This window comes from Melanerpes formicivorus, unplaced genomic scaffold, assembly GCF_026170545.1.
Source record: "Melanerpes formicivorus ecotype bairdi unplaced genomic scaffold, bMelFor1.0.p_v2 SCAF_209, whole genome shotgun sequence".
NCBI lineage: Eukaryota > Metazoa > Chordata > Aves > Piciformes > Picidae > Melanerpes > Melanerpes formicivorus.
In genome coordinates this window covers 255,062-322,289 of record NW_027142561.1, presented here as the reverse complement: position 1 = coordinate 322,289, position 67,228 = coordinate 255,062, and the positions used below count along the sequence as shown (strand labels likewise).

The window sequence follows — 67,228 nt, the reverse complement described above, 5'->3', positions numbered from 1 at the left end:
ATTTAGATTGGATGTTAGGAACGAGTTCTGCGCCATGAGGGTGGTGGAATACAGGAACAGGAACAGGTTGCCCTGGGAGATGGTTGAGGTCCCATCCCTGGAGATATTCAAGGTGAGGCTGGACAGAGCCCTGGGCGACCTGAGCTAGTTGAGGATGTCCCTGCTAACTGCAGAGGGGGTTGAACTGCATGACCTTTGGAGGTCCCTTCCATCCCAGACCATTCTATGACACTTAATATGGGGTAGAGCCCCTCCCCACCCCCATCCCAGGTGAGCCTCCAGCTTTGCTCTTCTCCTGCAGCATCCACGTGTAGCAGTCCTCGGACAACATCCGTAACGGGGAGAGCAGCGTGAAGATGCAACACGCTGCTGCTGTCATGTGCATCTTGTAAGTGATGAGCAAGAAGCTCTTTTGGCTCTAGGATGTGCCTAGCAGGGTGCTTCGGGGTGGGGGGTGGGGGGGCAAGCAGGACTTTCACCCTGCTGATAGGGCAAGGGGCAAGGGATGTAAACTACAGCACAGGAGGCTGCACCTCAGGCCGAGGAGGAACTTCTTGATTGTGAGGGTGACAGAGCCCTGGAGCAGGCTGCCCAGAGAGGTTGTGGAGTCTCCTTCTCTGGAGACTTCCAAGCCCCATCTGGATGTGTTCCTGTGCAACCTGTGCTGGATTCTATGGTGCTGCTCTGGCAGGGGGGCTGGACTCGCTGATCTCCAGAGGCCCCTCCCAACCCCTAGCATCCTGTGGTCCTGTGATCCTGGGACTCTTCATCTGGTTGCCAACGAGTTCTTCTCCCTGCAGGTACCTGGATAACCAAGTTATTGTCTCCTTGGCCAATGGGGAGCCTGTTGTGTACCAATGGGAGGCAGGTGAGGCTGGTCTGGAGACATCCAAAGGTACTGGTGGGGTTAAAGGCAGCCCCAAAGGGATAGTTGTTGGGTGGGTGGCATGGGCAGCCCCTTGTTGAGGGATGCCTGAGGTGCTGGTGGCTTCCCTGCTTGCATAGTATCATAGAATCATACACTCCTATTGGGTTGGAAGAGACCTTAAAGGTCATCTAGATCCAAGCCCCTGCCATGGGCAGGGACACCTCCCACCAGCCCAGGTTGCTCGAGGCCTCATCCAACCTGGCCTTGAACACCTCCAGGGCTGGGGCAGGGAAGGGGCAGCAGGTTGAGGGAGGTGATGCTCCCCCTCTAGTCCAGTCTGGTGAGACCACACCTGGAGCACTGTGTCCAGTTCCAGAGCCTCTATTCCAGGAAGGATCTGGAGGTGCTGGAGGGTGTCCAGAGAAGATCCACGAGGAGGAGCAGAGGGCTGGAGCTCCTCTTCTAAGAGGACAGCCTGAGGGAGTTGGGGCTGTGCAGTCTGGAGAAGAGAAGGCTCCGAGGAGGCCTTCTTGTGGCCTTCCAGTATCTGAAGGAAAGCTGGGGAGGGACTTTTGAGGGTGTCAGGAAGTGGTGGGACAGGAGGGGATGAAGCAAAACTAGAAGTGGGTAGATTCAGATTGGATGTTAGGAAGAAGTTCTTCCCCAGGAGGGTGGTGAGAGCCTGGCACAGGTTGCCCAGGGAGGTGGCAGAAGCCTCATGCCTGGAGGTTTCTAAGGCCAGGCTGGAGATGGCTGTGAGCAGCCTGCTCTAGTGTGAGGTGTCCCTGGCCATGGCAGGGGGGATGGAACTGGCTGATCCTTGAGGTCCCTTCCAACCCTGACAATTCTATGATTCTATGACATCCCTTGAAGGGTTCTGGAGACCCAAAACTGGAGTCAGGTGGAGGTGTGCCTCCTCCTTCTGGTCCCTGCCTACCAGCTTGCATCCCCTGGTGTCTTCAGCTCATGTCCCCTTTTGCTGAGGACCTGGAGGTGGACATCTCCGCCCCCCACAACATGGGATGGTCCTAATGGCTTGGTGAAGATGGAGATTTCTTTGGCAGACTTTTGACTACCAAGCCCACTCCCACCACCCTCACAGGCTGCTTCTGGGACCCCCAAAACTCCAAATGCCTGTCCCTGGGCTCCCCAGGGATCCTCATCACCAAGATGGTGGCAGTGGCCGGGAAGCTGTGGTGCGGCTGCCACAGCCAAGTCATCGTCCTCAGCACACCACCTTGGCACAAGAGGTACAGTGGGCAGCAGTGGGAGGTCTGGAGGGGTGGTGGTGACCATTAGTCTGTAGAAGAGAAGACTGAGAGGGGATTTGATAAATGGTTTTCAATACCTGAGGGCTGGGGGGCAAGAGGGAGGGGACAGGCTCTGCTCAGCTGCACCCTGGGATAGAGAGGGGCAATGGGTGTAAACTGCAGCACAGGAGGTTCCACCTCAACATGAGGCAGAACCTCCTTAACTGTGAGGGTCACACAGCCCTGGCACAGGCTGCCCAGAGAGGCTGTGGAGTCTCCTTCTCTGGAGTCTTCCAAGCCCCATCTGGATGTGTTCCTGTGTGACCTGTGCTGGATTCTATGGTGCTGCTCTGGCAGCGGGGCTGGACTCGACGATCTCCAGAGGTCCCTTCCAACCCCTGGCCTCCTGGGAGCCTGTGATCCTGTGTTTGTTGGCATTGTGGTGGGTTGAAAGTTCCCCCCCCCCAACACTAAATTTGCCAGAGCAGCTCAGTTGGAAGCAAATGAAAAAGCTGATCTTTATTTTCCCGTTTTCCACCCAGCAGTGATTTGTTGACGTTTGACTGCTTTCTGTTCAAGATCTGTGGGGAAATTTTAAAGGCACAGCCTGAAACCCCCCCAGCAGCCTCACTGGCATGGCTGTGCCTCTTGTCACCCCCAGCACACGCTCCAGGTGGGCCAGGACAGCGGGCGCGGCGTCACCTGCATGGTGAGCGTGGGCAGCGGCGTCTGGGTGGCACTGCAGAGCAGTGCCCAGGTCCGGCTCTACCACGCCACCAGCTACGAGCAGTTGGCCGAAGCTGACATCACCCCTCCCGTGCACAAAATGCTGGCTGGTGAGTCCCCAGCTGGAGGCACAGCTCCTGTGGGTGCCCACTGCGGTCGTACCCATCAGGGTCTCCTGTGGATGCCCGTCGCGGTTGCCAGCGGGTTTTGGATGTGGTGCTTGGGGGCTGTGGTTTGAGGGGGTGAACTTTGTAGGAGTAGGGTTCTGGGTTGGACTTGGTTGATGCTCAGGGCCTCACTTCTGCTCCACCACTGTCCAGCGGCCGTGGCCATGATGCCATATTGCACCCCAGGCACTCCCAGACGTCTCTGGGCTTGGCTGTTGCCTCGCAAGGTTTTTCCTCTCTGGGTGCCTGCGCTCGGCTGGTGCCGAGTTGCCCGGCAGAGACCTTTGGGGGAAGGAAAGTCCTCTTTTGCTTGCCTGTGTCTCATCAGCCATTTGCTCTAAGAGCTGTCAGGCTTTTGAATGAGCTCCAGGCTTTTGAATGGTTTACTGTAGAGGAGTGGGCCACAGAGTTCCACCTCCAGCCTGCCCCGCTTTGGATGTCTGACCTGGCTGCCAAGTTGCAGAGACATGCAGAGCAGTTGCCTCAGATTGGAGGGAAGTTGAGTGAGGGCATCACTGACTGGCATGCAGTCAGCACGGCCCTGCTTCAACTCCCCCAGAATGCAAGCCTAAATGTGAGCAGGCAGGAAAGTCAGGGGAGCCAACTGCACAAAGCCCTCCTGGAAAAGACAGAGGCTTTGGGGAAGGCAAAAAGAGCACTGAAGAGGACCAAGGAGGCAAAGGAGCTGGAAGCTCAGCAAAAGAAGCAAGAGGAAGAGGAAGCTGATGGCATGAAGAAGGCAGCAGTGCTGCAGCAACAAGTGGCTTTGTGCCTGTGTGAGCAGCAGCTGTTGTTGATGCTCCTGCCTTTTTCACAGGAGCCACAAGAGGCTGGCATGGCACTGGCAGCGGCGTCTGGAGGAGAACCCTACTCTCACAGCCTGCCTGGGGCTTGCTGGGGAGCGAGGGGAAATTCCTTGGAGCATCTTCCAGTGTGATTCCTCAGTCTTCAGGTGGGTTCAGAAGTCTGGTTGGCTTTTGCCTGTGTTAGTGAGAGAGTGGGAGTCTTTGCCGTGTCATTTGTGGCCAGGTGGAGTGGGAGCAAAGAAGCTGCCTGCTTCTCCTGATGAGGCCAAGGCAGTTCCTGTGAGGTAGAAAAGGTGTAGGGTCTAAGGGTCAGCAGATGCCATTTGGGGGTGTGCCTGGGTTGGTTTGTTTGGAGCCTCTGGACTTTCTTTCCTGGGCTTTAGCAAGGCAGTGGACAGTCATGGAAAATGGTCTTTCTTCCTCTCTGTGTGTCCCTTTCACCCTTTGTTTCCTCTGGAGGGCTTTCATGTCTCCACAGCTTGACAGTGTCCTGTCATGGCCGATGGCTGTGCATGGACATCTCCTGGGCTGGGTCTGCTGCCGTAGAACTAACTCTGGATTTTGCTTTGTCTCTCCCAGCCACTCGTGACAACACAACCAGATGTGCGTGGGCTTCTGCCTGGACATCTCCTGCTCTTTCGCCACTGGGAACTGATGTCTATTTTTTATTTGTTGGCACTGATGTCATTTTGATTTGAGCTGACCACAGGTTGTCAGCCACAATAAACTATTTTACCCTGAGAGGAGGTGGCTGTGTGTTTCCATCGACATGCCAGGAGCCTAAACCAGTCCTGCTGCTGGAGACACCTGGGTATCCCCGGCAGGAAATCCAGCTCCTCTTCCCCTGCTCTCAGAATGAGGCTCAAGCTCTCCTTCTTCTGGCGTGGTTTGGTGCTGTTGTTCTGGTGGTGTGGTTTGGTTTTTTGGCTTTAGTGGTGTGGTTCTGGTGGTGTGGTTTGGCATTGTGGCTTGTGGAGAGGGTCCGGTGGAGTGGTTTGGTGGTGAGTTTTTTGTGTTGTGGTTCTTGTGGTGAGATTCTGGTGGTGTGGTTCTAGCCTAATGGTGTAGGTCTGGTGGTGTGGGAGTGGGAGGAGTGGCAGTGGTGGCTGTGGTGGTGGCAGAGCCCGCAGCAAGCTGCCCGTGTGCTGCTGCCGATCACCACGCAGAGGGTCCTGAGGTTCCTGCGGCACAGGACGGCCCGGGTGAGCCCCATGCCCTGTGGGAGCGGCAGAGATGAGCTGCAGCCTGAGGGCCAGGAGCGTGCCAGCAGCAGCCAGCACAAGCAGCGGGCCTGGGGCAGAGGCTCACACTGTCTTCGCTGCAGGGGGAAGACAGGACATCTCACACAGCAGATTTGCCCCCAGCAGGGCTGTATTCCCTAAGAAAAGGTAGAAAAGGGGTCAAAAAAAGGCCATGAATTCCCAAGCCTAGTGGTTCAGCCACCTCTGCCAGGCACAGCCCTTGGACGTTCAACCACCTTTAGGCCCATGAGACGTCGTACATCAGGTGACATCCAGGAGGTCACCTCCACAATGTTCAGGCCTTTGAAGCCACCAGCAGTCTCCAAAGCCTTGATAAAAAAACACCCAAACCAACCAGATTTGGCATCAAGGAACACATCCGAGCTAGTGGCAATGGTCGAGGCTCTGCTTTCCTCTTCTGCAGCTGAGGAAACCCAGCTTGCACAAACCCGGTCACAGCAGTTCACCATTTCCTCTCCTAACCCCCAGCAAATGCTCCCTGGCCTCCCTTCCCCTTGACCTCCCTCCACCAGTGACACAACCTCCTTTAAAGCCAAGCCTGTCCTGGGCTACAGCCCTGGATTCTGCCCTTCTGCTCTGCTCTGCTCCGCTCTGCTGAGACCCCAGCTGCAGTGCTGGCTCCTGCTCTGGGGGTCTCGGCACAGGAGCTGCTGGAGCAGGGCTGGAGTAGGCCATGAAGGTGATCAGAGGCTGTTCAATGGCAGCATTAGCCTCAGAAATCTCTTTGCCTTCCTGCAGCGCTTCCTACGTGCCAATACAGGGCAGTGGCTGCCCTGCAGCTCCAAAGGGAGACCTCCAGCTCCTTCCTTAGCAGCACCAGTGCCAAGAGCTGCAAAGTGCTCTCCATCAGGCCTGGATCTCCTCGGCTGTGACACCCCTGAGCTGGGATGAGTCAGTAACTGCTGCCACTTGTACAGGGACCTGTGGAGGCTGCTCCAGAGGAGAAGACAGGAATGAGTTGAGGACTACTGTGTGGACAGGCTGAGAGAGTTGGGTTGTTCAGGCTGGTGAAAGCTATGGGAAAAGGCTCCTGAGGAGCCCCCCCCCCAAAATGGCAGAACACCGACGGTGCAGGGCGTGCCGGAAGGGATGCCGAGGTGTGGGGGGATGCTCTGAGAGGCATCGGCAGGGCTCCAGGGACAGCGCAAAGGGCCGAGGAAGGAGCTGGGTTGAGCCACTGGCCTCTGCTGCTGGCCTCAGCCAGGGTCCTGCTGATGTCACAGCTGGGTTCCTGAATTGTGGCACCTTGGCAACCGTCTGTGTACTCGGTACCTGGCGGTGCTGAGTGTGCTAGGCGAGTGCGTTGGTGGTGTGCTTTGGTGGTTTGGTTCTTCTGGTGTGGTTCTGGGACTGTGGTTTTGGTTGTTTGGGTTCGGACGAGTGGTTTTGGGTCTTTGGTTTTGGTGGAGTGGTTTAGGTGGTGTGGGTCTGGTGGAGTGGTTTTGGTGGTGTGGGTTTGGTGGCTTTGGTGCTGTAGGTGTGGTGGTGAGTTGGTGGTGGTGTGTTTTTGGTGGAGTGGTTCAGGTGTTTGGGTTTGGTGGAGTGGTTGTGGAGGTGTGGTTTGGTGGAGAGGTCCTAGTGGTGTGGTTTGGTGGAGTGGTTGTGGAGGTGTGGTTTGGTGGAGTGGTTGTGGAGGTGTGGTTTGGTGGAGTGGTTGTGGAGGTGTGGTTTGGTGGAGAGGTCCTGGTGGTGTGGTTTGGTGGAGTGGTTGTGGTTTGGTGGTGGTGGTGAGGTTTGTTCTGCGTGGGTCTGGTGGTGTGGGAGTGGGAGGAGTGGTAGTGGTGGCTGTGGTGGTGGCAGAGCCCGCAGCAAGCTGCCCGTGTGCTGCTGCCGATCACCATGAAGAGGGTCCTGAGGTTCCTGCGGCGCAGGACGGCCCGGGTGAGCCCCATGCCCTGTGGGAGCGGCAGAGATGAGCTGCAGCCTGAGGGCCAGGAGCATGCCAGCAGCAGCCAGCACAAGCAGCGCAGGTAGTGGGGCTGGGGCAGAGGCAGGCAGGCGCTGGGTGGCAGCCTCCGGGGCTCTCGTCCTGCCCCGCGGCTTGTGGCTCCTCCTCCTCTGCAGGAGCTCCCTCTGGGCCGGGCGGGTGAGAAGGGTCTGTGAGCAGGGCCGTGGTCGGGCCTCCACGGGGCTGTGTTTTCTCTCTTGACAGCTGCAGAGCACGGGCTGTGGAGCCCCGGGAGCAGGGGAAGAGGGCAGAGGTTGCTCCGAGCTGGGCTCTGTGTGCAGCGGGAGCTGCTGGAGAGACGAAGGCTGCCCCTGCTGTGAGCGCAGCAGGCAGCGCTGTGCAGCCGCAAGGAGGCCGTGGGGACGAGGCTGTCAGATGCCCTCTCGGTAGGTTGCTGTGGAGCTGGGAGACCGGGAAGGGTGGTGTGGGGGTGCTGCTGATGCTGGGCAAAGATGCTCTGCTAGGCACGGTCCAAGGAGAGCAGGGTTCTGTAGACACTGCTTCCTTTGGGGCTGGTTCCTGAGCACCTGGCGACATCTCCCTGGCACGTGGGACAGGTCTGTGTGCTGCAGGAAACCACATTCCCAAGCTGGAAACCAGCTGCGTGTTGGTAGGGGGCTGGCTGGGATCTCAAGGCTTTGCGGTGTGTGTGTCTGCTAAGGGTGCCTCTGGAAGCCAGGTGATTGGGAAGGCACTGGAGGCATCATGGGGCTGTCCAAGCTCACTCTGATTCCCAAACTACATGGTTTTCCTGTAGAGGAGTGCACCACAGAGCTCCACCCGCACTGTGCCCAGCTGTGGATGTCTGAGCAGGCTGCCAAGTTGCAGAGACATGTAGAGCAGTTGTCTCGGATTGAAGAGAAGTTGTGTGAGGGCATCGTGGACAGGAATGCAGTCAGCAAGGGCCTGCTTCAACTCCATGAGGAGAATGTAAACATAAATGTGAGCAGGCTGGAAGGTGAGGTGAGCCAGCTGCATAAAGCACTCCAGGAAAAGACAGAGGCTTTGGGGAAGGCAAAAAGAGCGCTGAAGAGGATGGCGAAGGAGCTGGAAGCTCAGCAAAAGAAGCAAGAGGAAGAGCAAGCTGATAGGATGAAGAAGGCAGCAGTGCTGCAGCACCAAGTGGCTCAGCTGAAAGAGGAGAACCTCTCCCTCCGCCAGCAGCTGAGCAACTTGCAGCAGGGTGGCCAAGAAGGCCAGGTGAGCGATGCCTTTGCGTGTGAGGCCGAGAGAGTAGATGAAGAGGAGAGGGGAGCACTGCCCAGATTTGTTGTGGGGGTGGTGGTGCTGCAGAAGGTTTGGGCCAGCCTTGAGACACACTGCTGCCTCTGTACGTGTGTGTCTGTGTATCTACTGTCAGCGCCCTGGGCTCATGCAGAGCATTTGACGCTGTCCCACACAACATCCTTGTCTGTAGAGTGAAGAGACCTGGCTTTCTAGGGGTGGCCCAGTGGGTGGGGAAGGAATTGTCTAGACAGACTGCAGAGCTGCGGTCAGTGGTTGGTGTCTGGGAGGCGCTGGTTATGCGCACTTGCAGCGCAGAGAGCCAGTGGCATCCTGGAGTGCACCAGGAGCAGTGTGGGCAGCAGCAGCGGGTGAAGGGGAAGGATTCTGCCAGCACAAATCAGACATGGAGCTGCTCAAGCAGCTCCAGGGGAGGACCACAAAGATGATTGGGGCTGCAGCTGTACCCCTGGGAGGACAGGCTGAGACAGTTCTTGATGTGCCTGGATAGAGACACCTTCATTAATAAGCAATGACATTTCTTGTTTCCCTAGAGAAGAGGGGGACAGCTGCCAGGACACCCTGAGCCTGCCCTCAGTCGCCTGCAGCTAACAGAAACCTCCAGTGCTTCTGCCTGTGCCTGCAGTGACCTGAAAGAAGAGCTGAAGGAAGATAGGGACAAGGTATGCAAAGTCTCTGAGGGGCAAAGCAGTAGCCTGGGGGCAGCATCTGGGTGGGCAGGAGTGAGGCAGCTATGCTCTTTGGAGCCTCACTTCTGCTCCACCACTGTCCAGCGGCCGTGGCCATGATGCCATATTGCACCCCAGGCACTCCCAGGCGTCTCTGGGCTTGGCTGTTGCCTCACAAGGTTTTTCCTCTCCGGGTGCCTGCGCTCGGCTGGTGCCGAGTTGCCTGGCAGCAGCCTTTGGGGGAAGGAAAGTCCTCTTTTGCTTGCCTGTGTCTCATCAGCCATTTGCTCTAAGAGCTGTCAGGCTTCTGAATGGCCAAGAAGGACAGGTGAGTGACAGTAGGCATCAGACCCCTGTGCCTAAGGCAGGCTGCTTTTTCCCCACTTCAGATAGGCAAATTGACCATGGAGCTGCAGCTGGAGTCCCAGGCACGCCAGCAGCTCGCAGCCAGGAATCAGGAGCTGCAGTTGGAGTCCCAGGCATGCCAGCAGCTCGTAGCCAGGAATCAGGAGCTGCAAGGGCTGCTTGTGACTCTTGAAAGGAAGCAGTGTGAGCAGAAGGCACAGGCACGGAGAAGAGAGATGAAGCTTCTGAAGAAGATTGAGCAGGTGAGTTATGTTCCCGTGGGATGTGTGTGGCTGTGGCCCCGTCTGTGAGGTGTCTTCTCTTGGGCATCTGCTTTCTTGGGCAGCCTGGTGGCTTTGGTGCCATGGAGGGAAGCTGTAAAAGGCTACCTCTTCTCTTTTAGTTGGAGGCATCTGCAGGCAATGCCCTGAAACTGCTTGAAGCCTCCAGCTCCTTAAAGATTATAAAGCTGGAGCAGAAGAGTCAAGCTCTGGAGCAGGAGCTGGAGAGGGCCCGGAGAAGGCAGAAGGAGACCGAGCGGCAACTGGCCTTTGAGAAGACAGCTAAAGAGTCCTTTATGGAGTTTTATCAGATGAGCGACAAAACCATCAGGAGCCTGCAAGTGGATTTAGAACTGTAAGGGCAAATGTTTTCTCTTTGTGCCCACACAAGACATTGGGGACAGTTCTCTTGACAACCCCTGAGGTACCAGAGCTCCTCCGGCCCATCCGGGGGATGCTGTAGCCAGTTTCTTGTCAGCATTTGCTGTAGGCCTCTCGTCTTCCCGCACGTAGGGTGGGAAAGAGGAGCTCCCTTTCTGCTGCTGCTGTCCTCCCTCTTGGGACAGACAGGCTGGAAAAGGCAGAGGGGACAGAAGAGGAGCCTGTGAGGCAAAACGTCCTCTCTCAGGTGCTGTGCTGACGGTGCATGGCCAGGCTGAGTATGCACTGGGAGGAGAGCAGGAGCCAGGGTCCTCTCCACCTTCTAGCAAAGGTCCCCCAAAGCCAGAGCACAGGTCACTCGGACGCCTAAGCAGGAAGACATGGGGGGGGGGGGGTTCAGAAGTCTCTGTTCATAAGTTTAAGAGCAAAATCTCCCACTTGGGGGACAGCTTTGTGCCTGTGTGAGCAGCAGCTGTTGTTGATGCTCCTGCCTTTTTCACAGGAGCCACAAGAGGCTGGCATGGCACTGGCAGCGGCGTCTGGAGGAGAACCCTACTCTCACACCCTGCCTGGGGCTTGCTGGGGAGCGAGGGGAAATTCCTTGGAGCATCTTCCAGTGTGATTCCTCAGTCTTCAGGTGGGTTCAGAAGTCTGGTTGGCTTTTGCCTGTGTTAGTGAAAGAGTGGGAGTCTTTGCCGTGTCGTTTGTGGCCAGGTGGAGTGGGAGCAAAGAAGCTGCCTGCTTCTCCTGATGAGGCCAAGGCAGTTCCTGTGAGGTAGAAAAGGTGTAGGGTCTAAGGGTCAGCAGATGCCATTTGGGAGTTGTGTGTGTTGTGGGCCCCCTTTGGGAACATCCCAGGTGTGGCCTGTGCAGTGGCATCCGGGCCGGCACCCAGCCTAAACCACCACACGTACCCAGCTCTTGGGACCATCGTCTCCTTTGCTAGGGTCAGCAGAGGCCCTCTGCACCCAAAACATTTGGGGTGTCACATCCAGGGTCTCTGGGGAAGCCATACCATCCAAACCCTTGAGGTGTCTCTGAAGCCAAGGCCTTTGGAGCATTTCTGCGCCCAGAGCTTTTGGGGGATCTCACACCTAGGGTCCCTGGGGCATGGTTTTACTCCATACTTTTGGGGTGTCTCACAGCCCTCAGGGTCTGTGGAGCAGATGCACATGCAGATTTTTGGGGTGTCTCACAGCCCTCAGGGTCTGTGGAGCAGATCCACATGCAGATTTTTGGGGTGTCTCACAGCCCTCAGGGTCTGTGGAGCATCTCACACGCAACACTTTTGGGGCATGTCTACATTCAGAGTCTTTGGAGCTTCTCTGCGCCCCACACTTTTGGGGTGTCTTAGAGCCTGTGCTCTGGAGCATCTTCCCCCTAGGCTGCTCTGCCCTTGGGTGCTGCACTCAAGGTGGGTCTCCAAGCCTCAGCACCAAGACCCCGAGCCACCTGCTTCCCAAGGGCTGACAAACCATCCCCTCCCTCAGCCCCTCTCCATCCCGCTCCAGCACCCCGCGAATCCCCTGGCTAGGGGTCCGCATCCCGGCGCCGGGGTGCTGGGGCGGGAGGTGAATTCCTAGGGGAGCGCTCCGAGCCAAGGCGCCCGCGGAGAGCCGGAGGGCGTCGGGCCCGAGCCGTGTGGGGCTGTGAGCTCCGGGGCGGGCTGCTGACGCTGCCGAGGAGGAAAGCAGGCAGTGTCTGTACGCTCGGTGTCATGTACTTGCTAATCCTCCCGGATTCCTCCATCGGGCTGGAGAGGGAGCAGAGGGGGGAGCTGGAGGCCAGCCGGCCGCCTCCCGGACCTCGCAGCCGCCCCGAGCGAGGCACCGACGGCCACTAGGTTGCTCCTCTCCGTCGTGCCGTCGTGTCACCACCCCCCACCCTGCCCCCCAAACCCTCATCTTGTCCTTCTGTCCCCCCTTCCTTCCCGGGTAGGACACGAGGAAACACGTCATCATGACGCTGCTGGACAGCCAGCAGTCCTACGTGGAGTCCTTGCGCACCTTGATGCAGGTAAGGTGGCAGGGCCGGGGGAGGTGACTCCCTCCCCTCCCCTTGCCTCCCCTCCCCCCGCCCCAAATGCCTCGTGGTGTGTAGCCCTCCCTTGCTTGGCCCCGTCCCCCCGTCCCCCCCAAGTCGCAGCCCTCAAGCTGTGGGTCCCCTGCCAGCACCGAGGTGGCACAGGAGTGGGTTGGGAAGGGGTGGCAGCGCGGGCTGGTGGGGGGCGGTGGGCATCAGGGTGGCAGTGGTGGCAGCAGTGGGGTGTAGGGGTCACATCTGTCCCCCCAAATGAAGCCTGGAACGTTCCTGGTGGGTTGTCACCTGGCAGGTGGTGTGTCCACAAGCCCCTTCCAGTGCTTGACGCCAGCCCCCTCCCAAAGCTCTCTTCGGCAACCTCATCTCCTGGTTGCTGATGACCCTGCCATGGTGGGAGACCCTTTACACCCCCAGTACCCATGCCCCCCCCCCCCCCCCATTCTCTGCTCAACTTTACCATCTTCAGCCATGGGCTGAGGCTTCTTCTCCAGTCCTGGGTTGTACATTGTTTTCACTAAGCTGGTTCCAAAGCTCCCCCTGGAGCAACCTGGCCCCAGGGCCCACCCCACGTTTGAGATGTTAATGAAGGTGTTTCAGGTTGATGGTGATCAGTGCCCTGGAGACTTAGGTCAGGCTTGGCTTAGGTGTGGGTTGTCCAACCACATGTCTGCAAGTGGAAACACCGAGAGGAGCAGAGCTCTGCTCTGCTCCCTAGAAAGCAGTGTCTGCAGGACATCTGCTGGGCATGGCCCTGAGGACCTCAATCCCAACCCCCAGCCAGGCTTTTCCCATGGTGGACCCAGAGATGCTCTACCAGATGTTGTTGCAGGAGGGAAGGACCCTTTGAGGCTGCTCCTAGTGCAGATGTTGGCTTGGGGGTGCAAGAGGAGCCCAGCTCTGGGGCTTATCCAGGCAGGGTTTAGGGTCTGGTGGTGCCCCTGATGATCTTGGCGTGGGTGGAGGCTGTCCCTTGGGCTGTGCCCTCCTCTGAGGTGGGACAGGAGGCTGGTTGGAGGGGACAGCCGTGCTGGGGGTCAGTGGTTCCCCACTGGAGGGACTGGGTGGGCATGAATGGAGGCCATGGTGGGCATGAATGGAAGGCCCAAACCCTTGCCCATGGGATATGTCCTGGCACGGTGCAACCAGGGGGATCTGGCTTTCTGGGGAGAGAGTCACAGGGCTCCAGATGCCCCCAGCTCCCCATCTCAGCTGGCACCAGGTGCTTGGATCCATCATGGTGTGGCCTGGTGGCGCGTAGCATGGTGGCTACCGAGGGCAAGGACTACCTTGGAGCATGATCTTCCATCCAAGCCAGATGGTACATGAGCAAGCCCTGCCTGCTCTCCCTGTGTGCTGAGGTGGAAGCTGTCTCTGTGCTCTTCTTGCCCATCTGCTCCTTGCTCCCCTAGTTTCATAGTGGGTGGGATGTGTGGCACAGCCCAGCCCTTCTCCTGATGGAGGAGCTGGGCCACCGTAGGGCAGGTGAAGTGGGTTAGGGGCCTCAGGAAGGGTTTGGCTCTTCTGACTTGGGTCTCCATGAGATATCTACCATCAGCTTGAGCAACCTCATCCTTGGGGTGGAGGTTTGCCAGCTTGGATGGAGATGTTTGAAGCCACTCCAGGTGGGTCCTGTCCTCACTGATCATCTCCATGATCCTTCCAGCATCCTTGAAGGGCACTGGCATCTCGTACAGGTCAGGCTGGGGAGGTGTCAAGGAGGTTCAGAAGACTTTCCCCATCCTGCATTCCTTGCAGATTGCTGAGGGCACCATCCCTGCCCTTCCCATGGGAAAGAGCTTTCCCAGCAGAGCTTCCCACCCAGCCTTGCAGAGGACCTGCTTTTCCTGCTAGCTCTGAGCCGTTGCCCAAGAGAGGCTGCTGGGTGAAGTGGTCCAGGGTTTGATCCACAGCATCTACCCTGCTGGATCCAAACATCCTAAATCCCACCAGGAATGCACCAGATGTGGCCCCCAAGGTCGTGCTGCCATGACTTCCCAGCTGGGTCAGGCTGTGCTGAGGGCTCCAGAGCTGCACACAGCACTCCAGGTGAGGTCTCCCCGGAGCAGAGCAAAGTGGCAGAATCACCTCTCTGGCTCTGCTGCCACCGCTGCTTTGGATGCAGCCCAGGCTGCCCTTGGCCTTCTGTGCTGCAAGCTCACACTGCCTGCTCCTGGCCAGCTTCTCCCCCGCCAGCACCTCCAGGTCCTTTCCCTCAGGGCTGCTTTCTCTGCCCTCCTCCCCCAGTCTGTATTGCTAGTGAGGATTGTTCCAGCCCAGGGGCAGAGCCCTGCACTTGCTCTTGTGGAACCTCCTGAGGTTCACCTGGGCTTCACCTCTCCAGCCTGTCCAGGCCCCTCTGGATGCCATCCTGTCCCTCTGGTGGATCCACAGCCCCACTCAGCTTGGTGCCACCTGCACACTGCTGATGGTGCCTCAATCTCCCTCTCTCTGTCATTGCTAAAAAAATTGAAAGAGCACAGGTCCCAGTACAGACCCCTGAGGGACACCACTTGGCACTGATGATCTAAGTCCAACCCCTCTGCCATGGGCAGGGACATCTTCCAGTAGATCAGGCTCTGCAAAGCACCATCCAACCTCTCCTTGAACACTTGCAGTGATACATTGGAGGCATCCATGCAAGGTGATGATGATCTCTCAGGAGCTGGTGGCCCCTTGGGAGGTTACAAAGACCACGCTGGTGGTGGCCAAAGCTGCAAGGCTGGTTTCTTTGGCAAACCTCTCCTGCATGGAGCTGGTTTCCATCCCCAGCAGCCAGGGCAGCACAGTTGGGGCTTGCTTGGGGGTGCCATGGCATCGCTGATGGGGAGGAGTAACAGCAGGCACCAGGAGAGGTTAGAGGCTGCCCTGCTGGAGAGCAGCTCCATGGAGAAAGACCTTGGAGTGCTGGTGGGCAGCAAGTGCTGCAGGGGACAGCAATGTGCCCTTGTGGCCAAGAGAGCCAATGGGATCCTCGGGTGCAGCAAGAGAAGTGTGGCCAGCAGGGCCAGGGAGGTTCTTCTGCTCTTCTGCTCTGCCCTGGGGAGACCACAGCTGCAATCCTGTGTCCAGTTCTGGGCTCCCCAGTGCAAGAGAGACAGAGAGCTGATGGAGAGAATCCAACAGAGAGCCACAAGGGCACTTGAGCAGGGATGGATGGGTGTAAGAATGGAGAGATGGATGGATGGGAGGATGGATGGATGGATGGAAGGAAGGATGGACAGAAGAATGGAATGATGGATGGATGGATGGGTGGGTGGGTGGATGGATGGAAGGATGGACAGAAGAATGGAATGATGGATGGATGCATGGATGGATGCATGGATGGATAGACAAGATAGAAGAGTGGATGGGTTGGTGGGTGGATGGATGGATGGATGGATGGATGGATGGATGGATGGATGGATGGACAGAAGGATGGACAGGTGGATGGATGCCAGAAGGATGTGGACAATATAAAATTCCCCAAGTGTGGGGGAAGACAAGATGAGTTTGGGAGCAGTCAGGGAAGAACCTAGAGGTACCCTGGGTTGGGGGTGGATAGGGAGGCTCCAGGTGAAACCTGTGGAAGTCCTACTGTGCCCATGCCGGATGTTGCCATGGCCTTGATGCTTCCCTGTGAGTGGAGCTCTGTGACTTTGCCTTTGTGGCCATGGCACCCATGTCCCCATCCTACTTCAGGCCAAAGCCACGCCTGGGGAAAGTGAGGCTGGGTTGCACTTCCAGTAGTGGCAGGGGCTGGGTACTAACCCCTTAGTGCCTCCTGCTGCTCTGCAGAAGGCAGTGGGTGGGAAGAAGGAGAGCTCCTTCTTCCTCTTCACCGACCTGCTGGTCTGCACCCCGCTGAAGCGCAAGGCGGGGTCCCTGCGCCGCAGCTCCATGAGCCTGTGAGTGCCACCTGGGGGAGGGAGGGCACCCACCAGCTCCTTAGGGTGGTCCTCACCGCTTGGGATGGACTTTGAAGGCGTTTGGGATGTGAGTGCAGCTCAGCCAAGCCTCCCTCTGCTTCCCAGGCACACGTCGGCCAGCGTGATCGACACCGCCAGCAAGGACAAACCGCTCTGGAAGCTGCCCCTGGAGGAAGTGGGACATTGTCAAAGGTCTGCCCCTGCCTGCTGGAGTGTCCCATCCCAGCATAAACCCAGTGCTCAGAGATCACCAACCCCAATGCCAGAGGAGGATTGGGGCAGCCTCTGAAGGATGCCTGGGGATGGATGAGGGCAGTGTCGTGTGGTGGCCATGACGCTGGCCCCTGCCACCCTTACCAGGATGTCCTCTGGCAGAGAGAGAGAACCTCTGAAAGGGCTGAAGGCCACGAGTGTGCACTCAGACCCCCAAGATCCCACCAGCCTGAAAGCCAAAGTGGGGTTGGACAGCTTCTGAAGGATGCAGGGGGATGGATGGGGTCATAACCAGGCATGTGGCTGGTTGTAGCCCATCCCTGAGACCTGAAATGTTGTCCCCCTCCTCAGAGCCTGCATGATGTGATCAAGGACCAGATGGCTGCCATATATCGGGAGCTGGAGGAGAAGCAAACTCTGTCCTTCACCATGACCTTCCCCCCAGTGAGGTGGAGCTCAGCACCACCAAATCTGATGGCACTGAGGCCATTGTCTTCGGGTTTCCCAAGCCTGATGCCCAGCTCAGCTCGGAGCAAGTCTTTGAGGGTGCCAGGGAGAAGCTGGGTAAGAGCAGGGACCGGGGGAGTGGATGTGGCAGTGGGCTCAGCATCACAAGCCAGGATAGGCAGGCCTCCATCCATCTCACAGTTTCACAGTTTCATTCAGGGTTGGAAGGGACCACAAGGATCATCTAGTTCCAACCCCCCTGCCATGGGCAGGGACACCCCACACTAGATCAGGCTGGACAGAGCCTCATCCAGCCTGCTCTTAAACACCCCCAGGGACGGGGCCTCGACCACCTCCCTGGACAACCCATTCCAGGGTTTCACCACTCTCATGGTGAAGAACCTCCTCCTCACATCCAGCCTGAATCTCCCCACCTCCAGCTTCATTCCATTCCCCCTAGTCCTATCACTACCTGATATCCTGAGAAGTCCTTCCCCAGCCTTCCTGTAGGCCCCCTTCAGATACTGGAAGGCGACAATGAGGTCACCTCGGAGCCTTCTCTTCTGCAGACTGTACAGCCCCAACTCCTTCAGTCTGTCCTCATAGGAGAGGTGCTCCAGCCCTCTGATCATCCTCGTGGCCCTTCTCTGGACACCTTCCAGCACCTCCACATCCCTCTTGTAATAGGGGCTCCAGAACTGGACACAGTACTCCAGGTGGGGTCTCACCAGGGCTGAGTAGAGGGGGAGGATCACCTCCCTCGACCTGCTAGCCACACTTCTCCTGATGCAGCCCAGGATCTGATTGGCTTTGCGGGCTGCAAGTGCACACTGAGAGCTCATGTTGAGCTTTTTGTCCACCAGCACCCCCAAATCTCTCTCCTCAGGGCTATCCTCCAGCCAGTCACTGCCCAGCCTGTATTTGTGCCTGGGATTGCCTCGACCCAGATGCAGGACCCTGCACTTGCTCTTATTGAACTTCATGAGGTTGGCCTGTGCCCACCTCTCATTTCCTCATTCTCCAAAGTAGTTTTTTTTCCCATCTTCCAGCAAAAACTGCCTGGACCCAGAGTTCCTCAAGGCCATCCCCACCATGAAGATGAGGAGCGGGATGCAGGTACTTGGTGCTGATGCCTGGGTTCAAGCATCCTACAGGACCTGCAAGTCCCTCCTGAAGGTGGTCAAGGCCAGGATGGTTGAGTCCTTGAGCCACCTTAGAACCTCAATAGAGGAGAGATGTGGAGGTGCAGGAGCCAGTGCAGAGGAGGGCAGGGAAGCTGGGGAAGGGCCTGGTGAACTAATGTGATGGAGATGGACTGAGGGAGCTGTGGATGGTTAGTTTGGAGAAGAGGAGGCAGAGGAGGAACCTCACTGCTCTTCACAGCTCCCTGAAAGGACATTGTGGAGAGGCTGGGGGTGGTTTCTTAGAGGAAATGAAGTGATAGAACCAAGAGGGAATGGATCGGATAGGATAGGATAGAATGGAATAGGATGGAATAGAACGGAGTAGAATAGACCAGGTTGGAAAAGACCTTTGAGGTCTTGAAGTGATCGTGTCCAGAGAAGGGGTTGAAAGCTGGTGAGGGGTTTGGGGCACCAGCCCTATGAGGAGACTCTGAGGGAGCTGGGGTTGATTAGCCTGGAGAAGAGGAGGCTCTGAGGAGCCCCTTATTGCTGTCCAGAACTACCCGAATGGAGATTATAGGCAGGTGGGCATTGGTGTCTTGTCCCAGGTAACCAGCACCAGGATAGCAGCGCAAGAAGCAATCCCTGTCCTGCAGCATGGCCTTCCCCCTACAAGGTGGAGCTCAGCACCACCAAATCTGATGGCATCCAGTCCTTCCCCTTCCAGTTCCCCAAGCCCAATGCCCTGCTCAGCTCGGAGAAGCCTTTGAGGATGCCAAAAAGAAGCTGGGTAAGAGCAGATACTGGGGGAGTGGATGTGGCAGTGGGCTCAGCATCACAAGCCAGGCTAGGCAGGCCTCCATCCATCTCACTTCCTCATTCTCCAATGTGTTTTTTTTTCCCATCTTCCAGCAAAAACTGCCTGGACCCAGAGTTCCTCAAGGCCATCCCCACCATGAAGATGAGGAGCGGGATGCAGGCACTTGGTGCTGGTGCTTGGGTTCAAGCATCCTACAGGACCTGTAAGTCCCTCCTGGAGGTGTTCAAGGCCAGGTTGGTTGAGGCCTTGAGCCACATAGGCACCTCAATGGAGGAGAGATGTGGAGGTGCAGGAGCCAGTGCAGAGGAGGGCAGGGAAGCTGGGGAAGGGCTTGGAGAACAAATCTGGTGGGGATCGACTGAGGGAGCTGTGGATGGTTAGTTTGGAGAAGAGGAGGCAGAGGGGGAACCTCACTGCTCTTCACAGCTCCCTGAAAGGACACTGTGGAGAGCTTGGGGGTGGTCTCTTCTCACAGGTTATGAACTGATAGAACCAAGAGTGAATGAATAGCATAGAGTAGAGTAGTCTAGACTAGACTAGACTAGAATAGAGCTAACTAGGTTGGCAAGGACCTTTGAGATCATGAAGTCACCGTGTCCAGAGGAGGGCAAGAAATCTGGTGAGGGTTTTGGAACACCAGCTCTGTGAGGAGAATCTGAGGGAGCTGGGGTTGATTAGCTGAGAGAAGAGGAGGTTCAGAGGAGCCCCTTATTGCTGTCTAGAACTGCCCGAATTTGGGTTGTAACCAGGTGGGGGCTGGTGTCTTGTCCCAGGTAACCAGCACCAGGATAGCATCATAAGAGCCAATCTCTGTCCTTCAGCATTGCCTTCCCCCAAAAAGTGAACCTTAGCACTACCTAAGCTATTGGGACCCACTCCTTCCCCTTCGAGTTCCCCAAGCCCAATGCCCTGCTCAGCTCGGAGAAGGCTTTGAGGATGCCAAGAAGAAGCTGGGTAAGAGCAGGGACCGGGGGAGTGGATGTGGCAGTGGGCTCAGCATCACAAGCCAGAATAGGCAAGGCCTCCATCCCTCCAGCACCATAGAGCACCAGCTCTATGAGGAGACTCTGAGGGAGCTGGGGTTGATTAGCCTGGAGAAGAGGAGGCTCAGAGGAGCCCCTTATTGCTGTTCAGAACTACCCGAAGGGAGATTATAGCCAGGTGGGCATTGGTGTCTTGTCCCAGGTAACCAGCACCAGGATAGCAGCACAAGATGCAATCCCTGTCCTTCAGCATGGCCTTCCCCCAACCAGGTGCATCTCAGCTCTACCTAAGCTGTTGGCACCCACTCCTTCCCCTTCGAGTTCCCCAAGCCCAATGCCCTGCTCAGCTCGGAGAAGCCTTTGCGGATGCCAAGAAGAAGCTGGGTAAGAGCAGGGGCCAGGGGAGTGGATGTGGCAGTGGGCTCAGCATCACAAGCCAGGCTAGGCAGGCCTCCATCCATCTCATTTCCTCATTCTCCAAAGTTGTTTTTTTCCCAGCTTCCAGCAAAAACTGCCTGGACCCAGAGTTCCTCAAGGCCATCCCCACCATGAAGATGAGGAGCGGGATGCAGGTACTTTGTGCTGGTGCTTGGGTTCAAGCATCCTACAGGACCTGCAAGTCCCTCCCTTGAGGTGGTCAAGGCCAGGATGGTTGAGGCCTTGAGCCACCTTAGAACCTCAATAGAGGAGAGATGTGGAGGTTCAGGAGCCAGTGCAGAGGAGGGCAGGGAAGCTGGGGAAGGGCCTGGTGAACTAATGTGATGGAGATGGACTGAGGGAGCTGTGGATGGTTAGTTTGGAGAAGAGGAGGCAGAGGGGGAACCTCACTGCACTTCCCAGCTCCCTGAAAGGACGTTGTGGAGAGGCTGGGGGTTGTCTCCTCTCACAGATGATGTAGTGATAGTACAAAGAGGGAATTAATAGAATAGAATAGAATAGAATAGAATAGAATAGAATAGAATAGAATAGAATAGAATAGAATAGAATGGTTTAGACTAGACTAGACTTGACTAACTAGAATGAATGGGAACTACCTGGGAGGTAGTACTGAATGGGAGGGAATGAACGGAGCAGAGCAGAATAGAATAGAATAGCATGGAACACAACAGAATAGAAAAGAATAGAATGGAAGACAACAGAATAGAAAAGAATAGACTAGACTAGAAGTAACCAGGTTGGAAAAGACCTTTGAGATCTTGAAGTCACTGTGTGCAGAGAAGGGCAGGAAAGCTGGTGAGGGGTTTGGAGCACCAGCCCTGTGAGGAGAATTTGAGGGAGCTGGAGTTGATTAGCCTGGAGAAGAGGAGGCTCAGAGGAAACCCTTATTGCTGTCTTGACCTGCCTGAAGGGAGGTTGTAAGCAAGTGGGCATTGGTGTCTTCTCTCAGGTAACCAGCACCAGGATAGCAGCACAGAAAGCAATCCCTTTCCTTCAGCATGGCCTTCCCCCTACAAGGTGGAGCTCAGCACCACCAAATCTGATGGCAGCCAGTCCTTCCCCTTCCAGTTCTCCAATGCGATGCCAGGCTCTGCTTTGAGCAAGCCTTTGAGGATGCCAGGAAGAAGCTGGGTAAGAGCAGGGGCCGGGGGAGTGGATGTGGCAGTGGGCTCAGCATCACAAGCCAGGCTAGGCAGGCCTCCATCCATCTCACTTCCTCATCCTCCAAAGTTGTTTTTTTCCCAGCTTCCAGCAAAATCTGCCTGGACCCAGAGTTCCTCAAGGCCATCCCCACCATGAAGATGAGGAGCGGGATGCAGGTACTTTGTGCTGGTGCTTGGGTTCAAGCATCCTACAGGACCTGCAAGTCCCTCCTGGAGGTGGTCAAGGCCAGGATGGTTGAGGCCTTGAGCCACCTTAGAACCTCAATAGAGGAGAGATGTGGAGGTTCAGGAGCCGGTGTAGAGGAGGGCAGGGAAGCTGGGGAAGGGCCTGGTGAACTAATGTGATGGAGATGGACTGAGGGAGCTGTGGATGGTTAGTTTGGAGAAGAGGAGGCAGAGGAGGAACCTCACTGCTCTTCACAGCTCCCTGAAAGGACATTGTGGAGAGGCTGGGGGTGGTTTCTTAGAGGAAATGAAGTGATAGAACCAAGAGGGAATGGATCGGATAGGATAGGATAGAATGGAATAGGATGGAATAGAACGGAGTAGAATAGACCAGGTTGGAAAAGACCTTTGAGATCTTGAAGTGATCGTGTCCAGAGAAGGGGTTGAAAGCTGGTGAGGGGTTTGGGGCACCAGCCCTGTGAGGAGACTCTGAGAGAGCTGGGGTTGATTAGCCTGGAGAAGAGGAGGCTCTGAGGAGCCCCTTATTGCTGTCCAGAACTACCCGAATGGAGATTATAGGCAGGTGGGCATTGGTGTCTTGTCCCAGGTAACCAGCACCAGGATAGCAGCGCAAGAAGCAATCCCTGTCCTGCAGCATGGCCTTCCCCCTACAAGGTGGAGCTCAGCACCACCAAATCTGATGGCATCCAGTCCTTCCCCTTCCAGTTCCCCAAGCCCAATGCCCTGCTCAGCTCGGAGAAGCCTTTGAGGATGCCAAAAAGAAGCTGGGTAAGAGCAGGGGCCGGGGGAGTGGATGTGGCAGTAGGCTCAGCATCACAAGCCAGGCTAGGCAGGCCTCCATCCATCTCACTTCCTCATTCTCCAATGTGTTTTTTTTTCCCATCTTCCAGCAAAAACTGCCTGGACCCAGAGTTCCTCAAGGCCATCCCCACCATGAAGATGAGGAGCGGGATGCAGGCACTTGGTGCTGGTGCTTGGATTCAAGCATCCTACAGGACCTGTAAGTCCCTCCTGGAGGTGGTCAAGGCCAGGTTGGTTGAGGCCTTGAGCCACATAGGCACCTCAATGGAGGAGAGATGTGGAGGTGCAGGAGCCAGTGCAGAGGAGGGCAGGGAAGCTGGGGAAGGGCCTGGAGAACAAATCTGGTGGGGATCGACTGAAAGAGCTGTGGATGGTTAGTTTGGAGAAGAGGAGGCAGAGGAGGAACCTCACTGCTCTTCACAGCTCCCTGAAAGGACACTGTGGAGAGCTTGGGGGTGGTCTCTTCTCACAGGTTATGAACTGATAGAACCAAGAGTGAATGAATAGCATAGAGCAGAGTAGTCTAGACTAGACTAGACTAGAATAGAGCTAACTAGGTTGGCAAGGACCTTTGAGATCATGAAGTCACCGTGTCCAGAGGAGGGCAAGAAATCTGGTGAGGGGTTTGGAACACCAGCTCTATGAGGAGAATCTGAGGGAGCTGGGGTTGATTAGCTGAGAGAAGAGGAGGTTCAGAGGAGCCCCTTATTGCTGTCTAGAACTGCCCAAATTTGGGTTGTAACCAGGTGGGGGCTGGTGTCTCGTCCCAGGTAACCAGCACCAGGATAGCAGCATAAGAGCCAATCTCTGTCCTTCAGCATTGCCTTCCCCCAAAAAGTGAACCTTAGCACTACCTAAGCTATTGGGACCCACTCCTTCCCCTTCGAGTTCCCCAAGCCCAATGGCCTGCTCAGCTCGGAGAAGGCTTTGAGGATGCCAAGAAGAAGCTGGGTAAGAGCAGGGACCGGGGGAGTGGATGTGGCAGTGGGCTCAGCATCACAAGCCAGAATAGGCAAGGCCTCCATCCCTCCAGCACCATAGAGCAGCAGCTCTATGAGGAGACTCTGAGGGAGCTGGGGTTGATTAGCCTGGAGAAGAGGAGGCTCAGAGGAGCCCCTTATTGCTGTTCAGAACTACCCGAAGGGAGATTATAGCCAGGTGGGCATTGGTGTCTTGTCCCAGGTAATCAGCACCAGGATAGCAGCACAAGATGCAATCCCTGTACTTCAGCATGGCCTTCCCCCAACCAGGTGCATCTCAGCTCTACCTAAGCTGTTGGCACCCACTCCTTCCCCTTCGAGTTCCCCAAGCCCAATGCCCTGCTCAGCTCGGAGAAGCCTTTGCGGATGCCAAGAAGAAGCTGGGTAAGAGCAGGGACCGGGGGAGTGGATGTGGCAGTGGGCTCAGCATCACAAGCCAGGCTAGGCAGGCCTCCATCCATCTCATTTCCTCATTCTCCAAAGTTGTTTTTTTCCCAGCTTCCAGCAAAAACTGCCTGGACCCAGAGTTCCTCAAGGCCATCCCCACCATGAAGATGAGGAGCGGGATGCAGGTACTTTGTGCTGGTGCTTGGGTTCAAGCATCCTACAGGACCTGCAAGTCCCTCCCTTGAGGTGGTCAAGGCCAGGATGGTTGAGGCCTTGAGCCACCTTAGAACCTCAATAGAGGAGAGATGTGGAGGTTCAGGAGCCGGTGCAGAGGAGGGCAGGGAAGCTGGGGAAGGGCCTGGTGAACTAATGTGATGGAGATGGACTGAGGGAGCTGTGGATGGTTAGTTTGGAGAAGAGGAGGCAGAGGGGGAACCTCACTGCACTTCCCAGCTCCCTGAAAGGACGTTGTGGAGAGGCTGGGGGTTGTCTCCTCTCACAGATGATGTAGTGATAGTACAAAGAGGGAATGAATAGAAGAGAATATTATAGAATAGAATAGAATAGAATAGAATATTATAGAATAGAATAGAATAGAATAGAATAGAATAGAATAGAATAGAATAGAATGGTTTAGACTAGACTAGACTTGACTAACTAGAATGAATGGGAACTACCTGGGAGGTAGTACTGAATGGGAGGGAATGAACGGAGCAGAGCAGAATAGAATAGAATAGCATGGAACACAACAGAATAGAAAAGAATAGACTAGACTAGAAGTAACCAGGTTGGAAAAGACCTTTGAGATCTTGAAGTCACTGTGTGCAGAGAAGGGCAGGAAAGCTGGTGAGGGGTTTGGAGCACCAGCTCTATGAGGAAAATTTGAGGAAGCTGGAGTTGATTAGCCTGGAGAAGAGGAGGCTCAGAGGAATCCCTGATAGACCCGAGAGGGAATGGATAGAATAGAATAGGATAGGTTAGAATAGGATAGAATAGAATAGAATAGAATAGAATAGAATAGAATAGAATAGAATAGAATAGAATAGACCAGACCAGGTTGGAAAAGACCTTTGAGATCTTGAAGTCACTGTGTGCAGAGAAGGGCAGGAAAGCTGGTGAGGGGTTTGGAGCACCAGCCCTGTGAGGAGAATTTGAGGGAGCTGGAGTTGATTAGCCTGGAGAAGAGGAGGCTCAGAGGAAACCCTTATTGCTGTCTTGACCTGCCTGAAGGGAGGTTGTAAGCAAGTGGGCATTGGTGTCTTCTCTCAGGTAACCAGCACCAGGATAGCAGCACAGAAAGCAATCCCTTTCCTTCAGCATGGCCTTCCCCCTAAAAGGTGGAGCTCAGCACCACCAAATCTGATGGCAGCCAGTCCTTCCCCTTCCAGTTCTCCAATGCGATGCCAGGCTCTGCTTTGAGCAAGCCTTTGAGGATGCCAGGAAGAAGCTGGGTAAGAGCAGGGGCCGGGGGAGTGGATGTGGCAGTGGGCTCAGCATCACAAGCCAGGCTAGGCAGGCCTCCATCCATCTCACTTCCTCATCCTCCAAAGTTGTTTTTTTCCCAGCTTCCAGCAAAATCTGCCTGGACCCAGAGTTCCTCAAGGCCATCCCCACCATGAAGATGAGGAGCGGGATGCAGGTACTTTGTGCTGGTGCTTGGGTTCAAGCATCCTACAGGACCTGCAAGTCCCTCCTGGAGGTGGTCAAGGCCAGGATGGTTGAGGCCTTGAGCCACCTTAGAACCTCAATAGAGGAGAGATGTGGAGGTTCAGGAGCCGGTGCAGAGGAGGGCAGGGAAGCTGGGGAAGGGCCTGGTGAACTAATGTGATGGAGATGGACTGAGGGAGCTGTGGATGGTTAGTTTGGAGAAGAGGAGGCAGAGGAGGAACCTCACTGCTCTTCACAGCTCCCTGAAAGGACATTGTGGAGAGGCTGGGGGTGGTTTCTTAGAGGAAATGAAGTGATAGAACCAAGAGGGAATGGATCGGATAGGATAGGATAGAATGGAATAGGATGGAATAGAACGGAGTAGAATAGACCAGGTTGGAAAAGACCTTTGAGATCTTGAAGTGATCGTGTCCAGAGAAGGGGTTGAAAGCTGGTGAGGGGTTTGGGGCACCAGCCCTGTGAGGAGACTCTGAGAGAGCTGGGGTTGATTAGCCTGGAGAAGAGGAGGCTCTGAGGAGCCCCTTATTGCTGTCCAGAACTACCCGAATGGAGATTATAGGCAGGTGGGCATTGGTGTCTTGTCCCAGGTAACCAGCACCAGGATAGCAGCGCAAGAAGCAATCCCTGTCCTGCAGCATGGCCTTCCCCCTACAAGGTGGAGCTCAGCACCACCAAATCTGATGGCATCCAGTCCTTCCCCTTCCAGTTCCCCAAGCCCAATGCCCTGCTCAGCTCGGAGAAGCCTTTGAGGATGCCAAAAAGAAGCTGGGTAAGAGCAGGTACTGGGGGAGTGGATGTGGCAGTAGGCTCAGCATCACAAGCCAGGCTAGGCAGGCCTCCATCCATCTCACTTCCTCATTCTCCAATGTGTTTTTTTTTCCCATCTTCCAGCAAAAACTGCCTGGACCCAGAGTTCCTCAAGGCCATCCCCACCATGAAGATGAGGAGCGGGATGCAGGCACTTGGTGCTGGTGCTTGGATTCAAGCATCCTACAGGACCTGTAAGTCCCTCCTGGAGGTGGTCAAGGCCAGGTTGGTTGAGGCCTTGAGCCACATAGGCACCTCAATGGAGGAGAGATGTGGAGGTGCAGGAGCCAGTGCAGAGGAGGGCAGGAAAGCTGGGGAAGGGCCTGGAGAACAAATCTGGTGGGGATCGACTGAAAGAGCTGTGGATGGTTAGTTTGGAGAAGAGGAGGCAGAGGAGGAACCTCACTGCTCTTCACAGCTCCCTGAAAGGACACTGTGGAGAGCTTGGGGGTGGTCTCTTCTCACAGGTTATGAACTGATAGAACCAAGAGTGAATGAATAGCATAGAGCAGAGTAGTCTAGACTAGACTAGACTAGAATAGAGCTAACTAGGTTGGCAAGGACCTTTGAGATCATGAAGTCACCGTGTCCAGAGGAGGGCAAGAAATCTGGTGAGGGGTTTGGAACACCAGCTCTATGAGGAGAATCTGAGGGAGCTGGGGTTGATTAGCGGAGAGAAGAGGAGGTTCAGAGGAGCCCCTTATTGCTGTCTAGAACTGCCCGAATTTGGGTTGTAACCAGGTGGGGGCTGGTGTCTCGTCCCAGGTAACCAGCACCAGGATAGCAGCATAAGAGCCAATCTCTGTCCTTCAGCATTGCCTTCCCCCAAAAAGTGAACCTTAGCACTACCTAAGCTATTGGGACCCACTCCTTCCCCTTCGAGTTCCCCAAGCCCAATGCCCTGCTCAGCTCGGAGAAGGCTTTGAGGATGCCAAGAAGAAGCTGGGTAAGAGCAGGGACCGGGGGAGTGGATGTGGCAGTGGGCTCAGCATCACAAGCCAGAATAGGCAAGGCCTCCATCCCTCCAGCACCATAGAGCAGCAGCTCTATGAGGAGACTCTGAGGGAGCTGGGGTTGATTAGCCTGGAGAAGAGGAGGCTCAGAGGAGCCCCTTATTGCTGTTCAGAACTACCCGAAGGGAGATTATAGCCAGGTGGGCATTGGTGTCTTGTCCCAGGTAATCAGCACCAGGATAGCAGCACAAGATGCAATCCCTGTACTTCAGCATGGCCTTCCCCCAACCAGGTGCATCTCAGCTCTACCTAAGCTGTTGGCACCCACTCCTTCCCCTTCGAGTTCCCCAAGCCCAATGCCCTGCTCAGCTCGGAGAAGCCTTTGCGGATGCCAAGAAGAAGCTGGGTAAGAGCAGGGGCCGGGGGAGTGGATGTGGCAGTGGGCTCAGCATCACAAGCCTGGCTAGGCAGGCCTCCATCCATCTCATTTCCTCATTCTCCAAAGTTGTTTTTTTCCCAGCTTCCAGCAAAAACTGCCTGGACCCAGAGTTCCTCAAGGCCATCCCCACCATGAAGATGAGGAGCGGGATGCAGGTACTTTGTGCTGGTGCTTGGGTTCAAGCATCCTACAGGACCTGCAAGTCCCTCCCTTGAGGTGGTCAAGGCCAGGATGGTTGAGGCCTTGAGCCACCTTAGAACCTCAATAGAGGAGAGATGTGGAGGTTCAGGAGCCGGTGCAGAGGAGGGCAGGGAAGCTGGGGAAGGGCCTGGTGAACTAATGTGATGGAGATGGACTGAGGGAGCTGTGGATGGTTAGTTTGGAGAAGAGGAGGCAGAGGGGGAACCTCACTGCACTTCCCAGCTCCCTGAAAGGACGTTGTGGAGAGGCTGGGGGTTGTCTCCTCTCACAGATGATGTAGTGATAGTACAAAGAGGGAATGAATAGAAGAGAATATTATAGAATAGAATAGAATAGAATAGAATAGAATAGAATAGAATAGAATAGAATAGAATAGAATAGAATAGAATAGAATAGAATAGAATGGTTTAGACTAGACTAGACTTGACTAACTAGAATGAATGGGAACTACCTGGGAGGTAGTACTGAATGGGAGGGAATGAACGGAGCAGAGCAGAATAGAATAGAATAGCATGGAACACAACAGAATAGAAAAGAATAGACTAGACTAGAAGTAACCAGGTTGGAAAAGACCTTTGAGATCTTGAAGTCACTGTGTGCAGAGAAGGGCAGGAAAGCTGGTGAGGGGTTTGGAGCACCAGCTCTATGAGGAAAATTTGAGGAAGCTGGAGTTGATTAGCCTGGAGAAGAGGAGGCTCAGAGGAATCCCTGATAGACCCGAGAGGGAATGGATAGAATAGAATAGGATAGGTTAGAATAGGATAGAATAGAATAGAATAGAATAGAATAGAATAGAATAGAATAGAATAGAATAGAATAGAATAGAATAGAATAGACCAGACCAGGTTGGAAAAGACCTTTGAGATCTTGAAGTCACTGTGTGCAGAGAAGGGCAGGAAAGCTGGTGAGGGGTTTGGAGCACCAGCCCTGTGAGGAGAATTTGAGGGAGCTGGAGTTGATTAGCCTGGAGAAGAGGAGGCTCAGAGGAAACCCTTATTGCTGTCTTGACCTGCCTGAAGGGAGGTTGTAAGCAAGTGGGCATTGGTGTCTTCTCCCAGGTAACCAGCACCAGGATAGCAGCACAGAAAGCAATCCCTTTCCTTCAGCATGGCCTTCCCCCTAAAAGGTGGAGCTCAGCACCACCAAATCTGATGGCAGCCAGTCCTTCCCCTTCCAGTTCTCCAATGCGATGCCAGGCTCTGCTTTGAGCAAGCCTTTGAGGATGCCAGGAAGAAGCTGGGTAAGAGCAGGGGCCGGGGGAGTGGATGTGGCAGTGGGCTCAGCATCACAAGCCAGGCTAGGCAGGCCTCCATCCGTCTCACTTCCTCATCCTCCAAAGTTGTTTTTTTCCCAGCTTCCAGCAAAATCTGCCTGGACCCAGAGTTCCTCAAGGCCATCCCCACCATGAAGATGAGGAGCGGGATGCAGGTACTTGGTGCTGATGCCTGGGTTCAAGCATCCTACAGGACCTGCATGTCCCTCCTGGAGGTGGTCAAGGCCAGGTTTGTTGAGGCCTTGAGCCACCTTAGAACGTCAAAAGAGGAGAGATGTGGAGGTGGTGGAGCTGGTGCAGAGGAGGGCAGGGAAGCTGGGGAAGGGCCTGGTGAACTAATGTGATGGAGATGGACTGAGGGAGCTGTGGATGGTTAGTTTGGAGAAGAGGAGGCAGAGGAGGAACCTCACTGCTCTTCCCAGCTCCCTGAAAGGACATTGTGGAGAGGCTGGGGGTGGTTTCTTAGAGGAAATGAAGTGATAGAACCAAGAGGGAATGGATCGGATAGGATAGGATAGAATGGAATAGGATGGAATAGAACGGAGTAGAATAGACCAGGTTGGAAAAGACCTTTGAGATCTTGAAGTGATCTTGTCCAGAGAAGGGGTTGAAAGCTGGTGAGGGGTTTGGGGCACCAGCCCTATGAGGAGAAACTGAGGGAGCTGGGGTTGATTAGCCTGGAGAAGAGGAGGCTCTGAGGAGCCCCTTATTGCTGTCCAGAACTACCCGATTGGAGATTATAGGCAGGTGGGCATTGGTGTCTTGTCCCAGGTAATCAGCACCAGGATAGCAGCGCAAGAAGCAATCCCTGTCCTGCAGCATGGCCTTCCCCCTACAAGGTGGATCTCAGCACCACCAAATCTGATGGCATCCAGTCCTTCCCCTTCCAGTTCCCCAAGCCCAATGCCCTGCTCAGCTCGGAGAAGCCTTTGAGGATGCCAAGAAGAAGCTGGGTAAGAGCAGGGGCCGGGGGAGTGGATGTGGCAGTAGGCTCAGCATCACAAGCCAGGCTAGGCAGGCCTCCATCCATCTCACTTCCTCATTCTCCAATGTGGTTTTTTTTCCCATCTTCCAGCAAAAACTGCCTGGACCCAGAGTTCCTCAAGGCCATCCCCACCATGAAGATGAGGAGCGGGATGCAGGCACTTGGTGCTGGTGCTTGGGTTCAAGCATCCTACAGGACCTGTAAGTCCCTCCTGGAGGTGGTCAAGGCCAGGTTGGTTGAGGCCTTGAGCCACGTAGGCACCTCAATGGAGGAGAGATGTGGAGGTGCAGTAGCCAGTGCAGAGGAGGGCAGGGAAGCTGGGGAAGGGCCTGGTGAACTAATGTGATGGAGATGGACTGAGGGAGCTGTGGATGGTTAGTTTGGAGAAGAGGAGGCAGAGGGGGAACCTCACTGCTCTTCACAGCTCCCTGAAAGGACACTGTGGAGAGCTTGGGGGTGGTCTCTTCTCACAGGTAATGAAGTGATAGTATGAGGAGGGAATTAATAGAATAGAATAGAATGGTTTAGACTAGACCAGAACTAACCAGATTGAAAAAGACCTTTGAGATCATGAAATCAATGTGTCCCGATAAGGGCAAGAGAGCTGGTGAGGGCTTCAGAGCACAGGCCCTTGAGGAGAATCTGAGGGAGCTGGGGGTTCTTAGCCGAGAGAAGAGGAGGAGAATAAATCTGATGGGGATTGACTGAGGGAGCTGTGGATGGTTAGTTTGGAGAAGAGGAGGTGGAGGAGGGACCTCACTGCTCTTCACAGCTACCTGAAATGACATTGTGGAGATGTTGGGGGTGGTCTCTTCTCACAGGTTATGAACTGATAGAACCAAGAGTGAATGAATAGCATAGAGCAGAGTAGTCTAGACTAGACTAGACTAGAATAGAGCTAACTAGGTTGGCAAGGACCTTTGAGATCATGAAGTCACCGTGTCCAGAGGAGGGCAAGAAATCTGGTGAGGGTTTTGGAACACCAGCTCTATGAGGAGAATCTGAGGGAGCTGGGGTTGATTAGCTGAGAGAAGAGGAGGTTCAGAGGAGCCCCTTATTGCTGTCTAGAACTGCCCGAATTTGGGTTGTAACCAGGTGGGGGCTGGTGTCTCGTCCCAGGTAACCAGCACCAGGATAGCAGCATAAGAACCAATCTCTGTCCTTCAGCATTGCCTTCCCCCAAAAAGTGAATCTTAGCACTACCTAAGCTATTGGGACCCACTCCTTCCCCTTCGAGTTCCCCAAGCCCAATGCCCTGCTCAGCTCGGAGAAGGCTTTGAGGATGCCAAGAAGAAGCTGGGTAAGAGCGGGGACCGCGTGAGTGGATGTGGCAGTGGGCTCAGCATCACAAGCCAGAATAGGCAAGGCCTCCATCCCTCCAGCACCATAGAGCAGCAGCTCTATGAGGAGACTCTGAGGGAGCTGGGGTTGATTAGCCTGGAGAAGAGGAGGCTCAGAGGAGCCCCTTATTGCTGTTCAGAACTACCTGAAGGGAGATTATAGCCAGGTGGGCATTGGTGTCTTCTCGCAGGTAACCAGCACCAGGATAGCAGCACAAGATGCAATCCCTGTCCTTCAGCATGGCCTTCCCCCAACCAGGTGCATCTCAGCTCTACCTAAGCTGTTGGCACCCACTCCTTCCCCTTCGAGTTCCCCAAGCCCAATGCCCTGCTCAGCTCGGAGAAGCCGTTGCGGATGCCAAGAAGAAGCTGGGTAAGAGCAGGGACCGGGGGAGTGGATGTGGCAGTGGGCTCAGCATCACAAGCCAGGCTAGGCAGGCCTCCATCCATCTCATTTCCTCATTCTCCAAAGTTGTTTTTTTTCCCATCTTCCAGCAAAAACTGCCTGGACCCAGAGTTCCTCAAGGCCATCCCCACCATCAAGATGAGGAGCGGGATGCAGGTACTTTGTGCTGGTGCTTGGGTTCAAGCATCCTACAGGACCTGCAAGTCCCTCCCTTGAGGTGGTCAAGGCCAGGATGGTTGAGGCCTTGAGCCACCTTAGAACCTCAATAGAGGAGAGATGTGGAGGTTCAGGAGCCGGTGCAGAGGAAGGCAGGGAAGCTGGGGAAGGGCCTGGTGAACTAATGTGATGGAGATGGACTGAGGGAGCTGTGGATGGTTAGTTTGGAGAAGAGGAGGCAGAGGGGGAACCTCACTGCACTTCCCAGCTCCCTGAAAGGACGTTGTGGAGAGGCTGGGGGTTGTCTCCTCTCACAGATGATGTAGTGATAGTACAAAGAGGGAATGAATAGAATAGAATAGAATAGAATAGAATAGAATAGAATAGAATAGAATAGAATAGAATAGAATAGAATAGAATAGAATAGAATAGAATAGAATAGAATGGAATGGAATGGAATAGAATAGAATGGTTTAGACTAGACTAGACTTGACTAACTAGAATGAATGGGAACTACCTGGGAGGTAGTACTGAATGGGAGGGAATGAACGGAGCAGAGCAGAATAGAATAGAATAGCATGGAACACAACAGAATAGAAAAGAATAGAATGGAAGACAACAGAATAGAAAAGAATAGACTAGACTAGAAGTAACCAGGTTGGAAAAGACCTTTGAGATCTTGAAGTCACCGTGTGCAGAGAAGGGCAAGAAAGCTGGTGAGGGTTTTGGAGCACCAGCCCTGTGAGGAGAATTTGAGGGAGCTGGAGTTGATTAGCCTGGAGAAGAGGAGGCTCAGAGGAAACCCTTATTGCTGTCTTGACCTGCCTGAAGGGAGGTTGTAAGCAAGTGGGCATTGGTGTCTTCTCTCAGGTAACCAGCACCAGGATAGCAGCACAGAAAGCAATCCCTTTCCTTCAGCATGGCCTTCCCCCTTCAAGGTGGAGCTCAGCACCACCAAATCTGATGGCAGCCAGTCCTTCCCCTTCAAGTTCTCCAATGCGATGCCAGGCTCTGCTTTGAGCAAGCCTTTGAGGATGCCAAGATGAAGCTGGGTAAGAGCAGGGGCCGGGGGAGTGGATGTGGCAGAGGGCTCAGCATCACAAGCCAGGCTAGTCAGGCCTCCATCCATCTCACTTCCTCATTCTCCAATGTGGTTTTTTTTCCCATCTTCCAGCAAAAACTGCCTGGACCCAGAGTTCCTCAAGGCCATCCCCACCATGAAGATGAGGAGCGGGATGCAGGTACTTTGTGCTGGTGCTTGGGTTCAAGCATCCTACAGGACCTGCAAGTCCCTCCTGGAGGTGGTCAAGGCCAGGATGGTTGAGGCCTTGAGCCACCTTAGAACCTCAATAGAGGAGAGATGTGGAGGTTCAGGAGCCGGTGCAGAGGAAGGCAGGGAAGCTGGGGAAGGGCCTGGTGAACTAAGGTGATGGAGATGGACTGAGGGAGCTGTGGAGGGTTAGTTTGGAGAAGAGGAGGCAGAGGAGGAACCTCACTGCTCTTCACAGCTCCCTGAAAGGACATTGTGGAGAGGCTGAGGGTGGTTTCTTAGAGGAAATGAAGTGATAGAACCAAGAGGGAATGGATCGGATAGGATAGGATAGAATGGAATAGGATGGAATAGAACGGAGTAGAATAGACCAGGTTGGAAAAGACCTTTGAGATCTTGAAGTGATCTTGTCCAGAGAAGGGGTTGAAAGCTGGTGAGGGGTTTGGGGCACCAGCCCTGTGAGGAGACTCTGAGAGAGCTGGGGTTGATTAGCCTGGAGAAGAGGAGGCTCTGAGGAGCCCCTTATTGCTGTCCAGAACTACCCGAATGGAGATTATAGGCAGGTGGGCATTGGTGTCTTGTCCCAGGTAACCAGCACCAGGATAGCAGCGCAAGAAGCAATCCCTGTCCTGCAGCATGGCCTTCCCCCTACAAGGTGGATCTCAGCACCACCAAATCTGATGGCATCCAGTCCTTCCCCTTCCAGTTCCCCAAGCCCAATGCCCTGCTCAGCTCGGAGAAGCCTTTGCGGATGCCAGGAAGAAGCTGGGTAAGAGCAGGTACTGGGGGAGTGGATGTGGCAGTAGGCTCAGCATCACAAGCCAGGCTAGGCAGGCCTCCATCCATCTCACTTCCTCATTCTCCAATGTGGTTTTTTTTCCCATCTTCCAGCAAAAACTGCCTGGACCCAGAGTTCCTCAAGGCCATCCCCACCATGAAGATGAGGAGCGGGATGCAGGCACTTGGTGCTGCTGCTTGGGTTCAAGCATCCTACAGGACCTGTAAGTCCCTCCTGGAGGTGGTCAAGGCCAGGTTGGTTGAGGCCTTGAGCCACATAGGCACCTCAATGGAGGAGAGATGTGGAGGTGCAGGAGCTGGTGCAGAGGAGGGCAGGGAAGCTGGGGAAGGGCCTGGAGAACAAATCTGGAGGGGATCGACTGAGGGAGCTGTGGATGGTTAGTTTGGAGAAGAGGAGGCGGAGGAGGGACCTCACTGCTCTTCACAGCTACCTGAAATGACATTGTGGAGATGTTGGGGGTGGTCTCTTCTCACAGGTTATGAACTGATAGAACCAAGAGTGAATGAATAGAATAGAGCAGAGTAGTCTAGACTAGACTAGACTAGAATAGAGCTAACGAGGTTGGCAAGGACCTTTGAGATCATGAAGTCACCGTGTCCAGAGGAGGGCAAGAAATCTGGTGAGGGGTTTGGAACACCAGCTCTATGAGGAGAATCTGAGGGAGCTGGGGTTGATTAGCCGAGAGAAGAGGAGGTTCAGAGGAGCCCCTTATTGCTGTCTAGAACTGCCCGAATTTGGGTTGTAACCAGGTGGGGGCTGGTGTCTCGTCCCAGGTAACCAGCACCAGGATAGCAGCATAAGAGCCAATCTCTGTCCTACAGCATTGCCTTCCCCCAAAAAGTGAACCTTAGCACTACCTAAGCTATTGGGACCCACTCCTTCCCCTTCGAGTTCCCCAAGCCCAATGCCCTGCTCAGCTCGGAGAAGGCTTTGAGGATGCCAAGAAGAAGCTGGGTAAGAGCAGGGACCGGGGGAGTGGATGTGGCAGTGGGCTCAGCATCACAAGCCGGAATAGGCAAGGCCTCCATCCCTCCAGCACCATAGAGCACCAGCTCTATGAGGAGACTCTGAGGGAGCTGGGCTTGATTAGCCTGGAGAAGAGGAGGCTCAGAGGAGCCCCTTATTGCTGTTCAGAGCTACCCGAAGGGAGATTATAGCCAGGTGGGCATTGGTGTCTTCTCGCAGGTGACCAGCACCAGGATAGCAGCACAAGATGCAATCCCTGTGATGCCGAATTTTGCCCCAAAAGGCAAGAATAACTGCCTAAGAGACTCAGTTTAAGTCAGATAGACAGGAGGTATTTTATTAGCAACGCGTTTGAGAAATCACTAAATGGATTTCTCCCTTTCCCGTAACAAAAGCATATCTTTTATACAGTTTTGGACATAGTATTGCATCAGATCACATACATAATCATATCTCTGTATACATATTCATAAGAGGCGTGGTGTAGGCGGAGCGTGGGCGGGGACATCTCTTTTGAGGATCCTCTTGGTGGTCAATCCGGTGGCCTTCATCATGGGCAGGGGACTTTTGATGAGTCTTCCTCTCTTGAACTTTTGAACCCTTTCCTAATTTGGTCAATTCCCGGTGTGCCTGGCTTAGTTTTACTGACTGGACAAGGCTGTTAGGGTCAGTTTGACCTTTCTGGTTCTGAATCATGCTCACTTCGTCAGCCCTTATCACTTATCTCTTTTTTGTGTCACAGTGTCCCAGGCCTCAGCTGATTTATTACTCTATGTGGTTTGTGCTCATTGCTTCACATTCTCGAAAGCTATCTGTTTTGGGGCTTCACCTGTCCTTCAGCATGGCCTTCCCCCAACCAGGTGCATCTCAGCTCTACCTAAGCTGATGGCACCCACTCCTTCCCCTTCGAGTTCCCCAAGCCCAATGCCCTGCTCAGCTCGGAGAAGCCTTTGAGGATGCCAAGAAGAAGCTGGGTAAGAGCAGGGGCCGGGGGAGTGGATGTGGCAGTGGGCTCAGCATCACAAGCCAGGCTAGGCAGGCCTCCATCCATCTCATTTCCTCATTCTCCAAAGTTGTTTTTTTCCCAGCTTCCAGCAAAAACTGCCTGGACCCAGAGTTCCTCAAGGCCATCCTCACCATGAAGATGAGGAGCGGGATGCAGGTACTTTGTGCTGGTGCTTGGGTTCAAGCATCCTACAGGACCTGCAAGTCCCTCCCTTGAGGTGGTCAAGGCCAGGATGGTTGAGGCCTTGAGCCACCTTAGAACCTCAATAGAGGAGAGATGTGGAGGTTCAGGAGCCAGTGCAGAGGAGGGCAGGGAAGCTGGGGAAGGGCCTGGTGAACTAATGTGATGGAGATGGAATGAGGGAGCTGTGGATGGTTAGTTTGGAGAAGAGGAGGCAGAGGGGGAACCTCACTGCACTTCCCAGCTCCCTGAAAGGACGTTGTGGAGAGGCTGGGGGTTGTCTCCTCTCACAGATGATGTAGTGATAGTACAAAGAGGGAATGAATAGAATAGAATATTATAGAATAGAATAGAATAGAATAGAATAGAATGGTTTAGACTAGACTAGACTTGACTAACTGGAATGAATGGGAACTACCTGGGAGGTAGTACTGAATGGGAGGGAATGAACGGAGCAGAGCAGAATAGAATAGAATAGCATGGAACACAACAGAATAGAAAAGAATAGAATGGAAGACAACAGAATAGAAAAGAATAGACTAGACTAGAAGTAACCAGGTTGGAAAAGACCTGTGAGATCTTGAAGTCACTGTGTGCAGAGAAGGGCAGGAAAGCTGGTGAGGGGTTTGGAGCACCAGCACTATGAGGAGAATTTGAGGGAGCTGGAGTTGATTAGCCTGGAGAAGAGGAGGCTCAGAGGAAACCCTGATAGACCCGAGAGGGAATGGATAGAATAGGATAGGATAGGATAGGATAGGATAGGATAGGATAGGATAGGATAGGATAGGATAGGATAGGATAGGATAGAATAGAATAGAATAGAATAGACCAGACCAAGTTGGAAAAGACCTTTGAGATCTTGAAGTCACCGTGTGCAGAGAAGGGCAAGAAAGCTGGTGAGGTGTTTGGAGCACCAGCCCTGTGAGGAGAATTTGAGGGAGCTGGAGAAGAGGAGGCTCAGAGGAAACCCTTATTGCTGTATTGACCTGCCTGAAGGGAGGTTGTAAGCAAGTGGGCATTGGTGTCTTCTCCCAGGTAACCAGCACCAGGATAGCAGCACAGGAAGCAATCCCTTTCCTTCAGCATGGCCTTCCCCCTACAAGGTGCAGCTCAGCACCACCAAATCTGATGGCAGCCAGTCCTTCCCCTTCAAGTAATCCAATGCGATGCCAGGCTCTGCTTTGAGCAAGCCTTTGAGGATGCCAAGAAGAAGCTGGGTAAGAGCAAGGGCCGGGGGAGTGGATATGGCAGTGGGCTCAGCATCACAAGCCAGGCTAGGCAGGCCTCCATCCATCTCACTTCCTCATTCTCCAATGTATTGTTTTTCCCATCTTCCAGCAAAAACTGCCTGGACCCAGAGTTCCTCAAGGCCATCCCCACCATGAAGATGAGGAGCGGGATGCAGGCACTTGGTGCTGGTGCTTGGGTTCAAGCATCCTACAGGACCTGTAAGTCCCTCCCTGGAGGTGGTCAAGGCCAGGTTGGGTGAGGCCTTGAGCCACCTTAGCACCTCAATAGAGGAGAGTTGTGGAGGTGTAGGAGCCAGTGCAGAGGAGGGCAGGGAAGCTGGGGAAGGGTGTGGAGAATAAATCTTATGGGGATCAACTGAGGGAGCTGTGGATGGTTAGTTTGGAGAAGAGAAGGCAGGGGGGGAACCTCACTGCTCTTCACAGCTCCCTGAAAGGACACTGTGGAGAGCTTGGGGGTAGTCTCTTCTCACACGTTATGAAGTGATAGAACCAAGAGGGAATGAATAGAATAGAGTTCACTAGACTAGACTAGACTAGACTAGAGCTAACCAGGTTGGAAAAGACCTTTGAGATCATGAAGTCTCCGTGTCCAGACGAGGGGAAGAACTCTGGTGAGGGGTTTGGAGCACCAGCTCTATGAGGAGAATCTGAAGGAGCTGGGGTAGATTAGACTGGAGAAGAGGAGGCTCATGGGAGCCCCTTATTGCTGATCTAGACCTGCCTCAAGGGAGATTATAGCCAGGTGGGCATTGATGTATTTTCCCAGGTAACCAGCACCAGGATAGCAGCCCAAGAAGCAATCCCTGTCCTTCAGCATGGCCTTCCCCCAACAAGGTGCAGCTCAGCACTACCTAAGCTGTTGGCACCCACTCCTTCATCTTTCAGTTCCCCAAGCCCAATGCCCTGCTCAGCTCGGAGAAGCCTTTGAGGATGCCGAGAAGAAGCTGGGTAAGAGCAGGGACCGGGGGAGTGGATGTGGCAGTGGGCTCAGCATCACAAGCCAGGCTAGGCAGGCCTCCATCCATCTCACTTCCTTATTCTCCAATGTTTTTTTTTCCCAGCTTCCAGCAAAAACTGCCTGGACCCAGAGTTTCTGGAGGCCATCCCCACCATGAAGATGAGGAGCGGGATGCAGGCACTTGGTGCTGGTGCTTGGGTTCAAGCATCCTACAGGACCTGCAAGTCCCTTCCAGGAGGTGGTCAAGGCCAGGTTGGTTGAGGCCTTGAGCCACATAGACACCTCAATATAGGAGATATGTAGAGGTGGTGGAGCTGGTGCAGAGGAGGGCAGGGAAGCTGGGGAAGGGCCTGGTGAACTAATGTGATGGAGATGGACTGAGGGAGCTGTGGATGGTTAGTTTGGAGAAGAGGAGGCAGAGGGGGATCCTCACTGCTCTTCACAGCTCCCTGAAAGGACATTGTGGAGAGGCTGGGGGTTGTCTCCTCTCACAGGTGATGAAGTGATAGTACAATGAATGAATGAGTAGAATAGAATAGAATGGTTTAGACTAGACTAGACTTGACAAAGTAGAATAAAAGGGAACTACCTTGCAGGTAGTACTGAATGGGAGGGAATGAATGGAGCAGAGCAGAGCAGAATAGAAAAGAATAGCATGGAACACAACAGAATAGAAAAGAATAGAATGGAAGACAACAGAATAGAAAAGAATAGACTAGACTAGAAGTAACCAGGTTGGAAAAGACCTTTGAGATCTTGAAGTCACTGTGTGCAGAGAAGGGCAGGAAAGCTGGTGAGGGGTTTGGAGCACCAGCTCTATGAGGAGAATTTGAGGGAGCTGGAGTTGATTAGCCTGGGGAAGAGGAGGCTCTCAGGAGCCCCTTATTGCTGTTCAGAACTACCCGAAGGGAGATTATAGGCAGGTGGGCATTGGTGTCATGTCCCAGGTAACCACCACCAGGACAGCAGCACAAGAGCCAATCTCTGTCCTTCAGCATGGCCTTCCCCCAACCAGGTGCATCTCAGCACTACCTAAGATGTTGACATCCAGTCCTTCCCCTTCGAGTTCCCCAAGCCCAATGCCCTGCTCAGATTGGAGAAGCCTTTGAGGATGCCAAGAAGAAGCTGGGTAAGAGCAGGGACCGGGGGAGTGGATGTGGCAGTGGGCTCAGCATCACAAGCCAGGCTAGGCAGGCCTCCATCCATCTCACTTCCTCATCCTCCAAAGTTGGTTTTTTCCCATCTTCCAGCAAAAACTGCCTGGACCCAGAGTTCCTCAAGGCCATCCCCACCATGAAGATGAGGAGCGGGATGCAGGCACTTGGTGCTGGTGCTTGTGTTCAAGCATCCTACAGGACCTGCAAGTCCCTCCTGGAGGTGTTCAAGGCCAGGATGGTTGAGGCCTTGAGCCACCTTAGAACGTCAATAGAGGAGAGATGTGGAGGTGCAGGAGCCAGTGCAGAGGAGGGCAGGGAAACTGGGGAAGGGCCTGGTGAACTAATGTGATGGAGATGGACTGAGGGAGCTGTGGATGGTTAGTTTGGAGAAGAGGAGGCAGAGGGGGAAGCTCACTGCTCTTCACAGCTCCCTGAAAGGACACTGTGGAGAGGCTGGGGGTGGTCTCTTCTCACAGGTGATGAAGTGATAGTACAAAGAGGGAATGAATAGAATAGAGAATAGAATAGAATAGAATAGAATAGAATAGAATAGAATAGAATAGAATAGAATAGAATAGAATAGAATAGAATAGTTTAGACCAGACCAGACTTGACTAGACTAGAACTAACCTGGTTGGAAAAGACCTTTGAGATCATGAAATCAATGTGTCTCGATAAGGGCAAGAGAGCTGGTGAGGGCTTCAGAGCACAGGCCCTTGAGGAGAGCCTGAGGGAGCTGGGGGTTCTTAGCCGAGAGAAGAGGAGGAGAATAAATCTGATGGGTATTGACTGAGGGAGCTGTGGATGGTTAGTTTGGAGAAGAGCAGGTGGAGGAGGGATCTTACTGCTCCTCACAGCTACCTGAAAGGACATTGTGGAGAGGTTGGGGGTAGTTTCTTACAGGTAATGAAGTGATAGAACCAATAAGGAATGAACAGGGTAGGGTAGGGTAGGGTAGGGTATTGTAGGGTAGAATAGAATAGAATAGAATAGAATAGAATAGAATAGAATAGAATAGAATAGAATAGAATAGAATGGTTTAGACTAGACTAGACTTGACTAACTAGAATGAATGGGAACTACCTGGGAGGTAGTACTGAATGGGAGGGAAGAACAGAGCAGAATAGAATAGAATACAATGGAACACAACAGAATAGAAAAGAATAGACTAGACCAGAAGTAACCAGGTTGGAAAAGACCTTTGAGATCTTGAAGTCACTGTGTGCAGAGAAGGGCAGGAAAGCTGGTGAGGGGTTTGGAGCACCAGCACTATGAGGAGAATTTGAGGGAGCTGGGGTTGATTAGCCTGGAGAAGAGGAGGCTCAGAGGAAACCGTGATAGACCCAAGAGGGTATGAATAGGATAGGATAGGATAGGATAGGATAGGATAGGATAGGATAGGAAAGGATAGGATAGGATAGGATAGGATAGGATAGGATAGAATAGAATAGAATAGAATAGAATAGAATAGAATAGAATAGAATAGAATAGAATAGAATAGAATAGAATAGAATAGAATAGAATAGAATAGAATAGAATAGACCAGGTTGGAAAAGACCTTTGAGATCTTGAAGTGATCTTGTCCAGAGAAGGGGAAAAAAGCTGGTGAGGGGTTCGGAGCACCAGCCCTATGAGGAGAATCTGAGGCAGCTGGGGTTGATTAACCTGCAGAAGGGGAGGCTCTGAGGAGCCCCTTATTTCTGTCTAGACCTGCCTGAAGGGAGATTATAGGCAGGTGGGCATTGGTGTCTTGTCCCAGGTAACCAACACCAGGATAGCAGCAGAAGAATCAATCCCTGTCCTACAGAATGGCCTTCCCCCTACAAGGTGGATCTCAGCACCACCAAATCTGATGGCATCCAGACCTTCCCCTTCCAGTTCCCCAAGCCCAATGCCCTTCTCAGCTCGGAGAAGCCTTTGCGGATGCCAAGAAGAAGCTGGGTAAGAGCAGGGACCGGGGGAGTGGATGTGGCAGTGGGCTCAGCATCACAAGCCAGGCTAGGCAGGCCTCCATCCATCTCATTTCCTCATTCTCCAAAGTTGGTTTTTTCCCAGCTTCCAGCAAAAACTGCCTGGACCCAGAGTTCCTCAAGGCCATCCTCACCATGAAGATGAGGAGCGGGATGCAGGTACTTTGTGCTGGTGCTTGGGTTCAAGCATCCTACAGGACCTGCAAGTCCCTCCCTTGAGGTGGTCAAGGCCAGGATGGTTGAGGCCTTGAGCCACCTTAGAACCTCAATAGAGGAGAGGTGTGGAGGTTCAGGAGCCGGTGCAGAGGAGGGCAGGGAAGCTGGGGAGGGGCCTGGTGAGCTAATGTGATGGAGATGGACTGAGGGAGCTGTGGATGGTTAGTTTGGAGAAGAGGAGGCAGAGGGGGAACCTCACTGCACTTCCCAGCTCCCTGAAAGGATGTTGTGGAGAGGCTGGGGGTTGTCTCCTCTCACAGATGATGTAGTGATAGTACAAAGAGGGAATGAATAGAATAGAATAGAATAGAATAGAATAGAATAGAATAGAATAGAATAGAATAGAATGGTTTAGACTAGACTAGACTTGACTAACTAGAATGAATGGGAACTACCTGGGAGGTAGTACTGAATGGGAGGGAATGAACGGAGCAGAGCAGAATAGAATAGAATAGCATGGAACACAACAGAATAGAAAAGAATAGACTAGACTAGAAGTAACCAGGTTGGAAAAGACCTTTGAGATCTTGAAGTCACTGTGTGCAGAGAAGGGCAGGAAAGCTGGTGAGGGGTTTGGAGCACCAGCCCTGTGAGGAGAATTTGAGGGAGCTGGAGAAGAGGAGGCTCAGAGGAAACCCTAATTGCTGTATTGACCTGCCTGAAGGTAGGTTGTAAGCAAGTGGGCATTGGTGTCTTCTCTCAGGTAACCAGCACCACGATAGCAGCACAGGAAGCAATCCCTTTCCTACAGCATGGCCTTCCCCCTACAAGGTGGAGATCAGCACCACCAAATCTGATGGCAGCCAGTCCTTCCCCTTCAAGTTCTCCAATGCGATGCCAGGCTCTGCTTTGAGCAAGCCTTTGAGGATGCCAAGAAGAAGCTGGGTAAGAGCAGGGACCGGGGGAGTGGATGTGGCAGTGGGCTCAGCATCACAAGCCAGGCTAGGCAGGCCTCCATCCATCTCACTTCCTCATTCTCCAAAGTTGTTTTTTTCCCAGCTTCCAGCAAAAACTGCCTGGACCCAGAGTTCCTCAAGGCCATCCCCACCATGAAGATGAGGAGCGGGATGCAGGTACTTTGTGCTGATGCCTGCGTTCAAGCATCCTACAGGACCTGCAAGTCCCTCCTGGAGGTGGTCAAGGCCAGGTTGGTTGAGGCCTTGAGCCACGTTAGAACCTCAATAGTACAGAGATGTGGAGGTGGTGGAGCTGGTGCAGAGGAGGGCAGGGAAGCTGGGGAAGGGCCTGGTGAACTAATGTGATGGAGATGGACTGAGGGAGCTGTGGATGGTTAGTTTGGAGAAGAGGAGGCAGAGGAGGAACCTCACTGCTCTTCACAGCTCCCTGAAAGGACATTGTGGAGAGGCTGGGGGTGGTTTCTTAGAGGAAATGAAGTGATAGAACCAAGAGGGAATGGATCGGATAGGATAGGATAGAATGGAATAGGATGGAATAGAACGGAGTAGAATAGACCAGGTTGGAAAAGACCTTTGAGATCTTGAAGTGATCGTGTCCAGAGAAGGGGTTGAAAGCTGGTGAGGGGTTTGGGGCACCAGCCCTATGAGGAGAATCTGAGGGAGCTGGGGTTGATTAGCCTGGAGAAGAGGAGGCTCTGAGGAGCCCCTTATTGCTGTCCAGAACTACCCGAATGGAGATTATAGCCAGGTGGGCATTGGTGTCTTGTCCCAGGTAACCAGCACCAGGATAGCAGCGCAAGAAGCAATCCCTGTCCTACAGCATGGCCTTCCCCCTACAAGGTGGATCTCAGCACCACCAAATCTGATGGCATCCAGTCCTTCCCCTTCCAGTTCCCCAAGCCCAATGCCCTGCTCAGCTCGGAGAAGCCTTTGAGGATGCCAAGAAGAAGCTGGGTAAGAGCAGGGGCCGGGGGAGTGGATGTGGCAGTAGGCTCAGCATCACAAGCCAGGCTAGGCAGGCCTCCATCCATCTCACTTCCTCATTCTCTAATGTGTTTTTTTTTCCCATCTTCCAGCAAAAACTGCCTGGACCCAGAGTTCCTCAAGGCCATCCCCACCATGAAGATGAGGAGCGGGATGCAGGCACTTGGTGCTGGTGCTTGGGTTCAAGCATTCTACAGGACCTGCAAGCCCCTCCTGGAGGTGGTCAAGGCCAGGTTGGTTGAGACCTTGAGCCACGTAGGCACCTCAATATAGGAGAGTTGTGGAGGTGCAGGAGCCAGTGCAGAGGAGGGCAGGGAAGCTGGGGAAGGGCCTGGAGAGCAAATCTGGTGGGGATCGACTGAAAGAGCTGTGGATGGTTAGTTTGGAGAAGAGGAGGCAGAAGGGGGAATCTCACTGCTCTTCACAGCTCCCTGAAAGGACACTGTGGAGAGCTTGTGGGTGGTCTCCTCTCACAGGTTATGAACTGATAGAACCAAGAGTGAATGAATAGCATAGAGTAGAGTAGTCTAGACTAGACTAGACTAGAATAGAGCTAACTAGGTTGGCAAGGACCTTTGAGATCATGAAGTCACCGTGTCCAGAGGAGGGCAAGAGATCTGGTGAGGGGTTTGGAACACCAGCTCTATGAGGAGAATCTGAGGGAGCTGGGGTTGATTAGCTGAGAGAAGAGGAGGTTCAGAGGAGCCCCTTATTGCTGTCTAGAACTGCCCGAATTTGGGTTGTAACCAGGTGGGGGCTGGTGTCTCGTCCCAGGTAACCAGCACCAGGATAGCAGCATAAGAGCCAATCTCTGTCCTTCAGCATTGCCTTCCCCCAAAAAGTGAACCTTAGCACTACCTAAGCTGTTGGCACCCACTCCTTCCCCTTCGAGTTCCCCAAGCCCAATGCCCTGCTCAGCTCGGAGAAGCCTTTGCGGATGCCAAGAAGAAGCTGGGTAAGAGCAGGGACCGGGGGAGTGGATGTGGCAGTGGGCTCAGCATCACAAGCCAGGCTAGGCAGGCCTCCATCCATCTCATTTCCTCATTCTCCTAAGTTGTTTTTTTTCCCAGCTTCCAGCAAAAACTGCCTGGACCCAGAGTTCCTCAAGGCCATCCCCACCATGAAGATGAGGAGCGGGATGCAGGCACTTGGTGCTGCTGCTTGGGTTCAAGCATCCTACAGGACCTGTAAGTCCCTTCATGGAGGTGGTCAAGGCCAGGTTGGTTGAGGCCTTGAGCCACATTAGCACCTCAATAGAGGAGAGTTTTGGAGGTGTAGGAGCCAGTGCAGAGGAGGGCAGGGAAGCTGGGGAAGGGCCTGGTGAACTAATGTGATGGAGATGGACTGAGGGAGCTGTGGATGGTTAGTTTGGAGAAGAGGAGGCAGAGGGGGAACCTCACTGCACTTCCCAGCTCCCTGAAAGGACATTGTGGAGAGGCTGGGGGTGGTCTCTTCTCACAGGTAATGTAGTGATAGTACAACGAGGGAATGAATAGAATAGAATAGAATAGAATAGAATAGAATAGAATAGAATAGAATAGAATAGAATGGTTTAGACTAGACTAGACTTGACTAACTAGAATGAATGGGAACTACCTGGGAGGTAGTACTGAATGGGAGGGAATGAACGGAGCAGAGCAGAATAGAATAGAATAGCATGGAACACAACAGAATAGAAAAGAATAGAATGGAAGACAACAGAATAGAAAAGAATAGACTAGACTAGAAGTAACCAGGTTGGAAAAGACCTTTGAGATCTTGAAGTCACCGTGTCCAGAGGAGGGCAAGAAAGCTGGTGAGGGGTTTGGAGCACCAGCTCTATGAGGAGAATTTGAGGGAGCTGGAGTTGATTAGCCTGGAGAAGAGGAGGCTCAGAGGAAACCCTGATAGACCCAAGAGGGTATGAATAGGATAGGATAGGATAGGACAGGATAGGATAGGATAGGATAGGATAGGATAGGATAGGATAGAATAGAATAGAATAGAATAGAATAGAATAGAATAGAATAGAATAGAATAGAATAGAATAGAATAGAATAGAATAGAATAGAATAGAATAGAATAGACCAGGTTGGAAAAGACCTTTGAGATCTTGAAGTGATCTTGTCCAGAGAAGGGGAAAAAAGCTGGTGAGGGGTTTGGAGCACCAGCCCTATGAGGAGAATCTGAGGGAGCTGGGGTTGATTAACCTGCAGAAGGGGAGGCTCTGAGGAGCCCCTTATTTCTGTCTAGACCTGCCTGAAGGGAGATTATAGGCAGGTGGGCATTGGTGTCTTCTCGCAGGTAACCAGCACCAGGATAGCAGCAGAAGAATCAATCCCTGTCCTACAGCATGGCCTTCCCCCTACAAGGTGGAGCTCAGCACCACCAAATCTGATGGCAGCCAGTCCTTCCCCTTCCAGTTCCCCAAGCCCAATGCCCTGCTCAGCTCGGAGAAGCCTTTGAGGATGCCAAGAAGAAGCTGGGTAAGAGCAGGGGCCGGGGGAGTGGATGTGGCAGTGGGCTCAGCATCACAAGCCTGGCTAGGCAGGCCTCCATCCATCTCACTTCCTCATTCTCCAAAGTTGTTTTTTTTTCCCAGCTTCCAGCAAAAACTGCCTGGACCCAGAGTTCCTCAAGGCCATCCCCACCATGAAGATGAGGAGCGGGATGCAGGCACTTGGTGCTGGTGCTTGGGTTCAAGCATCCTACAGGACCTGCAAGTCCCTTCCTGCAGGTGGGCAAGGCCAGGTTGGTTGAGGCCTTGAGCCACATTGGCACCTCAATAGAGGAGACATGTGGAGGTGGTGGAGCTGGTGCAGAGGAGGGCAGGGATGCTGGGGAAGGGCCTGGTGAACTAATGTGATGGAGATCGACTGAGGGAGCTGTGGATGGTTAGTTTGGAGAAGAGGAGGCAGAGGGGGAACCTCACTGCTCTTCACAGCTCCCTGAAAGGACATTGTGGAGAGGCTGGGGGTGGTCTCCTCTCACAGGCGATGAAGTGGTAGTACAAAGAGGGAATGAGTAGAATAGAATAGAATGGTTTAGATTAGACCAGACTTGACTAATTAGAATGAATGGGAACTACCTGGGAGGTAGTACTGAATGGGAGGGAATGAACGGAGCAGAGCAGAGCAGCATAGAAAAGAATAGAATGGAAGACAACAGAATAGAAAAGAATAGACTAGACTAGAAGTAACCAGGTTGGAAAAGACCTTTGAGATCTTGAAGTCACTGTGTGCAGAGAAGGGCAGGAAAGCTGGTGAGGGGTTTGGAGCACCAGCTCTATGAGGAGAATCTAAGGGATCTGGGGTTGATTAGCCTGGAGAAGAGGAGGCTCAGAGGAAACCCTTATTGCTGTCTTGACCTGCCTGAAGGGAGGCTGTAACCAGGTGGGCATTGGTGTCTTCTCCCAGGTAACCAGCACCGGGATAGCAGCACAGGAAGCAATCCCTTTCCATCAACATGGCCTTCCCCCTGCAAGGTGGAGCTCAGCACCACCAAATCTGATGGCAGCCAGTCCTTCCCCTTCGAGTTCCCCAATGCGATGCCAGGCTCTGCTTTGAGCAAGCCTTTGAGGATGCCAAGAAGAAGCTGGGTAAGAGCAGGGGCCGGAGGAGTGGATATGGCAGTGGGCTCAGCATCACAAGCCAGGCTAGGCAGGCCTCCATGCATCTCATTTCCTCATTCTCCAATATATTGTTTTTCCCAGCTTCCAGCAAAAACTGCCTGGACCCAGAGTTCCTCAAGGCCATCCCCACCATGAAGATGAGGAGCGGGATGCAGGCACTTGGTGTTGGTGCTTGGGTTCAAGCATCCTACAGGACCTGCAAGTCCCTTCCTGGAGGTGGTCAAGGCCAGGTTGGGTGAGGCCTTGAGCCAACTTAGAACCTCAATAGAGGAGAGATGTGGAGGTGGTGGAGCTGGTGCAGAGGAGGGCAGGGATGCTGGGGAAGGGCCTGGTGAACTAATGTGATGGAGATCGACTGAGGGAGCTGTGGATGGTTAGTTTGGAGAAGAGGAGGGAGAGGGGGAACCTCACTGCTCTTCACAGCTCCCTGAAAGGACACTGTGGAGAGGTTGTGGGAGGTTTCTTACAGGTAATGAAGTGATAGAACCAAGAGGGAATGAATAGAATAGAATAGAATAGAATAGAATAGAATAGAATAGAATAGAATAGAATAGAATAGAATAGAATGGAATGGAATGGAATGGAATAGAGTAGAATAGAGCAGGTTGGAAAAGAACTTTGAGATCTTGAAGTCATCTTGTCCAGAGAAGGGGACGAAAGCTGGTGAGGGGTTTGGAGCACCAGCCCTATGAGGAGACTCTGAGGGAGCTGGGGTTGATTAGCCTGGAGAAGAGGAGGCTCAGAGGAGCCCCTTATTGCTGTTCAGAACTACCCGAAGGGAGATTATAGCCAGGTGGGCATTGGTGTCTTGTCCCAGGTAACCAGCACCAGGATAGCAGCGCAAGAAGCAATCCCTGTCCTTCAGCATAGCCTTCCCCCTACAAGGTGGAGTTCAGCACCACCAAAGCTGATGGCATCCAGTCCTTCCCCTTCGAGTTCCCCAAGCCCAATGCCCTGCTCAGCTCGGAGAAGCTGAGGATGCCAAGAAGAAGCTGGGTAAGAGCAGGGGCCGGGGGAGTGGATGTGGCAGTGGGCTCAGCATCACAAGCCAGGCTAGGCAGGCCTCCATCCATCTCACTTCCTCATTCACCAATATTTTTTTGTTTTCCCATCTTCCATCAAAAACTGCCTGGACCCAGAGTTCCTCAAGGCCATCCCCACCATGAAGATGAGGAGCGGGATGCAGGCACTTGGTGCTGGTGTTGGGTTCAAGCATCCTACAGGACCTGCAAGTCCCTCCCAGGAGGTGGTCAAGGCCAGGTTGGCTGAGGCCTTGAGCCACCTTGACACCTCAATAGAGGAGAAATGTGGAGGTGCAGGAGCCAGTGCAGAGGAGGGTAAGGAGGCTGGGGAAGGGCCTGGAGAATAAATCTGATGAAGAGCAACTGAAGGAGCTGGGGGTGGTTAGTTTGGAGAAGAGGAGGCTGAGGGGAGACCTCTTTGCTCTCTGAGGGTCTTTTCCAAGCCAGATGGTTCTGTGATTCTGTCCCCCATTCCTTCCTCCTTCCTCCTCCTGCACAGATGAAGAGCTCCCCAGCTGCATGGAGGCCTCTGTGGAGACCACGAGCTCAGAGGAAGAGCCAGAAGCTGGCTTCATGCCCATCACTGGCCGCTCTGGGCAGAGCCGGCGCGGCGAGAGCCCTGCGGAGGGGCGAGCCCTGCGCCGCTCGAGCCGCGGCTCCTTCACCTGGGGCAGCCTGGAGGACCTCCTCAGCCTGGACCCTGAAGGCCATGAGAGCTCCATGTGGTTGGGCTGTGAGGATGGCTGGTGTGTATCCTGTGAGGACAGGCTGAGAGAGTTGGGGCTGTTGGGGCTGAGTCCAAGGGGCTCCAAGACACCTGGGGAAGGACTTTTTAGGGTGTCAGGGAGTGATAGGACTGGGAGGCTGGATCCAAGCTAGAGGAGGGGAGATTTAGATTAGACATTAGGAAGAAGTTCTTCCCCATGAGGGTGGTGAGAGAGTGGAACACGTTGCCCAGGGAGGTGGTGGAAGCCTCATGCCTGGAGGTTTTTAAGGCCAGGCTGGATGTGGCTGTGAGCAGCCTGCTCTGGTGTGAGGTGTCCCTGCCCAAGGCAGGGGGGATGGAAGTGGCTGATCCTTGAGGTCCCTTCCAACCCTGACAATTCTGTGATTCTGTGAATGGGAGAGAGGCTGTGGGGAGACCTAAGAGTGACCTTACAGTATCTGAAGGCGGCTACAAGAAGGGTGGAGCGAGACTGCAAAGGCCTGCAGTGACAGGAGAAGAGGCAATGGCTTCAAACTGGAGCAGAGCAGATTTAGATTGGATGTTAGGAACAAGTTCTGCGCCATGAGGGTGGTGGAACACTGGAACAGGTTGCCCTGGGAGATGGTTGAGGTCCCATCCCTGGAGATATTCAAGGTGAGGCTGGACAGGGCCCTGGGCGACCTGAGCTACTTGAGGATGTCCCTGCTAACTGCAGAGGGGGTTGAACTGCCATGACCTTTGGAGGTCCCTTCCATCCCAGACCATTCTATGACACTTAATATGGGGTAGAGCCCCTCCCCACCCCCATCCCAGGTGAGCCTCCAGCTTTGCTCTTCTCCTGCAGCATCCACGTGTAGCAGTCCTCGGACAACATCCGTAACGGGGAGAGCAGCGTGAAGATGCAACACGCTGCTGCTGTCATGTGCATCTTGTAAGTGATGAGCAAGAAGCTCTTTTGGCTCTAGGATGTGCCTAGCAGGGTGCTTCGGGGTGGGGGGTGGGGGGGCAAGCAGGACTTTCACCCTGTTGATAGGGCAAGGGGCAAGGGATGTAAACTACAGCACAGGAGGCTGCACCTCAGGCCGAGGAGGAACTTCTTGATTGTGAGGGTGACAGAGCCCTGGAGCAGGCTGCCCAGAGAGGTTGTGGAGTCTCCTTCTCTGGAGACTTCCAAGCCCCATCTGGATGTGTTCCTGTGCAACCTGTGCTGGATTCTATGGTGCTGCTCTGGCAGGGGGGCTGGACTCGCTGATCTCCAGAGGCCCCTCCCAACCCCTAGCATCCTGTGGTCCTGTGATCCTGGGACTCTTCATCTGGTTGCCAACGAGTTCTTCTCCCTGCAGGTACCTGGATAACCAAGTTCTTGTCTCCTTGGCCAATGGGGAGCCTGTTGTGTACCAATGGGAGGCAGGTGAGGCTGGTCTGGAGACATCCAAAGGTACTGGTGGGGTTAAAGGCAGCCCCAAAGGGATAGTTGTTGGGTGGGTGGCATGGGCAGCCCCTTGTTGAGGGATGCCTGAGGTGCTGGTGGCTTCCCTGCTTGCATAGTATCATAGAATCATACAATCCTATTGGGTTGGAAGAGACCTTAAAGGTCATCTAGATGCAAGCCCCTGCCATGGGCAGGGACACCTCCCACCAGCCCAGGTTGCTCGAGGCCTCATCCAACCTGGCCTTGAACACCTCCAGGGCTGGGGCAGGGAAGGGGCAGCAGGTTGAGGGAGGTGATGCTCCCCCTCTAGTCCAGTCTGGTGAGACCACACCTGGAGCACTGTGTCCAGTTCCAGAGCCTCTATTCCAGGAAGGATCTGGAGGTGCTGGAGGGTGTCCAGAGAAGATCCACGAGGAGGAGCAGAGGGCTGGAGCTCCTCTTCTAAGAGGACAGCCTGAGGGAGTTGGGGCTGTGCAGTCTGGAGAAGAGAAGTCTCCGAGGAGACCTTCTTGTGGCCTTCCAGTATCTGAAGGAAAGCTGGGGAGGGACTTTTGAGGGTGTCAGGAAGTGGTAGGACAGGAGGGGATGAAGCAAAACTAGAAGTGGGTAGATTCAGATTGGATGTTAGGAAGAAGTTCTTCCCCAGGAGGGTGGTGAGAGAGTGGAACACGTTGCCCAGGGAGGTGCCTGGAGGTTTCTAAGGCCAGGCTGGAGGTGGCTGTGAGCAGCCTGCTCTAGTGTGAGGTGTCCCTGGCCATGGCAGGGGGGATGGAACTGGCTGATCCTTGAGGTCCCTTCCAACCCTGACAATTCTATGATTCTATGACATCCCTTGAAGGGTTCTGGAGACCCAAAACTGGAGTCAGGTGGAGGTGTGCCTCCTCCTTCTGGTCCCTGCCTACCAGCTTGCATCCCCTGGTGTCTTCAGCTCATGTCCCCTTTTGCTGAGGACCTGGAGGTGGACATCTCCGCCCCCCACAACATGGGATGGTCCTAATGGCTTGGTGAAGATGGAGATTTCTTTGGCAGACTTTTGACTACCAAGCCCACTCCCACCACCCTCACAGGCTGCTTCTGGGACCCCCAAAACTCCAAATGCCTGTCCCTGGGCTCCCCAGGGATCCTCATCACCAAGATGGTGGCAGTGGCCGGGAAGCTGTGGTGCGGCTGCCACAGCCAAGTCATCGTCCTCAGCACACCACCTTGGCACAAGAGGTACAGTGGGCAGCAGTGGGAGGTCTGGAGGGGTGGTGGTGACCATTAGTCTGTAGAAGAGAAGACTGAGAGGGGATTTGATAAATGGTTTTCAATACCTGAGGGCTGGGGGTCAAGAGGGAGGGGACAGGCTCTGCTCAGCTGCACCCTGGGATAGAGAGGGGCAATGGGTGTAAACTGCAGCACAGGAGGTTCCACCTCAACATGAGGCAGAACCTCCTTAACTGTGAGGGCCACACAGCCCTGGCACAGGCTGCCCAGAGAGGCTGTGGAGTCTCCTTCTCTGGAGTCTTCCAAGCCCCATCTGGATGTGTTCCTGTGTGACCTGTGCTGGATTCTATGGTGCTGCTCTGGCAGCGGGGCTGGACTCGACGATCTCCAGAGGTCCCTTCCAACCCCTGGCCTCCTGGGAGCCTGTGATCCTGTGTTTGTTGGCATTGTGGTGGGTTGAAAGTTCCCCCCCCACCCCCAACACTAAATTTGCCAGAGCAGCTCAGTTGGAAGCAAATGAAAAAGCTGATCTTTATTTTCCCGTTTTCCACCCAGCAGTGATTTGTTGACGTTTGACTGCTTTCTGTTCAAGATCTGTGGGGAAATTTTAAAGGCACAGCCTGAAAGCCCCCCAGCAGCCTCACTGGCATGGCTGTGCCTCTTGTCACCCCCAGCACACGCTCCAGGTGGGCCAGGACAGCGGGCGCGGCGTCACCTGCATGGTGAGCGTGGGCAGCGGCGTCTGGGTGGCACTGCAGAGCAGTGCCCAGGTCCGGCTCTACCACGCCACCAGCTACGAGCAGTTGGCCGAAGCTGACATCACCCCTCCCGTGCACAAAATGCTGGCTGGTGAGTCCCCAGCTGGAGGCACAGCTCCTGTGGGTGCCCACTGCGGTCGTACCCATCAGGGTCTCCTGTGGATGCCCGTCGCGGTTGCCAGCGGGTTTTGGATGTGGTGCTTGGGGGCTGTGGTTTGAGGGGGTGAACTTTGTAGGAGTAGGGTTCTGGGTTGGACTTGGTTGATGCTCAGGGCCTCACTTCTGCTCCACCACTGTCCAGCGGCCGTGGCCATGATGCCATATTGCACCCCAGGCACTCCCAGACGTCTCTGGGCTTGGCTGCTGCCTCGCAAGGTTTTTCCTCTCTGGGTGCCTGCGCTGGGCTGGTGCCGAGTTGCCCGGCAGAGACCTTTGGGGGAAGGAAAGTCCTCTTTTGCTTGCCTGTGTCTCATCAGCCATTTGCTCTAAGAGCTGTCAGGCTTTTGAATGAGCTCCAGGCTTTTGAATGGTTTACTGTAGAGGAGTGGGCCACAGAGTTCCACCTCCAGCCTGCCCCGCTTTGGATGTCTGACCTGGCTGCCAAGTTGCAGAGACATGCAGAGCAGTTGCCTCAGATTGGAGGGAAGTTGAGTGAGGGCATCACTGACTGGCATGCAGTCAGCACGGCCCTGCTTCAACTCCCCCAGAATGCAAGCCTAAATGTGAGCAGGCAGGAAAGTCAGGGGAGCCAACTGCACAAAGCCCTCCTGGAAAAGACAGAGGCTTTGGGGAAGGCAAAAAGAGCACTGAAGAGGACCAAGGAGGCAAAGGAGCTGGAAGCTCAGCAAAAGAAGCAAGAGGAAGAGGAAGCTGATGGCATGAAGAAGGCAGCAGTGCTGCAGCAACAAGTGGCTTTGTGCCTGTGTGAGCAGCAGCTGTTGTTGATGCTCCTGCCTTTTTCACAGGAGCCACAAGAGGCTGGCATGGCACTGGCAGCGGCGTCTGGAGGAGAACCCTACTCTCACAGCCTGCCTGGGGCTTGCTGGGGAGCAAGGGGAAATTCCTTGGAGCATCTTCCAGTGTGATTCCTCAGTCTTCAGGTGGGTTCAGAAGTCTGGTTGGCTTTTGCCTGTGTTAGTGAGAGAGTGGGAGTCTTTGCCGTGTCATTTGTGGCCAGGTGGAGTGGGAGCAAAGAAGCTGCCTGCTTCTCCTGATGAGGCCAAGGCAGTTCCTGTGAGGTAGAAAAGGTGTAGGGTCTAAGGGTCAGCAGATGCCATTTGGGGGTGTGCCTGGGTTGGTTTGTTTGGAGCCTCTGGACTTTCTTTCCTGGGCTTTAGCAAGGCAGTGGACAGTCATGGAAAATGGTCTTTCTTCCTCTCTGTGTGTCCCTTTCACCCTTTGTTTCCTCTGGAGGGCTTTCATGTCTCCACAGCTTGACAGTGTCCTGTCATGGCCGATGGCTGTGCATGGACATCTCCTGGGCTGGGTCTGCTGCCGTAGAACTAACTCTGGATTTTGCTTTGTCTCTCCCAGCCACTCGTGACAACACAACCAGATGTGCGTGGGCTTCTGCCTGGACATCTCCTGCTCTTTCACCACTGGGAACTGATGTCTATTTTTTATTTGTTGGCACTGATGTCATTTTGATTTGAGCTGACCACAGGTTGTCAGCCACAATAAACTATTTCACCCTGAGAGGAGGTGGCTGTGTGTTTCCATCGACATGCCAGGAGCCTAAACCAGTCCTGCTGCTGGAGACACCTGGGTATCCCCGGCAGGAAATCCAGCTCCTCTTCCCCTGCTCTCAGAATGAGGCTCAAGCTCTCCTTCTTCTGGCGTGGTTTGGTGCTGTTGTTCTGGTGGTGTGGTTTGGTTTTTTGGCTTTAGTGGTGTGGTTCTGGTGGTGTGGTTTGGCATTGTGGCTTGTGGAGAGGGTCCGGTGGAGTGGTTTGGTGGTGGGTTTTTTGTGTTGTGGTTCTTGTGGTGAGATTCTGGTGGTGTGGTTCTAGCCTAATGGTGTAGGTCTGGTGGTGTGGGAGTGGGAGGAGTGGCAGTGGTGGCTGTGGTGGTGGCAGAGCCCGCAGCAAGCTGCCCGTGTGCTGCTGCCGATCACCACGCAGAGGGTCCTGAGGTTCCTGCGGCACAGGACGGCCCGGGTGAGCCCCATGCCCTGTGGGAGCGGCAGAGATGAGCTGCAGCCTGAGGGCCAGGAGCGTGCCAGCAGCAGCCAGCACAAGCAGCGCAGGTAGTGGTGCTGGGGCAGAGGCAGGCAGGCGCTGGGTGGGAGCCTCCTGGGCTCTCGTCCTGCCCCGCGGCTTGTGGCTCCTCCTCCTCTGAAGGAGCTCCCTCTGGGCAGGAGGGATGTTGGCACTGCTGTGGCTGGGATGTGGTTTTGTTCTTCAGAAGCACAGTCCCAGAGCACGGGCTGTGGAGCCCCGGGAGCAGGGGAAGAGGGCAGAGGTTGCTCCGAGCTGGGCTCTGTGTGCAGCGGGAGCTGCTGGAGAGACGAAGGCTGCCCCTGCTGTGAGCGCAGCAGGCAGCGCTGTGCAGCCGCAAGGAGGCCGTGGGGACGAGGCTGTCAGATGCCCTTTCGGTAGGTTGCTGTGGAGCTGGGAGACCGGGAAGGGTGGTGGGGGGGTGCTGCTGATGCTGGGCAAAGATGCTCTGCTAGGCACGGTCCAAGGAGAGCAGGATTCTGCAGACTCTGAGTGGAAACGTAAATGTGAGCAGGCTGGAAGGTGAGGTGAGCCAACTGCACAAAGCGCTCCGGGAAACGAGAGAGGCTTTGGGCAAGGCAAAAAGAGCACTGAAGAGGACGGCGAAGGAGCTGGAAACTGAGCAAAAGAGGCCACGGGTCTTGATATGACTACAGATTCTCTACCACAATAAACTATTTCATCCTGGGAGGAGGTGGCTCTGTGTTTCTATCTACATCATGGGAAACTAGACCAGTTGTGCTGCTGGAGACACCTGGGTATCCCAGGCTCTCACATGACCCTATGGGCCCCCCTTGCTTGCCCTCCCTCACTCTCTGCACAGTTTCCTGATATGATTTCATGGTGGGACCCTTGTCCTAGGGACAGTTTTGCCTGATGAGAAATTCCAGGTGGGAAAGGGGAGGAAAACACCCTTAGCTTCATCAAAATGCTGTTAGACGATGGTGAGCCTGCCTGTGTCCCGATGGCCAAGCTGGCCAACAGCATTCTGTCTTGCATCAAGCATTAGTGTGGCCAGCAGGACCAGGGCAGGGATTGCTCCCCCTGTAATCAGCAGTGGTGAGGCAGATCCTTGATTCCTGGGTTAATTTTTGCCCACCCCTCCCCCCCCTACAAGAAGAACATTGAGGTGCTGGAGTATGTCCAGAGAAGGGCAGTGAGGCTAATGAAAGGTCTTGTGAGGAGCATCTGAGGGAACTGGGGTTGTTCTGCTTGGAGAAAAGGAGGCTGAGGGGAGACCTTCTGGCTTTTTACAACTTCCTGAAAGGAGGTTGGAGTCATGTAGGGGCTGGTCTCTTCTCTCCAGTATCAAGTTTTGGTGAAGACACATTATGATGATGCTGAATCTTGTCCCAGCTTGTGGACAAGTTCCCCCTCCTTCAGGAGGAAGACGAAAGCCAAGGCATTAGCCAGGCCAGCATGCAGCCAGCGCATGCAGTGCTCGTGCTGACACCAAGTATGGGCATAATCCTAGCTTCACGCTTTCTATAGGCTGAAGCCAGTTGTTTATGAGAGTGCCCTTTGGTGAAGCCCAGCCTTGAGGAATCTATAAGTATCACCCCAGTTGGTAAAGAAGTTGCCCCCTCTTTCACTTTGTCCCTGTGCTTGCTCGAGAGAGCAACTCTCGAGCTGCAGCCTCTGCCATTGAGCTTATTGTTGTTAGCTTCTGTTATACATGCACGCATACTGAAAGCCTCTGCATCGTGAGAAGCACAGAGGGAGGAGCTCAGCATCGCTACAGCCAGTCGTACCGACCAGGAGAGCCCACCGTGCCACCGGAGGAGTGGACCCACCCCCGAGGGTAAGATCTGCCCAGTTGCCGGGGAGAAGGGACTTGATCGAGACTGAGTCCACATATGCCTAGCCCCGCCGTAGCGGGAGAGGAGCTGCCACGTGTGCCGCTCTGAGCCCTGTGAACCCCAGGGAGGACTAAAGCATTGTTCGTGCCTGTACTGCACCGAATCCGGGACCACTCCGAGAGTCCCGCTGTTCCTTTAAGCTCAGTAAACGAGAATCCGCCGCCTAACGCAGCCGCATTCTCTCCCCGAGGCTGTTTGCATCAGCCCTGAGAATCGCCGTGGTTGGGCTGACCCCATAGCTTTGCTTGCTGCCGCGTCATCCGAGCCCACCTACCGGCAACCGTCGCCCCACCCTGTCGTGCGAGCCGACTCCGAGGGCTGACCCCACGGGCCGACCCCGACCAGGACCGATCCCTGCTGTCTGGAGGGAATCGACCAAGTCCTGAAGGGAACCTGCTTCCGCGCTAAGTCCAGGTTTCATTATTCCCTCTTCCCTGCTGTGAAGAGAGGAAACCATAACCCAACGCCACCATCCAACTCGACTAGGAACCAGTCCAGCGGCAGCCGTCTGCCGGCCCCCCACCTTGCTACAAACAACAGCTACAGAGTATCGTCCACGTGCTTTCCATCCACCAGCACTCAGTTCAAAGTATCCGCGTCCAGCAGAGTAAGCGCTGACGCTTAGAAAGATTGTAATATTGCTGTGTAGAGCCAGAAGCCGCCCGCGTCCCGCCGAGTCGCCATCTAGTGGCCAAGCGGCGGAACTGCACCCTTCGCTATGTAAATATAGAAAGGGTCTATAGATAGTTCAATTAAGTCCTAGTCATAACATTAAGCCACTTGTGGAATGTATTTCACGAACGTGCGCTAGAACATGTATATAAGTTGGTGATTCATCGGTTATCAATCGTTTGATAGTTAATAAAAATAATAATTTATTATTAATATTTCATATTAATAAATTTAATCACCTCTTCACCACACATGTTATAGGACGAGGGGATTGGATGTGGCACTTGGTGCCATGGTCTAGTAGTCATGAGGTCTTGGGTGACAGGTTGGACTTGATCTTTGAGGTCTTTCCCAACCTTCATGATTCTATGAGAGGAAATGGCCTCAAGTTGCAGCAGGGGAGGTTTAGACTGGAGATGAGGAAAACATTTCTTCACTGAAAGGGTTCTCAACCACTGGCACGGGCTGCCCAGGGAGATGGTTGAATCCCCATCCCTGGAGGGCTTTAAAAGGCACAGTGCTGTGGTGCTGAGGGCCATGGTTTAGCACCAAACTGGGTAGAATTAGAGCATGGTTGGACTCTATGATCTTAAAGGTCTTTTCCAACCAAAACAATTCTGTGTAATTGCACAGCCCCAGGAGCTGCCACTTGACAGGACATGCAAGAGCTGCAGGGGTTGTGAGAAAGCTATCAGGTCTGCAGTGCTGCTCCTGCTGCTTCCACGTGGTCGATGCCATTTTGGTTGTGTTTAAATCCTCACGTGTGCCACGAGGTATGGGGATCAGTGAGTCATTATGAAATCTGATTTTTATAAGCATCTATTGCAGGTCTGTTGCCCTAGGGAATTCTGGAGTCCCCCCCCTGCCCCTTGTTGTTTCTGGATTTTTCTGTACACAGTGTTTGAATTGTTACTTGTTCCTGCTGGTGAGAGATCTGGCCCACGACCGAATATCTCGAACCTGTAAATAGGTTTTATTTAGTATTTATCATGGGACTTTTATGATTAACAAAGTTATTAACATTTGTGTCAATCGTTGCGCCTATTGGATATCAAATAGCCTTTTCACCGATCATAACACACAAGAGCCACCTTTCTTTCAGATCTCCTACTCCTGGGCCCCAAATCCCCTCGGTGTGGGATGTGGGCTGCAGGGTTGCTCAGCAGTGGTGAGTGATGGACACAAGCTGGAGTGAAGGGGGGACTGTAAAATAAGAATGGGTGAAGCTGAGTGATCACAAGCCTGTGTCTGGCTGAAGCTGTAGAGCTGTGTGGCAGCTCAGCTTCAGCATTCTGGGCCCCTCGGTTTAGGAAGGACATCGAGACACTTGAAGGTGTCCAGAGAAGGGCAACGAGGCTGGGGAGAGGCCTTCAGCACAAGCCCTATGAGGAGAGGCTGAGGGAGCTGGGCTTGCTTAGCCTGGAGAAGAGGAGGCTCAGGGGAGACCTCATTGCTCTCTACAAGTACCTGAAAGGTGGTTGTAGCCAGGAAGGGGTTGGTCTCTTCTTCCAGGCAACCAGCACCAGAACAAGAGGACACAGTCTCAAACTGCACCAGCCTAAGCTCGAGGTGAGGAGAGAGTTGTTAGCCATTGGAATGTGCTGCCCAGGGAGGTGGTGGAGTCACCATTCCTGGAGGTGTTCAAGAGGAGATTGGACGTGGCACTTGGTGCCATGGTCTAGTCCTGAGGTCTGTGGTGACAGGTTGGACTCATAGTTTCATAGTTTCATTCAGGGTTGGAAGGGACCACAAGGATCATCTAGTTCTAACCCCCCTGCCATGGGCAAGGACACCCTACACGATCAGGCTGGCCAGAGCCTCATCCAGCCTGGTCTTAAACACCCCCAGGGACGGGGCCTCGACCACCTCCCTGGACAACCCATTCCAGGGCTTCACCACTCTCATGGTGAAGAACCTCCTCCTCACATCTAGCCTGAATCTCCCCACCACACAATGATCCTTGAGGTCTCTTCCAACCTTGGTGATACTGTGTCACTTAGCATCTTCAAGACTTGGCTGCTTTCTCCAAAGTCAAAGTGAATTTCAGGGTAAAGAGAGATTTTTTTCCAGTCCATCATTCTAGGGGGCATCCTTCCTTTGTTGTTTCTTATCCCAAAATTCATGAAAACCAGAGGGCTGGAACCCCTCTACTATGAGGGCAGGCTGAGAGAGTTGGAGTTGTTCAGCCAAGAGAAGGCTCCAGGGAGAACTTAGAGCAGCCTTTCAACACTCAAAGTGACCTATAAGGAAGATGGGGACAGACTTTTTAGCAGGGCCTGCTGTGACCAGGCAAGGGCTGATGGTTTTACACTGAAAGAGAGGAGGTCTAGACTGGATATAATGAAACATTTTGCATTGAGGGTGGTAAAACGCTGGTCCAGGCTGCACAGAGAGGTGGTACATGTCCCACCCCTGAACATATTCCAGTTCAGGCTGGATGGGACTCCGAGCAACCTGATCTAGTAGATTACAGAATCACAGTACCAGGTTGGAAGGGACCTCCAGAGATCATCAGGTCCAATCCCCCTGCCAAAGCAGGATCACCTAGGGTAGTCTGCACAGGAAGGCATCCAGGTGGGTTTGGAAAGTCTCCAGAGAAGGACACTCCACAACCTCTCTGGGCAGCCAGCTCCAGGGCTCTGGCACCCTCACCATAAAGAAGTTTCTCCTCATGTTGAGCTGAAACCTTCTGTGTTCAAGTTTGTATCCATTGGTCCTTGGCTTATTCCTGTGCAGCACCCAAAAGAGCTTGGCCCCCTCCACTTGACACCCATCCCTCAGATAATGAGAGACACTGATCAGATCCCCTCTTAGCCTTCTCTTCTCCAGACTAAACAGCCAGACTAAACAGCTCTTCACAGGGCAGATGCTCAAGTCTCCTAAGCATCCTCGTGGCTTTCCATTGGACTGTCTCCGTCAGGTCTCTGTCTCTCTTGAACTGGGGAGCCCAAAACTGGACACAGGATTGCAGCTGTGGTCTCAGCAGGGCAGTTTTGTATCATCAGGAACTTGCTGAAGGTACTCTCAATCTCCTCATCCAGGTCATTGATAAAGATATTGAACAAAGCTGGGCCCAGTACTGATCCCTGGGGAACACCACTGGCCACAAGCCTCCAAGCTGACTCTGTGTCACTGATGGCAACCCTCTGAAATCTGTTACTGAGCCAGTTTGCAATGCACCAATCATCTGTGCCATATTTCTTGAGCTTTTCTTTGAGGATATTATGACAGTATCAAAACCTTTACCAAAGTCAAGGTGTATGACATCTACTGCTCTTCCCTCATCTACCCATGTGGTCACTATGGTTTCATAGAAGATGTCCCTGCTCAGTGTGAGGACAGAGGAGTAGCTGACCCTTAAATGTCCCCTCCAATGCAAAGCATAGTAAGATTCTGGGTCAGGGCCATCCCAGGCACTGATACAGGCTGGGCAGGGACTGGCTTGAGATCAGCCCTGAAGAAAAGGCCTTGGGGGTGCTGGTGGATGAGAAGCTCAACAGGAGCCAGCAGTGAGCACTTGCAGCCCAGAAAGCCAAGCAGAGCCTGGGCTGCACCAAGAGAAGCATAGCCAGCAGGTCGAGGGAGGTGATTCTCCCCCTCTACTCTGCTCTGGTGAGACCCCACCTAGAGTACTGCATCCAGTATTACAGGATGCATTACAGGACAGATCTGGAGGTTCTGGAAGGTGTCCAGAGAAGGGGATGATCAGAGGGCTGGAGCTCTTCTGCTATGAGGACAGACTGAGGGAGTTGGGGCTGTTCAGTCTGGAGAAGAGAAGGCTCGGAGGAGACCTTCTTGTGGCCTTCCAGTATCTGAAGGGGGCTACAGGAAAGCTGGGGAGGGACTTTTCAGGGTGTCAGGGAGTGATAGGACTGGGGGGAATGGAACAAAAATAGAAATGGGGAGATTCAGATTGGATGTTAGGAAGAAGTTCTTCCTCATGAGGGTGCTGACACACTGGCACAGGTTGTCCAGGGAGGTGGTGGAAGCCTCATGCCTGGAGGTTTTTAAGGCCAGGCTGGATGTGGCTGTGAGCAACCTGCTGTAGTGTGAGGTGTCCCTGCTCATGGCAGGGGGGTTGGAACTGGCTGATCCTTGAGGTCCCTTCCAACCCTAACAATTCAATGATTCTATGATATTTAGGATTATTCCAGACTATAGCATCTCACCCTACATTTCAAGGTATTGAGGATGATCCTAAATAATGATGGACTTAAAATCTCTCTTTTCTCTGATATTTAATATGAATTTTGAGAAAGCAGCAGTTGAGAGGGTTGAAATTGAGCTGTCACAACCCCCTAGAGCTTCAGACAAATAGGATTATCCTAATTATCTTGACATTTAGAGTGAGAGGCTACAGTCTGAGTCGTTGTGAAAGTCGCTTCATCACCCAAAAGACCAACTTGGGCATATCTCAAGTCAAATTCCTTCTAAATTCAGGAGATTGGCAATACAAAGGAAGATTCAGACCTGCTTGCAGACACTGAACACATCCACCACCTGCAGTTCCTTTCCACCCCTGTCGTGGGATGGAAGGGGTAAGGCCAAGAAGCCTCCTCCCTTCCCCCTTTGTAAAGTAAAAGGGAAAAAAAAATTGAAGGGAAAAGAAAAAAAACTCGCAAGCTGAATTAGCAAAGCAGTGGAGCTATATTCACAAAGCGATGTAGGGTTTGCGGGGAAATATTTACAAATTTACAATATCTACAATATATACAAAGATATACAACAGAGTAACACAGAAATGAGAGTGCCCCCCTCGGCAGAGGGGGTCCCCCACCTCCGCTCTCCCCTCTCTTCCCCCCCTTTCCCCAGAATGGGATAGAAAGAGAAAGAAAAGAAAGGAAAAAAAAGTTAGAAGCAGTTCGTGTTAATTGGAAAGGAGTTAATACCGGCTGTTATCTGGTTTTCAAGGCCGAGGCCTTGGCAGAAAGCCCAGCACAGAAAGCTGCTGCACGGAGAAGAGGCGGAAGCAAGACTGAAAATAAAATGCCGGAGTGCCCAAGATATCTTTCCTACACTCCCAGTTCAGAGGGTGCTTCCTCCCACTCTTCCAATGAAATTAGTTTAGACTATTCCTTCCGTTTACCAACTTCCGTCCACCATGTTCCCTTTCTTAAGGGGGCAACATCAACCGGCCACAACCCCACTACCTGCTCAATATGCAACTTGTGCTGCACATGTTGACCAGGGCATGCCCAGGCAGGAAAACTGTTTTCTAAACTTCTGCTCTGTCCAGGGCTTCTCTCCTCATCTGGCTTGGAGAGATTAAAAGTCCACCTCGGTGCTCACCTCTGCAGGTGCTTCCTTCCTTGCTGCAGGGGCCTGCAAGCTGAAGGGGGGTGTGAGCTGGAAGTATCTTTGCATTTGGGGTTGGACTACTTGACCTTTAATGGTCCCTTCCAACCCAGTGCACTTTATGATTGTATGAAATGATGGCTACCAACTCTCTGTAAATCCATGCTTGAGGAGCAGGCCCAAGGTCCTGCCCTGGGGTCACAACAACCCCAAACAAGAGTCCAGGCTTGTGGCAGTGTGACTGAAAAGCTGCCTGGCAGAAAGGGACCTGGGGGTGCTAATGGACAAGCAGCTGAATGGGAGCCAACAGTGTGCCCAGGTGGCCAAGAAAGCCAATGGCCTCCTGGCTGGGATCAGCAATGCTGTGTCCAGCAGGAGCAGGGAGGGGATTGTCCCCTGGGACTCAGCTCTGGTCAGGCTACACCTTGAGTATTGTGTCTAGCTTTGGGCAGCTCAATACAAGAGATATGTGGAGGTGCTGGAGCCAGTGCATAGGAGGGCAAGGAAGCTGGGAAGGGCCTGGAGAATAAATCTGGTGAAGAGCTACTGAAGGAGCTGGGGATGGTTAGTTTGGAGACAAGGAGGCTGAGGGGAGACCTCGTTGATGTCCACGACTACCTGAAAGGACATTGTGGGGAGGCTGCTGCTGGTCTCTTCTCACAGGTGATTAGTGATAGAACCAGGAGGGAAGGGCCTCAAGCTGCAGCAAGGTAGGTTTAGACTGGACAGTAGGAAACATTTCTTCATGGCAAGAGTGGTCAGGCACTGGAATGTGCTGCCCAGGGAGGTGGTTGAGTCCCCAAGCCTGGATGTGTTTCCAGGTGGTTCGGATGTGGTGCTTCGGGATACTGTTTAGGGGTGAACCTTGCAGGGCATCAGTTGGGCTTGATCCTGAGGGTCTTTTCCAACCTGAATGTTTCTGTAATTATATGATAAAAACATCAAACTGACAGTTGCAAAGAATTGGCTTATTTAAGGCGGATTCTACTCCCCAGAGCACCTTGGCCCTTACACATAACTCTTCCCCCCTCACTGCACACTGAATCAAAGCATCTGGTGTCTTCTGAAGCTTTGTAAAAGACTCCAGAGTGACCTTGGCCCCCACACGAGGGGACACACAAGGGGGCCCACGAGGGGACACACAAGGGCATTTCTGGAGGTTCCTTTCAACCCCTAACATCCCGTGATCCTGTGACATTTGAGCAGTTAATTGCACCCCTGCATCTGATGGTGTAAGGGCTCAGCACAGAAAGACATAGACCTGTTGGTGTGAGGCCAGAGGAGGACACAAAAATAATCCAAGAGCAGGATGCCCTCTGCTGTGAGGCCAGGCTGAGAGAGTTGTGGTTGCTCCACCTTGAGAAGAGAAGGCTCTGGGGGGACCCTCTGCTGGCCTGTCAGTACTTAAAGGGGGCCTGCAGGAAAACTGGGAGAGGCTTTTATCAGAGCCTGTTGTGACAGGACAAGGGGTGATGATTTTAAACTAAAAGAGAAGAGATTCAGACTAGACAGAAGGAAGACTTTTTTCTTTTTACAGTGAGGGTGGTGAGACCTTGGCCCAGGTTGCCCAGAGAGGTGGCACATGCCCCATCCCTGGAACCATTCCAGGTCAGCTTGGATGAGGCTCTGAGCAACCTGATCTAGCTGAAGGTGTACCTGCTCACTGCATAGAGGCTGGATTAGATGACCTCTAAAGGTCCTTTCCAACCCAAAGCATTCTTTACTCTAGGATTGTGCAGCTCTGTGATTCTAAGGACATTTTCTTCCTTCCACAGCACTGGTCCCTTAAAAAAGAAAAAAAAAAAGACATTATAAAATGAGTTCTGCAAAGCCACTGGGCTGAGCCTGCCTCCTAATTGCCACTGACCCACATATATGTTGGCTCAGACCTCCAGATCTGGTCGATGGTAGGCTGAACATGAGCCTGCAGTGTGCCCAGACAGCCAAGAGGGCCAGTGGCATCCTGGCCTGCATCAGGAAGAGTGTGGCCAGCAGGAGCAGGGAGGTCATTCTGCCCCTGTACACTGCACTGGTTAGGCCACATCTTGAGTCCTGTGTCCAGTTCTGGGCCCCTCAGTTTAGGAAGGAGGTTGACTTGCTGGAATGAGTCCAGAGAAGGGCAACGAAGTTGGGGAGGGGTTTGGAACACAGCCCTGAGGAGAGGCTGAGGGAGCTGGGGCTGCTCAGCCTGGAGAGGAGGAGGCTCAGGGGAGACCTTATTGCTCTCTCTACAACTGCCTGAAGGGAGGTTGTAGACAGGCAGAGGTTGGTCTCTTCTCCCAGGCAGCCAGCACCAGAACAAGAGGACACAGTCTCAGGCTGCACCAGGGGAGGTTCAGGTTGGATGTTAGGAAGAAGTTCTATACAGAGAGAGTGATTGCCCATTGGAATGGGCTGCCCAGGGAGGTGATGGAGTCACCATCACTGGAGGTGTTTAGGAGGAGACTTGATGGGGTGCTTGGTGCCATGATTTAGCTGATTAGGTGGTGTTGGGTGATAGGTTGGACTCGATGATCTTGAAAGTCTCTTCCAACCTGGTCTGTTCTGTTCTGTTCTGTTCTGTTCTATTCTATTCTTTAAACCCAAAATCACCATGAGAGGCTTCTGAGTTAAACAGGACATCAATGAAAAGTCCCAAGTAGTTGGCTGAGTTCTCCCAGGAGTAATTCACCTCCTCTGACACTGCATAGGTCATGGAGTATGGCTATCAGCGACGGAGATTGGAATCAATACGGCTGACCAATCTGATCGAGTATCGTTCCTTTATTGTTCCAGCCTTGCAGGCTGATGGTGCAGGCCTGAGGTGCAGGCCTATGGAGCAGGCCTGTAGTGCAAGTATAGCACTGTAAAGTGTAGAAGAAACAGGAGACAGGAAAGGCAGAAGTGCGTAGCAAGGCACCTGCTACAACTGAGATGAACTGGGAGTGCCCTGTTGGCACAGCTCCATTGGCTGCCTCTGAGTGACCACACATTGCACTAGGACAGATTATTGGTCCAACTGCTAATGACACAACGAGGTTGTTGATGCAGGTGCATGTCCTGTTGTCCCAAGATAACTGTCCATGTTTATAGCTACCAGGGCCTTGTTTTAGTTACAAGCTGCAGGCACAGCACTGTTTTGCTCCACTGCTAGCTGGCTCTGCACTTATGCTGAGCATGGCCAACCACCATGTCAGGCTCTAGGCCTGCACTGCCAGATTGCTCACACTGCTCGTCGCTGGCATTGCCACACTCCCACCCTCTAACAGCTCAACTCCTGCCCCCAGCTTGCTGTCATCTGCACACTGACTGATGATGGACTCAGTGCCCTCCTCCAGATCATCAATAAAGAGATTGAGCAGGCTGGGGCCCAGCACTGATCCCTGGGGCACACCACTAGTGCCTGGCTGCCAGCTGGCTGTGGCACCATTCACCACCACTCTCTGGGCTCAGCCTCCAGCCAGTTCCTCAGCCAGCACAGAGTGCTGCTGTCCAAGCCAGGGGCTGACAGCTTGGCCAGGAGTTTGCTGTGGGGGACGGTGGCAAAGGCCTTGCTGAAGTCCAGGCAGACCACAGCCACAGCCTGCCCCACATCCCCCAGGCAGTCACCTGAGCAGAGCAGGAGATCAGGTTGGTCAGGCAGGAGCTGCCCTTCCTGAATCCATGCTGGCTGGGCCTGAGCCCTTGGCCCTCCTGGAAGTGCTGTGTGATTGCCCTCCAGATGCCCTGTTCCATCCTCTTGCCTGGCACTCAGGTCAGGCTGACAGGCCTGGGATTGCCTGGCTCCTCCTGCTGGCCCTTCTTGTGGCTGGGCATCACCTTGGCAGCTTCCAGTCCCCTGGGACCTCTCCAGTGAGCCAGGGCTGGTGGGAAATGATGGAGAGAGGCTTGGCCAGCTCATCTGCCAGCTCTCTCAGCACCCTAGGATGGATCCCAGCCGCTCCCATGCACTTGTGGGGATCCAAGTGGCTCAGCAGGTCTCTAACTACTTCCTCCTGGATCTCAGGGGCATTATGCTGCTCCCTGACCCCACCTGCCAGCTCAGGAGGCTGTTAGCCTGGAGTCCTCCTGCCTTGCTGCTGAAAATGGACAGCCTGAGGCTGCTGCTGAGAAGGGTTGGAGGTGTTGGAGGTGGAAGGAGCACCTAAAGCTGGTGCTGAGGAGGGTTGGAGGTGCTGGAAGTGGAAGGAGCGCCTGAAGCTGGTGCTGAGGAGGGTTGGAGGTGCTGGAGGTAGATGGAGAGCCTGAAGCTGGTGCTGAGGAGGCTTGGAGGTGCTGGAGGTAGAAGGAGAGCCTGAAGCTGCTGCTGAGGAGGGTTGGAGGTGCTGGAGGTGGAAGGAGAGCCTGAAGCTGCTGCTGAGGAGGGTTGGAGGTGCTGGAGGTAGATGGAGAGCCTGAAGCTGGTGCTGTGGAGGGTTGGAGGTAGAAAGAGCCTGAAGCTGGTGCTGTGGAGGGTTGGAGGTAGAAAGAGCCTGAAGCTGGTGCTGAGGAGGGTTGGAGGTAGAAAGAGCCTGAAGCTGGTGCTGTGGAGGGTTGGAGGTAGAAAGAGCCTGAAGCTGGTGCTGTGGAGGGTTGGAGGTAGAAAGAGCCTGAAGCTGGTGCTGAGGAGGGTTGGAGGTAGAAAGAGAGCCTGAAGCTGGTGCTGAGCAGGGTTGGAGGTGCTGGAGGTAGAAGGAGAGCCTGAAGCTGGTGCTGAGGAGGCTTGGAGGTGCTGGAGGTAGAAGGAGAGCCTCAGGCTGGGGGGAAGGGACTTTGGGGGTCCTGCTCTGCTCCTTCAACCCAGCTGGCAGCCAGGAGGGTCCCTGTGGTCATCTCCTGGGGGGAGTCCCTGCAGGGGGGGATCTGGTTGAAGCCCCCAGGAGCTGTCCCCTGGGTCTTGGTCCCTGGCAGGCTGTCTGGGAGCTGAGGGCAGGTTTGCCTACAAGCTGCTCCAGGACCTCTTCTCCAACTACTCCAAGGCCCTGCTGCCTGTGGAGGACACTGACAGAGCCCTCAGCATCACCCTGCAGGTCAGCCTCTCGCAGATCATCAACATGGTGAGAGCTGGAGCTGGCCCAGGGCCCTCACGACCCCTGCCCAGACCCTGAAACCCATCCCAGACCCCTCAAACCCAACCCAGACCTCCTCAAACCCAGCCC

At 53.8% G+C, this 67,228-nt stretch overlaps 3 protein-coding genes and 3 long non-coding RNA genes across 10 annotated transcripts in view; all 6 read left to right on the top strand.

Moving 5' to 3' along the window:
• The window catches only part of LOC137457912 (rho guanine nucleotide exchange factor 17-like), a 7,511-nt gene extending 2,953 nt beyond the window's left edge, over positions 1-4,558 (top strand). Inside the window, exons 2-8 of one of the 4 annotated variants that reach the window (XR_010991485.1) lie at positions 302-388; positions 801-868; positions 1,971-2,118; positions 2,476-2,560; positions 2,664-2,954; positions 3,829-3,963; positions 4,397-4,558. Coding sequence is in view for 3 of the 4 variants with exons in the window: in XM_068169658.1 (XP_068025759.1) it covers positions 858-868; positions 1,971-2,118; positions 2,780-2,954; positions 3,829-3,963; positions 4,397-4,515 (588 nt within the window). In the remaining variant the exon portion in view is untranslated. Of the gene's footprint in view, positions 1-301; positions 389-800; positions 896-1,831; positions 2,119-2,475; positions 2,561-2,663; positions 2,955-3,828; positions 3,964-4,396 lie in introns of all 4 variants that reach the window. The other 3 variants (XM_068169658.1, XM_068169659.1, XM_068169660.1) reach the window with 3 other exon arrangements.
• Positions 4,559-7,701: 3,143 nt separating this feature from the next.
• LOC137457914 (centrosomal protein of 131 kDa-like) lies at positions 7,702-21,183 on the top strand. Of its 2 annotated transcripts, none has more exons than XM_068169664.1 (9): positions 7,702-8,227; positions 8,806-8,934; positions 9,330-9,548; positions 9,689-9,921; positions 10,450-10,584; positions 11,886-11,963; positions 15,998-16,084; positions 16,457-16,669; positions 21,170-21,183. In XM_068169664.1, the coding sequence occupies exons 1-6, from the start codon at positions 7,733-7,735 to the stop codon at positions 11,908-11,910; spliced, it is 1,236 nt and encodes a 411-aa protein (XP_068025765.1). In that variant the 5' UTR covers positions 7,702-7,732; the 3' UTR covers positions 11,911-11,963; positions 15,998-16,084; positions 16,457-16,669; positions 21,170-21,183. The 2 variants fall into 2 exon arrangements, with proteins under 2 accessions (XP_068025765.1, XP_068025766.1); XM_068169665.1 differs by lacking the exon at positions 21,170-21,183 and adding an exon at positions 19,978-20,026.
• Positions 21,184-32,836: 11,653 nt separating this feature from the next.
• Positions 32,837-39,443, top strand: LOC137457910 (uncharacterized). The gene is made up of 3 exons (XR_010991483.1): positions 32,837-32,903; positions 39,039-39,220; positions 39,342-39,443. It is a non-coding gene; the product is annotated as an uncharacterized lncRNA (long non-coding RNA).
• LOC137457911 (uncharacterized) lies at positions 33,643-35,665 on the top strand. The gene is made up of 3 exons (XR_010991484.1): positions 33,643-33,701; positions 33,824-33,933; positions 35,440-35,665. It is a non-coding gene; the product is annotated as an uncharacterized lncRNA (long non-coding RNA).
• LOC137457909 (uncharacterized) lies at positions 36,925-38,318 on the top strand. Its single transcript, XR_010991482.1, has 4 exons — positions 36,925-37,100; positions 37,222-37,331; positions 37,900-38,081; positions 38,195-38,318. It is a non-coding gene; the product is annotated as an uncharacterized lncRNA (long non-coding RNA).
• Positions 39,444-45,741: 6,298 nt separating the features above from the next.
• LOC137457908 (rho guanine nucleotide exchange factor 17-like) lies at positions 45,742-49,601 on the top strand. The gene is made up of 8 exons (XM_068169656.1): positions 45,742-45,800; positions 45,917-46,065; positions 46,731-46,912; positions 47,027-47,175; positions 47,763-47,941; positions 48,085-48,282; positions 48,467-48,713; positions 49,518-49,601. Exons 6-8 carry the CDS (start codon positions 48,108-48,110, stop codon positions 49,528-49,530), a joined length of 435 nt encoding a protein of 144 aa, XP_068025757.1. The 5' UTR covers positions 45,742-45,800; positions 45,917-46,065; positions 46,731-46,912; positions 47,027-47,175; positions 47,763-47,941; positions 48,085-48,107; the 3' UTR covers positions 49,531-49,601.
• The last annotated feature ends 17,627 nt before the right edge of the window (positions 49,602-67,228 follow it).

Bases quoted from the DNA above. Each gene is read 5' to 3' on its own strand.
- LOC137457914 (XM_068169664.1), top strand. From the start codon at position 7,733: ATGGGGCTGTCCAAGCTCACTCTGATTCCCAAACTACATGGTTTTCCT. The intron at 8,935-9,329 runs GTATGCAAAGTC...TCCCCACTTCAG, and splicing joins TGAAGGAAGATAGGGACAAG to ATAGGCAAATTGACCATGGA. The intron at 9,922-10,449 runs GTAAGGGCAAAT...CCTTTTTCACAG, and splicing joins CTGCAAGTGGATTTAGAACT to GAGCCACAAGAGGCTGGCAT.
- LOC137457908 (XM_068169656.1), top strand. From the start codon at position 48,108: ATGAAGATGAGGAGCGGGATGCAGGCACTTGGTGCTGGTGTTGGGTTC. The intron at 48,283-48,466 runs GTAAGGAGGCTG...CCTCCTGCACAG, and splicing joins AGGAGCCAGTGCAGAGGAGG to ATGAAGAGCTCCCCAGCTGC.